The sequence below is a fragment of the Bactrocera latifrons genome, unplaced genomic scaffold (genome assembly GCF_001853355.1).
Source record: "Bactrocera latifrons isolate USDA-ARS-PBARC rearing strain unplaced genomic scaffold, ASM185335v1 scaffold_3, whole genome shotgun sequence".
In the NCBI taxonomy this organism is placed as follows: Eukaryota; Metazoa; Arthropoda; class Insecta; order Diptera; family Tephritidae; genus Bactrocera; species Bactrocera latifrons.
Window position 1 is genome coordinate 1,582,891 of NW_017536629.1, and position 69,283 is coordinate 1,652,173.

The window sequence follows — 69,283 nt, forward strand, 5'->3', positions numbered from 1 at the left end:
ATGTAAATATGTATGCGGCACGAGCACCAGTTACAATGCCACAAAACAGGCTAATTTGAGGCGAACATGCAAGGAAAACTTGGAGTTTGGTTCTTGAAGAGATTAACTAGAAACGAAGAATGATATCTATTTAATACAGCAACAACAAATACACTGATTGAACTGATGATTGATTGGGTGATTAATGATGGCAGCTTTTGCAAAGAACAGCGGCAGCGCTGGTGGGTGACAAACACAACAACAAAGGCATAGGTTGACGAATAAAGCACATAAATACACATTTGCGCAGACATGCAGAATATTATATATATATATATAATATGTATATGTATGTATACATGTTACTATGCTTGATTTAGTAGATGCGCAGCAAAATAACTTCGCTGAGTTGATAAGCTCAAATTGACTGATAACATAAATTATTTTTGATATGCTAAATGATTAGAAGGTCTCACATTCCTCCTCGCTCGTCAACGTAATGCGCCGAACACACGCAATCAAATCACTTTGACAGCTGAATATGTAAATATGGAAAAGTGTAAATTGAGCAGCACCGAACTTCAGAATGAATTTGTCATTTGACACTAATTTGGTTAGCATAATTTTATTTTTTTACACAAGACCACAAAGCTTCAGCGCAGCATCGGCGGCATCTACGGCAGACATTTTGGTGAAATGTGTATATAATTAAATGTAATTTGTCCACTTAGCGAAACAACCTATTAGTTAATCAATAAATCACAGTGATACATAATGAACCCGTAATTAAACACATTTCTACAACCATTTACAAGCGCGGCCGTTCCAGTCCGGTTCAGTAGACGGTGTACAGTGAGCGCTCAGTGCCAGCAGCCAATGGGCAACCAGTTCGCCAGCTTACCAAAGGCTACGAATTAAATATGGCTCAAATGGGCAATTTTCTAAATTGTCTGCCATTTATCACTGCTCTCAACTATTACCTGTCATATTATGTTAAACTCTTGCCTGCGGCATGCTTCGTGGATATTCCACTGCATTGGTTCCCCATTCCAGTTGGCTGCCGTACATAACTACATAAACAGTAATTTAATAATATTTTCACTTACACTCATTAAAATAATTATCCGTATTGGTTAAATGACCACAAAACAGTTTTCTGGGCTGAAGCGCTGAGAATGTGTTTGTGTGTTGCCTTCAGCATCTCGGCCAGTGCTCCATTGAAGTAAATGTTGGACGGAATTGGTGATAATGTTGCCGTAGAAAGATGACCTTTACAGTCGAAGTTGTTCCATTATAATTAATAAATTCAAGAAGTACTTCAAGAGCAATTTTAGCTAGTTTTGCTTTATTTAAATTATAATATTTTATTGTAAAATCTGATATAATACGCATATAAAATTATATAAGAAATTAATGCTTAATTATTATAAAATTTCGATTGTTACCAGTTCTAAAACGTGCCACTCCCACGTGAATGGCGCTCAGAGAACTTTAGTCACTTGCATGAACTTCTACACATGACTCCATCCTCTATACATTAACTCGGCTCTGACCGCGCAAACTGTGTTTCCGCCAATAAAGAAGAAGAATATGTAATTTTTAAAGTAACTTTTTTCACTTCGACATTTCGCGACCGCTCTCTTTAAGCGCCGCGTTGTGACAAGAAAATGGAGTAAATGCATATGCTTCATTACCATATACCAAATTGTACGCGGTATGATCAGCTTAAACTGCTTGCCCAAATCGTATCAATTTTTTTCCGCCTATATTAGTACAACCTTTCTTTATGTTTGATCTACATAAGTCAATTTTTACCATGAATTAAAATGGAATTTGTCCAGAAACCTGGTGAATAGAGTTCTAAAAATTAGCCGAAACCGAAAAACCAACATTCACTAAGCACAAACGTGAAAATAAAAATCTTAAAGCTTTCCGATGGATTCAGGCCCCTTCGACATACATTCCTGGAACAAAAATACAAAAGGTAACTGTCGAGAGGCTAATTTTTGATATTGGAATAGAGATCGGGCTTGATATGTGGATTGCCTTTTATATTTCGAGATTTAATAAAACCAAATTTTCATCATAAACTATATTCTCCATTAGCATAAATATATCGTCAAATTAACATACATACATATAAGTACATATCTACAACATTTTAAGGTTCTGCAATCAGATATAACCCAGTTTTTACCAATATTAAATTTTGTTTAACTCATGTTCCACTTTATAACGTGTTTCAGTCATTTTCCTAAATTTCCAAAAATGTTGTTACGTTATTTTGCATTTTAGGTGGCGATATACACTTTTGCAAGCGTTTGAACCAATTGTCGGAGCTCTTTTGCAACTCTGATTGCAGTATCTCCAAAACATGCCTTTTAAACGCATCAACATCCTCTTCAAGTTTGGAAAAACGTTGAACTCTTAGTTTCATTTGTTCGAACGGCAAGAAAAAGAAGTCTTTTGGTGCCAGGTTGTTGCTGTTGTAGCAACAAAAATCTGCCGAGTTGACGGTTCTTGGCCGGATAAAATACCAAATCCGTTCCGTTTGCATAGACCCCACTGTCGTGGAAACGGTACCAGGTCAGGACTATACGGTGGATGACTCACAAAATCGAAGTTTTGAGTGGTCCAAAATACAGTTATTTCAGTCGATGTATGAAATCTCGCTCAGAATTTAGAGTTTTGCGTTTTTCTGTTGTATAATTGCGACATGTCCAGTTTTTCCAAAATAAAAAATGGAATCATTTGCTTGGAAGTGCATCGTGCGCGAACAACTTTTGTTGGATTCGCCTCACTTGAAACTCCAGTACTTTATACTGCTCTTTACTTTCGGGCTCATAGGCGTAAAGCCGCGTTTCATCATATTTTATGATTTCACAGACGTATTTCAAAGCACCGTTATCGTTTTTTTTTTTTTTTGTTTTAATTTCGCTCTAAATCGATACGAACATTTGTTTGAGCGATTGACAATTTGCGTGGGGTCCAAGGAGGAAAGTAGTTTTTTCGATCAAATGTTCAAATTAGTGTTGGAGTGATCTACGACTTCGATTGTATTCACGAAGCCATCAATAAACACTGGTCCTTGATTGAGTTTCATCGTTAAAAACTGAATTAAGTTGATCGAAGAACTGTTGGTGAAATTATCCACATTCAAAGTTGTAAAAAATGATCGGCCGAATATTTCAAGGTACTGTAAACAACTTAAATAGCGATCGTATGTTAAAACGTTCTGAGTGTGTATAACTTCAAAAATGTTAGACTTTACGAAAAAGTTGTGATTTGGGAAAACTAGGGCTGCCAAATTCCAAAATATATAAGACATAGTGGCAATCCGACGAATTTCAAGTGGACACCTCTAATATCCATAACATAGCGGCCAACAATAAAAATTCACGTATGTAAATTTCTGAGATATATTGAACACCACACATGAATGCAATGGAAAAGTAGAAAAGTTATGTAATTGTATAAGTACATACATACACACATACTATTACATGCATATGTTAATTTACTGAATCATTCTGCAAATTGCCTGGCGGCCAACTCAACGCCTTTTCACCGCAAATGAAACTATGAGACTCAACACTTGCAAATTGAACTCGTGGCGGTCATACGATGTGAGAGGAGCGCGAGTGCGCCAGCGCGCAGTCAATTAAAAAAACATTTATTAGCACAACTCAAAGTTGTTAACAAACGCATTTGACCATTTTCGAACGTTAAAAGAAAACAAAACGAGCAAGCAATAAAACAAACAAGCACAAACATATTAATATTAATACACATAATAAGTATACATATAAACAGTACAGAAACTTGCCCCACAACCCAGGCAGCCGGAGGGATCATTTCTGCAAGGCTAAATGCAATCGTAGCGGCAAAGTGCTGGGCTTTCAATACTGGGAGCGATGTAATTGATGATCCTGCGTTGTGAATTGTTTGATTTGGATCAAGGCAGGACACACACATTGGTCGACAAACGCAACAACAACAACAACAAAAGGAAACAGTCTGACGCTAGTTCGCGTGGTCGGCATTGACTCGCTGGCGGTCGCTTGTCGCAGTATTGAGCAAAATGGCTGGGAAACAGCAATGGATTTGTGTGGGACGTCAATACTGTCATAGCTGTTGAAGCGTTCGACTATATGTATGTAGCTTGAATGCTGGTATGCGCTTAAGCTAGCGGACATCCCGATAGTGTGCTGCAGGACCGCAGTACAACTAAAACTGCGACAATACAACAAACAGGAGATACGAAGCAACGAGCTGATGCTGAAGCTGAAGCTGAAGCGTACCCAATTCGAATTGAATTTTGGCAGTGCAATCATTAATCATTTTTTCAATCATGAAATAAACGTACAAACCCACCAGCACCACCAAGAGTGCTATTATTTTTTTCACCATTTTCTATATTCGTTTCTTTTGTTTTGTGTTATTGTTGTTGGCTGTTGGTTGTTGGTTGTTTGTTGTTCAAGGCAAAGCTTATGAGTTCTAACATCAGTGCAGCCGTAAAACAACGCCTAAGATCTGCCCGCCCATACAGCGATGACGAACTCTTACGAGTTGTGTTGCGAGTTGCACCGCCAAACCGAAAGATGCGCGCACTGTGAGAGTCTACAGCCTAGAGTGAGTAGCCCTAAAGATTGATAATCTTTCCAATATCTTTAAATTTAATTAGCTACAATCGTAACGCGCTGCGAGCGTTGAATGCCGCAAAGAAAAATTACATTACATGCCTATCTAAATAAGCGAACTGTATGCATGTGCTCGTATGTGCTTCGGCAGTAGCACCTATTTACCCACATACCACACAATATATAACTGTGTGAGTACGTGGAAATAGCCGCAACGAATTTGTGTGTGCGTGTGCGTTTACAAATATACACTTTCATTGATACACGTATCGAATGCTTGTGCAACAGATGCGGTGGCTTTTGCTTTCGCTCTTAGCCATATTCTTTCCAAGTCGAATAGTCATCAGCGAGATAGCCGCAGGGCGCTGCTGGACGAGGCACTCCAACTGTGTACTGTGGTTTTTATGGCTTTCGGCCTTTAGTTGCTGATTACAATATTTTACAATGTAAACTTATTAAAAATTTTTAAGCCCATTTTTTTTAATTTCAGTCTACGATCTTTATTTTTGGCCTGAGCTTTAGTTACGCATGTGAATGGGAAATTTCGGCGCTCTTCAAGCGCGCTACATTCATATTACATGTTTTTTATGTGTGTGTGTGTGTGTGTGTTTTCATTATGTATTATATTTTACATGTTTCCGAAAGTGTCGGCTTTCATGTTTTTAATGAAAAATTGCCGTTGTTACTAATTATGATTGACACCGACGTTATTGGAAATTTGACGTTCAATATGGTTCCGGTAAGCAAATTAAAGGCAAGAGTTAAGAATTTCCAATGGTGAAATGAAATTTTACATTTTATTTTTGAATAAACAAACTTACACACATTTAAGAGTAGTATGTGAACTTATAGGTCATACCAAACACATAAATATATTTATTAGGACAAGTACATGGTAGTCTTTAGAAATTGTAGAGGCCTGTTTTACTACGAAACAAACCACATTTTCACGCATTTAACACAAATCTCTAGAACAGGCTTCAAAATAGGATATTTTTAAAATTTTTATAAGCCTTGGCTGAGATGGCCTTCAGTGTATGGCTTTTAAAACACTCATGGCACATTTCTCGAGCCTTATTTTCTAGTTTCGGAAACACGAAGAGTAAACATGGAGCCAAGCCTTGCGAAAACCATGGCTGAGAGTTGACTCTCGTTTCATCATCTTCTTCTTTATTGGCGTAAAGACCGCTTATACCCGAGTTTACAGCAGCAGGTTTTATTCTTCCTTTTTTTTTTCTTTCCTTTGGTTATGTTTTTTACGTTACGGGTCCCAAACCCAGCGCACAACCCTGAGGAGGGGATGTTTCGCCTACTCGCTTTTAACCGTTTATAGCCATTCCCACGTGAATGAAGCTCACAGAACTTTCCTCAATTGCGGGAACTACTACACATGGCTCCATCCACTCTCATTTCATGTTTAGCCAAAAAATGTTAGTAATGTTGAAAAACCTATGAATTTCCTGCAATCTTCTGTCCACAAATCCGGTCCTACCTTGAGCATCCGACCGACTATATATATATTTTATTTATATTATTGATTCGGTTTGGGCGCATAATGCAAAAGGACCAGTCCGGGTCAAATTTGATCAAAGGGAAAGAAAAACTAGCAATATCGCAGCTGCCTTCCTTTAAGTGGTTACATGGGTTTACGGGTTTCAAAAAACCTGTGGAATATTATCCTAAATTTTCAACTTGAACCGAGTAACAATTTCGGAGATACAGCATTGAGAACATGTGAGCTCGAGGCTAGCTAGGCTAAGTACGCAGTCTTTAAACGCGTTTTTCTATCTTGAAGTATTCGCTGAAGTTTTAATTTTTTTGTAAAAATGTCTGCCGAAAATCCAATATACAGTTTTTCCCTTCGTCCAAGTTTTAAGTTAAAGTTTTAACTTAAACACATATTTTTCACTTTAGAAGATTCTGAATGGAGTTATTTTGCCAACGCGGACGCATCCTTTTTTCGGGGGATCACCGGAAATGGCATCGCAATGGCCAAGTTTAAAATATTTTTTCCTAAAATTTCAGAATTTCTTTGTTAATAATTTGTATGTTTGTAACAATAAAAAATTTTAATAAAATATTAATTTTTTTATATGAGATAAAAATGTTGGAAAAAGGGCTGTTATTTACCCCAGGAAACCCATGTAAACCATTAAAAGGATCAATCCTGGTCAAATTTGATCAGATGGTATACTACACCAGCAATATCACAGCTGTCTCCAGTTTAAACATTGTTGTTCGAAACATTTCTACGATTGTTAAGATATCGGGAGTGCGATTGAAATACAATAACTAACATTTACCGATTTCGATTATTTTTCTTAACAAATTTATTTAAACTTTTATTTGTTGTTTATGGCCGGTTCGAGCGGCCTAAATAACTAATCATAAAAAGTATGGGGAGAAAGGACTTAATTTTTTATACTTTTGTAAGTACCTATAAAAAAAAAAAAATGTTTTAAAATAAAAAGACAACACAAAAAATATAAAAAATTCATAATTACATAAAATACATAATTTGTAAAAATCAATCGACAAAATAATTAAATTGCATTTTCGGCAAAAATTTTCGAGTAGCAAATGCAAACCGCATTGTTTTTTGAGGATGCCGATTTTTCACAAACTTTTACTTTTGAATTTAGGGCATTTTATGTCCACTTTTTTGCATCATGAATATATTTCGTCCGTCCGCGTGTCTGTCTCGACATGACTTTGAGAATTCTTTCGAATAATTAATGATGTTTGTTGCCCCACATACCCGTATTTTGTGCGGCATTCTTCCCGATTACCAACACATTACAATTCACTAAATGAGCGTTGGTGTAGGTCTGCCTGTCGCTGCCATTGTAGGTTCCTTTATCTCCTTCTGGCATACATACATTTTAGATTTTAATTTCTTATTTTCCTTAAATGTCACTTTTGTATAGCCGTGACATGTCACGGGTATGTGAGAGCAGGCTGGAATTAAGACTTTTGGGAACAAGAGGCACTTAAATTTGCATTACCAGCAACGCAGCTCACACACATACAAACATACATATGTACATACGTTTATATAAATATCAAATACATATTTACATACACACATCATGTACGTAAGTACTTGGTAAGAGCATTACTTAATAATTTAGCGTTATTCGTTGGCTGCTTCTTCATTTTTGCATGGCAGGGCACTACATTTGCAAACTTTTAGAAAAATTTACACTGCGGTCGCAGTGCTTTCTTCATATTAATGCCATTTTATGGCACACAATTTTTCTTAACGCTGGATGCCAGCCCCATGTCAACGCCGTACTGTCACTGCAGCCACTCAACAACCGACACCCATCAGTTTCAGTCACTCATCTTATCAACGCTTATGTGAAATGTTCACTTGCATGTATGTATGTATGTATGTAAATAGGCAAAAGTCCCTCATCAAATAATATCGCCATTTTTTACAATTCTATATTGTTTCTTCTGCCGATTTTCTCCCTTCGCTATCTATTTTTTCTTCTGGAATCGTAGCTTTATCCCTGACGCGTTGTGAAATCTTTTAGGTAATTTTCTTCCCTCATCTGCTTTTTCAACGCCGTTCTTCAAACTCCGCATGTAGATATTCCTTCTTTGTAATGCCTTCAACTTTTCTTTTTTATTCTGGCAGCGAATTGAAAGTGTAAGGAGAGTGTATGTTTGCTTTTTTGTCATTCTTGAACATAAAAGGACACGCACCGCGTCGCATCATGAAAGGATTGATTAATGATTCGTTGATTTTCGCCCTTATTCTCTTTAGTTACACTTGGCCAGGCCAACTAATCCCCGATTGTCTTACAGCTCTGCCATCTAATGCGGAACAGACTGAAAAAATTTATATTTTTGCGTAAAATGGGTTTTAATAAATAGTAAACATAAGTTACTAAAACTAACAATTGTTAAATTATAGTAATCAAAATATTACAAAATCATTTGATACCCGAAAATGAAGCTCGGGTCATTTTGTTTAAAGAAGTAGGCGCCACTTCTCACACCTCGCATCAATGAATTCATTTATTAAGAGAACACTTCGGCGAGCAGATATTTTCACGTTTTGTGTCGGTCGATAGCCCACCAAGATCGTGTGATATCAGACCGTTAGACTTTTTCCTGTGGGCATATGTAAAATCTAGAGTATATTCGGATAATCCACCTTCGTTTCAAGCCTAGGAGCAAAACATTCACCAGTTACCCGTGGAAATGTTCGAATAATAGTAAAAAATCTCCATTAAATGGGAATTAAATATCATTTAACCGAGTTACTTGGCCACGGGTGCGGTAAGTTATGTATGATTGACATTTTTTCGTGTCATCGTCTTCGTCTGAATCCGAGTATTGACTAATCATTACTGCAATTAATTACTTTTCTTTTTGAAGAATCTACTTAGGAAGCTAAGAAATTGAAGAATAAGTATTTAATTTTTACTCTTAATTTTTTTACGACGTTATCAACCTATCATAAACATCAACAGTAAACGTCCCCTGGACCACATCATGATCTACATTGTCGAAATGTTACGCCAAAAGTGTTTAAAGTTCAAAGTTATTCAGAAGTACGTTTGCGAAGGAAACGTTTGATTTTACATTTTTAGTGATCAAATTTAAAAAAATATGCAGAAATATTACACAGGAAACCCAATGAAACAAAATTTAAATCTACACCCAAAGAAAATGATTTCTTTCAAATTTAATTTTCAGTATACATATATACCAAATCTTAAACGCATTTGATTGTACAACAGCAGAGAACGTATATTTATATATATATGGCTATTCTCAACAAATCATAAAGATATTGGACATTATATTTCATTGAGCCTGAACAGGAATAGTAGGAACGTCTCTTAGAATCTTAGTTCGAGCTGAACTAGGACACCCCGGAGCACCCCGGAGCACCCCGGAGCACTAATTGGATATACATATATATAAATAGACGTTCTCTGACAGCAGCAATTTGCAACAGACCTTTATACGAGTTGTGACTTTTTGGTAATTTCCTTACAAAAACATAAACTGGGAAATATACACATGCTCAACAGAGAACGTATAAAAGACGCAGAGAACGTACATGAGTACCAGAGAACGTCTATCATAGAGAAGGTTCACGGCGCCGAGATCGTAAAAATATTTTTGGCTAACTCGGTCGAGATGAGCCAGTTTCACCACTGCCAGCTCGGCAGGAGAAATTTTAACATTTTCGTATGAACAGAGCTGAGCGTGAAATAAAAATTATGCTCAAAACTATATATTGCTCTAACAGACGCATGTTCGCTCTTTTACTTATGTTTCTATACAGTTTACATGCAGACATGTGTATTCATATGAATTCTTTTTGTGGATATTTATGAATACATGTGCAATTGAATACATTCGAATTAAATTACTTTTCAAAGCAAAATTCGTATGTACATACATATGTATGTATGTATATAACAAACTATCATAATATTATTAAAAAAATTAAATATATTACAATAGTGATAAATGTACATTAATCGTACATTTTATCATTCAAAACTTATCTATATATCACATGTTTCATGACCATATGTACATATGTATGTGTTTATGTTCGCTTTCGCGAATTCAAATCATATTATTACTTATCAATAATAACATGTGCGCGCTGCTCATATGTTCATAAATATGCTGGCATAACATTGGCACACAAATAAATACATACACATTTACATTAGATGGTGAGTACCAGAGAACGTACAGAGAAATTGATAGACGTTCTCTGTCTATATTATACGTTCTCTGCCTATCATATACGTTCTCTAATAAAAACAAAGAAAAAAATATCACCACTTTAATAGACATCCATTTTTGTTTAGTGTGGCAACGCTATTTGCATCCCTCAGAATATGTGTCAAATTCAACTGTCAATTGTGTATATTATAACCTTAAAGCTTTAAATAACACCATTAGCACTCGTAGATTTGCGCTTACCCCTCGTGGGGGAATAATTTTTGTAACAAAATTACATAAATTGATAGAAGTGTAATCTCGACTGGTTTCTTAAATTACATTAATAAAAATATTAAATTTAAAATTGCTTTAAATGTAAGTGCTGACAATATGTGAAATATACTTTGGAATTGTTTAAATTATGCAACAACATTGACCCACTATAGGGGGATGTAAAATCATATGACCCAGTTTAATAACAAACATTAATATAATTATAGATTGATAATGGGTAATACAATCACAAGCGTCCGTATGGAGGCAGCACCACAAATGCCTAAAGATCACATTCACATGGCTGCCACGGGCGCTGCACCACCCCCAGAGTGTCCAATGCACCAGAAAGGCGTTGCTGTTCCAACGAATACACCACAAAAAGAAAAAATTACAACTACTGCCACTGCACCATCATCCGAGTGTCCGGTTCAACATGGTCAAAGTGATATTAACCCACTCAATATGATGCCACCTGCCAATCAACAACCAGCACCGGATCAACCCTTTTCTCTGTCCACAGACCGTCAAACATCGAGCATACCAAAAGTGACAGAAGACGGTAGTCAGCAATTCTGGCAATATCCAAGCCAGCAAATGTTTTGGAATGCAATGCTAAGGAAAGGTTGGCGTTGGAAGAATGACGATATTTCACAGAAAGATATGGGCGATATTATTTTCATTCATAATGCCAATAATGAACAAGCCTGGAAAGAAGTACTTAAGTGGGAAGCATTACATGCTAGAGAGTGTGGAAATCCACGACTAAAGAGTTTTGGTGGTAAAGCTGCCGATTATAGTCCACGTGCACGCATACGCAGCTGGCTAGGGTATGTTTTTCTCTTTTTTACGACATTATCGGCTCAAAATAATTATATTTATATTTAAAAGCTATGAATTGCCGTTCGATCGTCATGATTGGATTGTTGATCGTTGTGGTAAAGATATTCGTTACGTTATTGATTACTACGATGGCGGCGTGGTGGACAAGGATTATAAATTTGCAATACTTGACGTTCGTCCTGCAATGGACTCGGTCGGAAATGTTTGGGATCGTATGAGAGTCGCTTATATGCGTTGGAAGTTTGCAGCATTGGACTCCCTTGCAGGCAATCGTACAGAAACTGACAGCGGCAAAGTTGACCAATAAACTGAATTGACATGTTCTCATAGCTCGTTTTTGAATGCAGGCGATAGTTTAATTTATTTCAAAACTACTGGACTACACTTACTAATTATGTATATATTTAACTGATAGGATATTCAAATAAAATATTTACCAAAACAAAAACCTTAATTAAGTTTTATTTAATTTTTTGTTTAAGTATTTTTGTTCAGTAATTGTGATTATTATAATCTGTTAAGGGTATTAAATTGCCACGAAGCTTGTAACACCCAAAGGAAACGGCGGACTTATAGAAAAGATATGTACAAATGATCAGCATTATGAGCTGAATCGCTTTAACCATGTCCGCCTACCTGCCCGTCCGTCCGGCTGTCTAAATATACGTGAACTATTTTTAAAGATATACCTATGAAGCTTAGCACACTTCCGAAGAAGCTGCTCATTTGTAGGAACCGTCTGCGGATCACTACAGCTTAAAGTTGCCTTACAAACTGAACGTTCAAATACAAATTTTGGCACGGATTATTCTCCAATTCAGTGGTGTAACCTCTTAAGAAATTGTTTAAATAGAATCTTTACAGCATATAACTGACCGATCACAGTCACGAGGCTTTCTTATGGCTTTTTATGCTGTAAGAAATGCTTCTGTAAATGGTTTTGTGGCACCGGTAGCTAACAGCTGTTTTTTGTTTGATTTTTAAGACTATTAATGGAACTTGAGTAGAACATTTAAAGAATAAAAATCATTCACAAAATAAATAAACAAAAATCACCAGCATTTTCAACCTTCTTATTATTGCGTACGTGTTTCTTCCTTTATTTCTTTATAAACATTACAACAACTTGATCATTTCTTTACATTCGGAATGCGCAACTAAATAAACAATTATAAATTAGACATAATTTCAAAAACTAAAAAAGACTATGTAAAATGAATTTTAAACAATTATATAAAGCGTTGATTTAATTTGCCGGATAAGTATAATGCAAATACAGTAACTGATTGATACCAATGACTTCCGCATGCAATCGATTTTTCTTCATCTTTTGTGGTTTAAGTCAATTCAATATTTTAATTTACAAATATAACAGGCCACTTGCAGCAGCATGGGCCATTAACGTATTGGCAGCTTGTTTGGTTTCCAGCGTTAGACGCGTTTCATTTAACCAATCACATGCAACGCGACGTGCGCCGCCTTGCAACAGATTCATGTACTTCAAGGCCTGCAGCAGATCTCCACGGTCAACGAAATACCTGAAGCAAGAAACAAATGCTGTTCAAGTACATATGTAAGGTGTAACATCAATTATACTTACCTAGCCCTGTTCAAAATATCATAGGTATCCAATTTACTGTAATCAAATGGTTTGTTTTGCAATTCATCCTGAGAAATGGGATTATCAGGCTTCAAAATGAACAATGATTGCAAGTATGACAGGAAATAGATGGGGAGGCTAGCTCCGCCTTCCGGTACCAGCGCTAGTTTGCGTGCAACGCGCTCTACATTAATGAAACGTTCACGCAAAGCATCTTCTGTGAACACGCCACGCTCACTGGCGGCAGTTGGTAGGTTTTGTATGACAACAGAAACCAGCTCGTCGCCCTCTAAAAAACAAAATTAAATAGATATTTAGAATCGGAAAATCGTTAAATCGCTTTATATCATTACCAGCCACTTTAGAAATCGCCTTGATTTCACTCTTCAGCGGACGCAATTTGTTGCGCCAGTGTACGCCAGGTTCACCAGTGCTTACTGTAGCCCACAAGGCCTGACAGGCAGCCCAAAGTGCTTGCGCTTGATGAGCAGAACGCTCCGACTCAGCTCGCGCTGTAAATATAAAGAATTTATTATTTATTCACATTTCGCGAAATTCCATATCAATAATATAATAAAATGAAAATGAAAAGGATTAATTGGGTGATCTCTGTACCTTTCAACTCATCATCAATTTCTTATTAGTAGCGTTTATAAAGTTTATAAAGAGATTCGTTATAAATTTGCACATTATAAACAATGAATGAAGTGTGCTTACCTTGTAGAGCAGCATCCATGCCGCGCATTTTGCCAACCATAGCCGCAAGTTGTAATTTATAATTAGCCTTTTCCGTGGCCAATTTGTCTTCCAATTCACGTGTGAAGTTACGCTTCATTTCGCTTTCCTTCATGGCTATCGCATCGTTCAAATGATCACTATGTGCTTCAGCTTGTTTTTTCAATTGTTGGCGCAATTGTTTTTCGGCATCAGCTCGGATTTGGAAAATTTTCTTATGTTGTTCGAGTGCCAGTTTTCGCTTCTCAGCTTCCAAGTGATAATCCAATTGGGCTTTAACTGCATCCGATTCGTTATCACCGCGGAAAGTATCTATGACACGTTTTAGCTTAAGTTCACCATCGGTTTGCAAACGTTGCAGTTCTTTTTGGTAAGCCAGTACATGGGAGTAAGCATGCATGATAAACAAATCCAAATCTTCCTTTGACATATTTAGTTTTTGATCCGCCAAATTTAAACCGGGGAATATGGACTCAATTTCCTCAACGAAGTAGTTGCGTGCTTTTTCCACCTAAACCAATATTATTGTCGTTTACTCAACGGTGATAGCTATTGCCTTTTATATTATACTCACGTTTCTCCAATATTTTTCGGACACGGTGGCAAGATCCTTATGCTGATATAATTCATCTTTGACGTGGTTAATGTGTTCCACCAATGTTTTAATTTTTTTGCGTATGGTAGTGATTTGCTCATGATTATCAGCGGTTGCAGCTTGGCTTAGTGCAATCTCACACTTTTCTAAATACATAAAATTGTGAGTTTGGATAATATATCGAAATATTTAACAATTTCAACTGCTGTCTTTGATTACCAATTTTGTCAATAGCTTCACGTGCAGAGTTTTCTGCAGTAGCAACGGAAGTGTCGCGAGCACTTGTCTTGTTCCTTAAGGAAGTCCATCTCGAGATGTCAACATTATCTATGGCATCATCAACGACTTTGCGTACATCATTGTTAAAGCTGAAATGGGAGTTGAAGCTTATATTAGTTGGCAAATTGAGGAAAATCATTGACAAATACCTCTTGAGAATAGTAATCGCTTTGTTGTATTCTTTTACAGCTAGCGCAGCTGCAACCTCTACTGCATTTTCCAAGTCGGTCACATCCTTCGGCAAAGGCTCAGGTTGTTTATTTATTTTGACAGGTTCGCTAGGTTTGGCAGTAGCAGGCTTTGCGGCAGGCGACGCTTCTTTAGAAGCACTTGCTGTAATCTAAATTGATAAACTATTATGTTGAAATTAAACTTTATGAATATATATGTGTATAACAACTCACTGGTTTTGCTGGCGAGGAGGTTTTCGTTGTGGCAACTTCTGATTCTGTGCAGTTTTATAATTTATTATTTAACAATAATTATCCAATTTAGAATTCAACAAACTTACGCTTAGCAGCGGGTTTTTCGGAGCCTCCAAACCAACCAGTGACAGTTGATGTGGCGCTATCAATCGTTTTCGTAACATTGTTGAATTGTTTCTTGACACCATCAAACTGCTTATTTATATCTTCAAGAGGATCTTTTGACTCTAAAGCAACTTTTAAAACGTAGTCGGCACCAGGAACATTTTGTTCGACTTGTTTTCGAAATTTCGGGTCGTATCTGAAAATGTATATTATTTATATAAATAAATGAAACTTAAATGTGATATTAACTGACTTCGCGTATCCAATTACTCCACCGACAGCGACAAGTGGCGATAGAAATACCAACACTTTGCCAAAACCTGCTTCTCGTACATTAGGTGGCAGGCCATTGCTAAAGTTTTTTCGGCTATATTGGCTCAATGTGATCTGAAAAGCAATTAAAATTAAATAAAGAAGTGATCTCAATACGCAAACGATAGACGATGGGTATCTAGTATTAGATTAATAATAACAACAGTTGTCATTACTGTGGTGTGGCTTTTTGTAGAAAGTTTACGCACCATATGCTACAAAAACGAATATGTATTGCAATTTAAGATTCATATCTATTTTCTTTTGGAATTTGGATTATATTTGGTCAAAACGTATAAATATTGCATTAATAGATGACATAACAATCAATTTGTCTACACGGGTGTTAAGGTGAGGAGAGCGCTCGCTGCCCCTTTGCTTTCCGTTTTGTTAAGTGATAGTGGTTGTAGTACCTCACGCATAGATGTGATGACGGCACATAAGCATTTTTATATCTTTTACAACACAATTCTTTAAAAGAGTTACACTAACCTGTATGGCGTCTCGGCATGGTCGTTTCAGTGCTAGCCGATACATATTGCTATAAATTTTGGAATAATTAATATCGTGGGTGCAATTCCAATTCTTTTGCGAGCCGGTGCTTAACGTCCTCCCGCGATCTAGACAAAAGCGAAAACTTTTTTCTGCTTTGCTCCAAACTGAGCCACTATTTTGCACAGAGAGTAGAAATGTTACGATGGCAATTAGGGAGAGGTAATTAGAAATACAATAATAAAAACTGACATCTACATGTGTCGGCAATGTAGTGCATTAACGTCATGGGTAAATGTCAATATCATATGTGTTATTTTTTTTTTGGTTATTTTCTACACGGTTATGGAATCAATCTGAATTATACATATAATATTAGACCACAAAAATAACACAAAATATGCTTCGGACATTATTTTCTGGAGGTAAATTTGTAAATATTTGGAAATAAATCAATATGTCACAGTAATCATTTAATTTTTCAGCCGTCCGTACGGTCAATCAGCTAGCTAATCAAAACATCGCAATCGGCCCCATCAAGCGTGGATTTTCTTACCAAATCTGTAACCAATGGGCTAATACAAATTCCACACTTCTTTCTAAACTACCATGCTCAGTTTCAACAAATTTGTTAAAAGCCGTTGTGCCAGGATTCAGTGCACCTCAACAGCAAACACGTTCGTTAACGAAATTCTCGCTCAATAAAGGGAAACGAAAATCTGTAAAGGCTGTTCTTAAACGTTTTAAACGTCTCGATTGGGGAATCTGGGTACGCACTCATACAGGCCGCAATAAAAAATTGTTTAAGAAATCTCCCGAGCTGCGCAGAAGATTACGTCAACACATTTTCACAAATTCAACACAGAGTTACATGCTGGACAAAATGGTTACTAGTTTTTGGCGTCGTCCGAAATATTACATAGATGACCCATACACCCCATACCATAAAAGAGATGAATTCTTTGCAACAAAAAGTAAAACTTTTAAAGTTTAAAATACTTTTGTGCAGACATCTACATTATCATTAGCTATGTTTATATTATAAAATACAAAATAAACATTTGAAACAAAAATCAGAATTTAAGTAAATGAAATTTGGAACGGCGGGCACCAAAACATATTTTTCTTTAAAATCAAAACTACATACAGCATAAGTTTGTATTAAAATATAATACATTCGTTACAATTTATAAATGATTTCCTTTATTTTTAGTTACAGTTTCAATAATTTCCAAAATATAACAAGAATTTAACATATCACAAAAGTAAATTTTTAAATGCAGAACCATTTTACACTTATTTTCAAAATACCCTTTGCAAATTATCACTTCAAGAGTCTGCGACTACTTTGTTAACCATTTTACCCAAACATTGAATTTCAGTTTCAATAACATCACCAGGTTTCAAATACTCTGGTGGGTTTCGGTACATGCCAACACCCTTTGGTGTCCCAGTTAGAATAAGATCACCTGGCTTCAGAGTGATACTCTGCGTTAATCTATGTATGACGTCATCAATTTTGAAAATCATATCTCCGGTGAAGTGGTTTTGCTTTTCGACACCATTGACAACTGTGCGGACATTTAGATCATATACGTCTTTGATAAGGCTTTTATGAACAATTGCTGGTCCTAAAGGAAGAAATGTATCCATTGTTTTTCCTATTAGGAATTGCCCTCCATTACGTGACTTTTGCCAATCTCTAGCAGAAATGTCCTGAGCTATTGTGTATCCAAATACATAATCCATGGCATTTTCCTTTGACACCTTTCTGGCTTCCTTTCCAATGACCACAGCTAATTCAACTTCCCAATCAATTTTCTAAAATATTATAAATCAATTTATTTAATATATATATAGTTATCTTATGTTCAGTTTAGTTAATTGGTAAAAGAAATATTCATTTAAATAATTTCAATATCAGTTGACGACTTATCAGAATAATTAACATACTTATCACAACACGAGATCAGTTACATACACATACATACATATGCAGATATGTAGATACAAACATACTTAAAATTATTTGTTGAGGACTTACCGTAGTGATTTTATGTGCGATAACGTCTCCAGTTGGACCTGTCAAAGCTGTGTTAAACTTGCTGAAAAAAATTGGCTCGCTGGGAGCAGGTTTGTTTTGCTCTTCACAATGATCTTTATAATTCAATCCAATGCAAATGATCTTTTGTGGATTCACAACTGGCGGTAAAAGAATGTGCGCATCGGTCATTTCTTCACTTGGGAGACCTTTTATCTTGCGTTGAACCTCTTCTATTGAAATTCCTTGAGAGATAAATGAAACCATATCGTTGGAAATGCAAGCTCCACCGGATAATTCTACGAGCTTTGTTCCATCCTCAGACACTACTCCAAGCCGCCTACGGTTATCATTCTTACGCAAAAATTGTACGAAACGCATTTTCGGAATATTAGATCCACTAAGAATTAAAAAATAAAACTAAGTTAAGCACCTCTCTTGTTGAACGAAAAATATGGTCTAAAAGACTACGCAGATTAGACACATATCAGCTTTCTAAAAATTGTCTGCGGCTCACCTTGAACTCTTCAATCGAATGAATTGCAATGGAGAATTGCCACCGGCTACAAGTTTAGAGCAATTTTTATGCAGACGTAGACCGACTCTTAAAGCCATGCGAATGTACGATTTAGAACTTTAGTTATGAATTTAGAACATCAAATTTTGCAATACAATTTTTACACCATGAATTTACTAGTAATTATATATATATATTTTTTTAATTTATCTTAATTAATTTTTCTTATTGTTATAAAAAGTTAAATCAAAAGTCAGTTATGTCATTTGTTGCAAAAAGATAACAGCTGAAAATCTATAAAGAGAGAGAGAGAGAAATTTAAGAAATTCACACTGATGGCTAAATAATATACGCAGGACCATCGCAACTTCGCACTGCATTATCGATTTTAATGCAATTTACGATTTAATAAAATAAATATTGCGATAAGTTATTCTGTTTGATAAGGAAGAAATCGTTCATATAATTTGCAGATATTGTAGATTATAATATAATAATTTAATATAATATAAAATAATAATATATACATTATGTTATAATCTACATTCTCTGTTATGTGCCGTTGTTTGGCTGGGATTCTTCCCTATGTAGAAAATAAATTTAAACGGATTTATATACATATGTAAGTAAACAGCGTTGTTAGCAGACGGAAACAATTATATTGCCATCAAATAGGCGTAAATTCTGGAAAATTGATCAATAATTTTATAAATTTCTCAATAAGCAAGCGTTATTTATTTTATTAAATAACAATTATGAACATTATTTTTGCTGAGAATTTTCTAGCTTTGTATTCAAATAATTAGATTAATAATAGCAAATGGCAATCACATTTCTTCTTAAACATCTGTTCGACTGACGATTTGACAGTTTTCCTTTGGTGTCGAATAGTGGAATGCTTCCATTGGAAGATCTTAAATCGATTTGCTGATTGTTGGGTTCTCCAACTTTATTTTTGAACGGAGCGGAATTTCATATTTAACTGGGGTTTTTGTAACTGTTGACACCAAATAATAAATATGGCATTGCTAGCAAGAACCTTCGGTCGCACGCTGATGCAGGTAAGTAGATCTTTGTGTATTTTGCAGCTGAAATGATTTATTACTACTTGACAGTTCTTACATAAACAGAATCGTCGTAGCGCGAATTTAGTGCAAATTTTGAGGTTACAAGCCTTAAATAAAATTAACGAACTTTTATTATGAATTTTGGTATTTACATATTGTATATTTTTTTAGGCGACAGCGGTCCGCTCCATTCATACCACCTCGGCGGTTAACCAAGTAAGAAATTATATATATAAAATTTTGTACGTTAGTTTTTATTGTACATCTAACAGGACTCTGGTGCTCTTGGCGGTAGCCGTGTGACATGCACATTGATTCCAGGCGATGGTGTCGGTCCGGAATTGGTCTATGCATTGCAGGAAGTGTTCAAGGTAATTATAAATATCAAAAATTATAAAGAATGTATCCATTATATTTCAAAATATAAATATCTTTAAGGCAACCAATGCACCAGTGGACTTTGAAAACTACTTCTTATCCGAGGTTAACCCGATTTTGAGTGCCAAATTGGAAGATGTAGTGGCTTCAATTCAAAAGAATAAAGTTTGTATTAAGGTAAGAGAGAAAATAAAATGCAAACTCACAAATCACCACTAGCACTTAAATTTCATTGCAGGGTATTTTGGCCACTCCAGATTACAGCGTTGCTGGTGAACTTGAAACTTTGAATATGAAATTGCGTAGACAGTTGGATCTGTACGCCAATGTTGTGCACGTGCGCAGTTTGCCCAATGTAAAAACCCGCCATCAGAGCATTGATACCGTTATTATCCGTGAACAAACCGAAGGTGAATATTCCGCGCTTGAGCATGAATCTGTTCCCGGTATTGTTGAGTGCTTGAAAATTATTACTTCAAAGAAGTCTATGCGCATTGCCAAGTTCGCCTTCGACTATGCCACTAAGAATAACCGCAAAAAGGTTACTGCTGTGCACAAAGCTAACATTATGAAGTTGGGAGATGGACTCTTCCTTAAATCGTGCGAGCAAATGGCCAAGCTGTACCCACGTATTCAATTTGAGAAAATGATTGTTGACAACACAACTATGCAAATGGTTCAACGACCAAACCAGGTGAGTACAATATTTATGCGTTAACAAAAAAAAAAATATCAATATATCACCGTTATCTTTAATTTCAAGTTTGACGTTATGGTTACACCCAATCTCTATGGTAACATTCTCGACAATATCGGTTCCGGTCTTGTTGGGGGTGCCGGTGTCGTTGCTGGTGCTTCATATTCGGCAGAAACGGTCGTCTTTGAGCCGGTAAATTGCACATATGTCATATAGTACATTACCTCCTTTACTTAACAAACTTGTTATTACAGGGTGCGAGACATACTTTCGCTGAAGCTGTGGGTAAAAATGTTGCCAACCCAACTGCCATGCTTCTCTGTGGCGCTAAAATGTTACGTCACGTCAATTTGCCAACATACAGCGAAATGATAACTAACGCTGTTAACAAAGTGCTGAAAGACGGCAAGGTACGGACCAAGGATTTGGGCGGCCAGTCGACAACACAAGACTATACACGTGCTGTCATTGCCAACATTCATTAAACAAAGCAACAGCTGTGAGCGACAAAACCAATCTAATAACAAAGCAAATTCAGTTGATTATTATTATCTGGCTTAATACTAGACATAATAAAATTAAGAGACGATCAGCCAACAAAAGTGTCCAACGGGGTCTTCAAAACATCGTCAGATGATATTGAGATTATTCAAACAAAATTTTTAGCGTCCACTACTGTTTATATTTTTATTTGAAGTATTAATCTGGCGAATATGTACTTTAAAAACATTTTGAATTATAACCGTTGTATTATGTACTCGACGATTTACATTTATTCTAATATACACATACTAGTTAAATTTTTGACCTCACTAGACAAACATATATAGATTTATAATATCGGCTAACAACTTGATTGTTATATTTATTTGTTTTGTCATTATAATGCATTATTTACATTTTTATTTCTACCAAATTGCATGTAACGGAATATACCTTATTTAACTAAATCGCTAGCACAGTAAACTTTATTATGTACAATCATGCCATACAAATATGTCGCAAATGTTGCTTCTATCCTGGCCTGACGATCTTACGAAATGTTGAGACAGAATAAAATCAATGATGTTAATACAGGAATTAGAAAAGTGTATTATTTCACAAAAAAACACGAAAACATGAAAGAGGGTTAAAACATAGAATACTTTAAAAATTCGATTCGATTCATTTATTTACGATATCAAGGACGAGCAGATAAATTTGTCATTGTGCGATAATGAATTGTATTTCAAAATTTCAGTATATAATAGTTGAACGAGAAAATTTTGGTTGAAAGCAAAAATATAAAAAAATAACCGATAAGTTTTGCGTAAACAATCAGCTTAATGTTAAGCACCAACGCCAAAGCTAAACAAGCTTGTACTATTCGCTGGTGCATCGACTACACTTAAAGTTTGAACGGAATCGGTCGTTTTTTCAGGATATCGTGTTAAATTGGAAATGCTAATGAAAAAACTGCCAGCATACAGACCGCAATGCTGTATTACTCCATTGGCCGTGGCCGCGGAGCACATGTGTTTCTTTCCGGAGCTACGCTCACAATATTCCAAGCTGCTTGAACGCTACCAATGTATGGTAACCAAAAATAAGCGCATTTGGGCTCTTGCTGAGCCAAGACGTCAAACGGGCAAATATTTGACTCCTTGCTTTTGCCCAGAGATTGGTAACCGTAAGGTGGAGATTGTGCGGGATGATATGCCTTCCCGTACGCGTACAGAACAGTTAGCTTTTCCACCTGTGATGTAAGTTTTTGCTTCGCTCATTCAGTTTTACAATTTTATAAACCATAATGACACCTCACAGCCGACTTATGCAACTGAAAGAACGTGACTCTTTTAAGAGTTTCAGCAACCAACGTAAATCCACTGTGAATCGTATGTTACGTAAGAGTATGTTATCCTTGTATAGCCGCTTGTCGAACAAGCAACCTCCCACTAAAAAGTAAGTTGGTGAGAATAATTTATTTAGTTTGTAGGTGCTGTTTTGATTGGAACTTTTATTTTTTCGCAGAGAAAAACCGAAGAAGCTCACTGACGCTGAAGAGACGCTGAGACAGGAACGATGGAAGAAGCTTGCCAAACCACGAGTTGATATTAACAAAGAGGAAGAGAAGAAGGAAAAGGCAGCAAAGCTGGAAAAGCTAGAAAAAGCGAAGCAACAAAAGATACCGAAGGTACTAATTTAAGTTGCATTTGTTATTGGTAGACATTTTCAACTAATATACTACTTATTTTAATATGTAAATGCATGGATTTTCATAGGGGTACGGATTTATGGTTAAACCAAAGGGTGCAGGCTCGGCATTGCGCCGTTTCAAAAATTTATCGAAACCAAGACAATATGAAAGCGATGAACCCAAAGAATGGGTGTTAACCAACAATATGAAATACTACACGCCTTCCGATAGAATTTTAAAAATATCCAAACCGCGTATTTACGAAGTATTTGATCCAGAGGAGGTATACCGTGTGAAGGAAACGGCGCTCAACTACAGAGGTTCGTTTACAAAATTTAGGAATATAGTTCATACATACATATGTATATAAAAAAATTTAAACATATACAAAATTTGAAAAATTTTTTACAAAAACACAGGAAAAAACGTTAATTTCGGTTGCACCGAAGCTATAATAGCCTTTACAGATACAAAGATGTTATACAAAAACTTGATTTTCTTTTTGTTTGGTGAGTTTGTATGTCAAGTATGGGCTATAGTTGTCCGATATGAACAATTTATTGGGAGATTTTACAGTCGCCTTAATAATCCACACCAAATTTCGAGAAGATATCTCGTCAAATACAAACAATTTCCATACAAGCAGACGATTTTGATCGTTCAGTTTTTATGGCAGCTAGTATACATATGCTATAGATGTTATTAGGATATAATAAATTACGCTAGATAATTATTGTTATATTGGGACGACGGAGGTATATAACTGAGATAAAGTTAAATAAAAAATAATCTCAGCAACATTTGTACAAGCAATATTTAACGTCTGTTGAGAGATTTATTTCTTTATTAAAAATTCATTCATTCATTTCTTGCAGCTACGCAACGCATTAGGGAATTGGCTTCACCGCCCGTTTATCAGTACAAACCGGAAGTCAAAGAAGCGCCGTTCAAAACAAGTCCAAACGCCTTAAAGGCAAAGACGTCACAAAGGATAGTGGAGCTGGCGGCACCAAAGGATTACTTTGACAAGCATACCCGCCCCAATCCATATAAAGTATCTCCAAATGCGCTCCGTGCTAGAATTACACCGCGTCTGAGGGAGTTGGCCAAGCCGAAGACGTACATGCTTTAGTGTTCGGCCTTATCGGCATGATTTATTTTACTTGAAAGTGCAAATTATGTATGTGTTTTATTTAAATTTTAAGTTAATGTTTTTATTAAATAAATATGTAGTAGTAGGTTAAATGTGAGTTCTCATTCCAAATGATGCTGCTTGGTAGTGGGCTATTGTATTTTGCATCGGTTGTGATTGATTTGAAATACAGTGTCCAACCGCCAAATATTACTTTGGAATTTGATCTCTGCATTAGGCAATCGTTCGTTAAAGCATATTTGCAAACTCTGATTTGAGTATAAGAATTTGACTTTCTTTTCACTTGAGTCAGTTTTTCACCTGCTCGTTGATTATTTTTGGATTTTCTAAATCTAGAATTTCGGAATAATTTTTTCAAAATACAACCATATGAAATTGTTTTGATAAATATTAAAGTTCGAAACAAAATTTGTTGTGTAGATAAAAAATTAAAAAAAGGAAAAAAATGCATAAGGTTTCAAGGAGTTCCAAATGTTGTCCAACATTTGACCATCTTCCAGAAAATATCAGTTGTTTTCTACCGGACATATACAAGAGTTGGCATCGATTGGTGGAACGCCACAAACATATGTTTACGAAACGTAAACGTTTACTCAAAATCGCGCAGCATAATCGGCCCATCAAAGGTCGCTTCATACCCCAATGTCCTTGTAAATATAAAAAACCCATAGAGTTTGTTCGGGATGTGCGTATACGAACACGCACAGAACAATTAGCTTTGCCAGCAGTGCGGTAAGTCAATAAATCACAATCTGAGCAGATCGAACAATTTGTTGATTATATTCATATTATCTTGTTTTAACAGAAGACTGCTTTTATTTAAAGAAACGGTTAAGGACTTGTTTGAGCCCCTGCGAATAATGGGCATAAATCGCTTAATTCGTTTGAGTCTACTGTCTGTATATAGTCGCCTGACTAACATACAGCCGCCGCAAAAAAAGTAAAATATTTTTGTTTTTTTATGGAAAAAGAGAAGACGTTAAATATATACGTATGTATATACATAAATGTATATTAACATATTTACAGAGTTCCAATACATAAATGGGATGAAGCTGAATGGAAAAAGCACACAAAATATCTGAAAAAATTGGCGAAACCCAAAAAAGAACCAAAGCAACCAAAATTGGTAATTATAAGTTCAACTTACAAATAAATTAATTTTAAAAATAATAATGGATTATAAAAAAATAATAAATTAAAATACAAAAAATAAGAGAAAAAAAAAAAGAAATAAATAAAAAAACAATGAATTAAAAAGAAAATTATAATAAATTTAAAAAATATTAAAATAAATATTTATTAAATAAAAAAATAAAAATTAAAAAAAAAAATAAAAACTTAAACAAATAAAAATTATTTACAAAAATTAATTAAATGAACCTAAACCCTGCATTTATTTCATAGCCTGTCCAAAGGATGAAACTCGATAAGATGACCCGATTCAAGGCACTTGCTTTACCCAAGACGCATGAAGAACTGGCTAAAGAGCCTTGGGTACTAACACCAGCCATGAAGACTTATGAGCCATCGGAAAATATAAAGAAAATGGCATTACCAACAGCGCATGATGACTCCGCAATGATTCAAAGCTTGCCAGTACCTATTAACCCTACTGCTTTAACTTACAAAGGTAAATCCATAATTTTGCCTTCACATCTTACATATATGTACATATGTATGTATGTATATACTTAAATTTTTTTTAAATTTGATTTAATTTATTTTTCTAACTTTTAGCCACAAAACGCACCAAGGAGTTAGCTACAGCGCGCGAGAAAGGAGTGGGTGAATCGGACCTAAAGGAGAATCCATTCTCTATATCACCGAATGCGCTGAAGGCACGCCCTACCGCACGCATCAAAGAGTTGGCTGAGCCAAAGGAGTACGAAAATACACATATACGTGAAAATCCCTTCGCAATTTCTCCCGCCGCGCTTAAAGCCAAAGCATCACCACGGATTATTGAACTGGCAAAACCCAAGGGCAGTTAATATTATGTTTCTTTGTTATTTAAAATTTCAGTTTTTTATAAAAATTCATGATACAATATGTTAAAATAAAAAAACCTAATATCCATACTTGTCATTCAATTCTGTATAGCCATCACCACTTTGATTAGGTGGCGGCACCCACTTGGCATACTTTTCGTTGGATTCGTGCTCTTCTAGCTCCTCCATATCAATTTCTTGTCGCTTTTGACGTTGTCTTTGACGCTGTCTACGCTTTTTTCTACTATTTTCTGCTTCTGTAGAATCTTCTGAATGAGTGCATTCTGCTGAAGGTGACTTTGTATCAATTGGCTTCGTAGGCATATCAGCTGGCACATCATCTTGCCTATCGCCTTTGATTATAGGGATGACTGCGGGGCCGTACAACTTTTTGATACATTCTGGTGATGGCATTGTTTCAGTAATTTCTGTTTTCACAGTTTGTTTTCTTGATTTCGTTGCTTCAGTAATAGCTGTTTCTACAGCTATTTGCTTACTTTCCTTTCCTTCTTCAGAGGCAGCTGCTTTTATCGAAGAAGGTTTAGCTACGTCTTTATTTTTAGGTAAACTGAATTCATAATCCTCCTCTTCTTCTTCTTCATCGGAAGCCAAATTTGTGTGATTTACTTTTTCGCTCTTATTAGTTGTAACCATCTTTGCAATCTTAAACTTACTAAACTGATTGCGTTTTCCAATCATGGGTAGCTGTCGCTTTGTACTTGTGTCAGTCCTCGCCGTTTCGCTGGGCTTATTTAAGTGGAAATCTATTGGTTTTGCTAATTTTATTAATCTTTGCACTTTTTGTTTTTCTACATTAAGCCGTTGTTGTTCCAACTGCAAATAAAAATTATTATTTTTCTTACGGTGACAATGTTAAGTAGAACATTTACCCGTAATTTCCGTATTTCCGTCTTATCCAGGTTAGAAGTGTCATCGGTTAAGTTTTCCATAAAGAGATCGAGATCTTCGCTGTTATTCGACTGAGAAGCCTTAAGTCGTCGTTGTGTTTCTTGATAACGCGTTATATCATCTGCAACTCGTTGTAGTTCCACTACTAATTCAGAATCCTTCTTTAGCTGAAATTAAAAAAAAATATATAAACATATTTATTTTTAGGTTTAATTCTTAATATAAACAGGAAAAACATTAACATTGCAACGAAACTAAAAGTTTTATTTTCAAATAAAAAAGTTTCCCCCAAAAGGACTTGATTTTGATCTTCTTTATATTATTTTATAGGGTCGGTCTTCGACAAGTCCTTCTTTGCGTTACAAACAAAACGATTATTTCTTACCAAATCTTCGTATGTTAAGGCGACATTAGTTGTCGGATTTGATTTTCGCAACTTTTTTCGTTCAATATCACCCGTTCTGTCAAGAAAATCGTCTTCGTCAGAATCTTCTGTAGATTTCACTTTTCTTTTCAAAGGTTCTGAATGAAGAAAAGATAATGGTGCTAATAGTTTATGTTATCATGATAGATTTATTTAACAGTTTTACCTTGATTTGATTGACGCAGAACACCGTGTCGATCTAGAATTCGGCAAGCTTCCAAAGCACATTGCACAACACACTCCTTTTTGCGACCTTTATGCACAACCTCAGCTATGATAGGGCGGCCATATGCATCATCCAGTGGTAATTCTACGCGACAAACAAACGATCCGACAGACATTTCATCGCACTTATATTCCAATTGCAGCCCTTCACGTTCGAAATAGCCCCGGAGAGTTTTCTTAGGATCATCGAGAAATAATTCTTCATTGTTTGTGCTTGCAAATGGATTATGTGATAAGTCAGTTTCCTCATCTGCATCTTCCCCCATACCCCAATTGATTCCCTCATTACGTTCCTGCTCTGCTGCCTCTGCCTTTTTCCCAATCGCATCAGCTTCTGCAGCAGCTTGTTTTTGCTTTTGTTGCTCACGTAGCTGCGTTACAGTTAAATCTGACTCTGGTTCCGCATCTTCCTCTGGTCCTTGTAAAATATAAGATCTTGTGCTGGCACCCAAACGTAACATATGACCAACACGCATGCGTATAAAAACCTGAGGTGGTATACGTTGTTTATTTAAGAATGTGCCATGCGTACTCTTTAGATCGTATATATACCAACCCTCTGGTGGATCTGCACTAGTAGTGTCTGCGTTTTGCTCTGAATCAGATGGTGAACGTTGCTTTTTGGGGCGATACTGAAGAATTGCATGAAAACGTGAAATCGTGGGATGTGCCAATTCTAGATCGTTTGCCGGTGGTGGTAATCGTCCAAACTTCCAAACTGCTTGCTTTTGTAAATTATCGATTTCACTTATTATTTGACCCGATTTTAGAACTTCAAATTTATAGTTGGTAGTTTCGGGTGGCGGTTCAGACCATGGTGGCACTTTGTAAGGGCAAACTTGGTTTGGTGTATTGACAATAGGCGCTTTTGGAATTTCTTTTACTTTATCATTATCTACATCTTTAACATCGCTTGCTTGCGTTTCTGGCTGTTTTTCCACTTTGCCGGCTGTGTTTGGTGGCATTAGTGGAACTTTGAATTCGTCCATCATTTGTACCGTGATATAGTCTTTGCTGTATGATTTAAGCCCAAGGATTTGCTGGACTTAAATTACAATAGTATGATTGCAATGATTTACTACTATTGTAACTTTTCTTGATGAGCGCAAAATGTAGTAAACATAATAAATGTACAATTAGAAACTTAAACGTTTAGATGCCAAAAGAAAACAGCTGTTCATGCGGAAGAAAATTTGACGTAAACAATGATGCCAGTTAGATTATTTTTTTTATTGTTTTTTTGTTATATACTTAAAAAACACTTAATTGAAATTTTTTTTGTTTAAATGTGTTTTAATTGCAAATCTGAAATATAAGAAATTAATGAAAATATAGTGCATATAAAATAAATATTAAATAAAGTATACAGAATATAACAACTACACCAAAAACATAGATATTTTATATCAAAATGTTCTAGTAAAACTAAGCTAAGACAAAAGTCTATACAATATGTGTATATGTATAAAAGTATTATATGTAATATTTAACATTTCAAATACACTTTACTTTGTATTCACTATAATATAATAACTATATATGTGCATTTATATATATATACATACATACATACACATGTATGTATATGTGTACAATTTTCACCACATTACCCCTCCTTGAATTCGAAACCATTTTGCGCTTCCATTAAGACTCCTACATCAATGTGCTGCCCCTAGTTTTCCAACCGCTCAAATTTCCAGACTACTTCCCGAAATGAATCGCGCACTCTGTCACAAATACACACTAAAATGGCACGGCACGATTAAATACCTTCACAGGAAGTCTTCCAGGCTTTGGCAATCAGTTACCGAATTGCCACCGAAACGTTAGCACCGACTTAGGCGCCGGTTTGTGATGACTGCAGCAAAAATATAATAATTACAATAACTCTATTTATTAAAAATAAAAAAATAATAATTTTATTAATAAAAAAAAGCGTCGCACGAATTGTAAAAAGTATCTACCGGAAAAGACTTGCTTTCAACGTAATTCAAAGTCATCCGAAGTATACGTTCAGGAGCAGTTTTCTCTTCGCGCACACCTACACGCCCGTCAATTAGTGTGTCCAGTCAAGGTGGACGCTGAAAAGAAAGTTATATATTTTAAGGCGCTCTACCGTGTGCTCACACAGTAGTAGTAGTGCGTTTGGATTGTGTATGCCACCAACGGTTTTCGTTTGCGATCATTGCTTCGGTTGAGCATGAATATATTTTACGTGCAACATCTAAGATCTTAAACTGTAACCGAATGTTACATAACTTGTGGGAATAACGGAAAATAACTTGTATTTGTTTTCTAACCAACGAAATAGCAAATACCGTCTTTGATGCGAGCGTTTTGTGAATCGACAATTGTTCGAGCACATGTGCGGGTTACATTTTAAAACCAGAAATAGTCCGTCTCAAAAGACGTCCCTACGCTGGGGCGATAGTTGCGATTTTCATTAAAAAAAAAAAATACAAAAATATTCGTGCTCGCAGATTATTGCAATAAATATTATATAAATTCAATACAAATTGGTAACTAAATATATGCTTAAAGCATAAAAAAGAAATACATAAGTATTTAAGTAACTAAAAGTAAATACAAAAATAAAATATTCTAACTCAATTGGAAACCGTATCTAAATTAAAACTGATTCTGTAAGGTGTGTACACTGTTTTGAAATATATTTTATTTATTTTATCATCGGAAATTTCCATTTATTGCATAATTTTGTGATTACAACGCAAATTCCGTCGAAGCAGTTGTTATCTACAGGCGCAATGTAAATCATTAATCAAAGTCAATATACGCTAGCACTTCTTTCCCTTATTCCAACCACATAATTTTGTCCTTTCTTGTTGTTGTTGTTATTTCCAATGCCGAAGAAAGAAAGAGCGCTTTCTCTGAATTTGCTGCCACTCACAACCAACTCAACAATTCACTGTTGTCACTTTCCAATCAAATAGCATTGCCTAAAAGTATGCTTCGAGAAATGTAATTGTGCGTAACTCAGCTGTGTGCGTGTGGCTGTGCTTGGCTCCATGTTCCAGTCAAAACATTTGTGAATGAATTTATTTGTTTAATCTGACTTGCGTATACCGTTACTCAATAACTTTATGTGTTGTGTTATTGCAACGGTAAATTTCAATATAAAGTTTGTGGCAGATCCTTCGTTTGCTTTACTAAAGCCAATGCAAGTAACATTTCATGCATATTTTATTTATATAAAATAAAAATATACATATATATATATATATTTGTAACTTTTATTTTTTTTATAATTATTAATATTAAATCTTTTAATTATAATAAATGTACAATTACTATTTACCATTTACATGCTTCTCACTTAGCTAGTGTTCCTTTGGCCCGAATATGTCCATGCAAACTAAATAATAGAAAACTAAAACTAAGCTTGGACAAGGTCATCACTCGAATCACACGAAAATTAAAACACATTTTTGATTAAAACAATAATCTGGAGATAATACACGTCGCAACATGATTAATATCGCTGGTGTGGTGAGCATCGTGCTCTTCTATCTGTTAATTCTGGTCGTGGGCATATGGGCGGGACGAAAAAAGGCGGCAGGCAATGATTCCGAGGAGGAGGTGATGCTGGCGGGACGCTCAATTGGTCTTTTCGTAGGCATATTCACAATGACCGGTGAGTAAGCGTGTGTGTTGGAGGTCAATTGCTGCGGTGACGTCTAATCACCCAGAAATTCTAAATACCGCAATGACATTGAAATAATACACTCGCTTTCTTCATTTTTTGTTTTTTTTTTTTTTTTGCTGCGCAGCAACTTGGGTGGGTGGTGGCTACATAAACGGCACGGCGGAGGCCATCTACACATCCGGTCTGGTGTGGTGTCAGGCGCCATTTGGTTATGCCTTAAGCTTGGTTTTCGGTAAGTGTGACCCCGTGCAAATGCCAAAGCACCTCGAGTGTAAGTTTATGATTTTTCTCATTGCTCTTGTAATGTCTAATTTTAGGTGGCATTTTCTTTGCAAATCCCATGCGTAAACAAGGTTACATAACCATGTTGGATCCGCTGCAGGACTCTTTTGGTGAACGCATGGGTGGTTTGCTCTTTCTACCGGCGCTCTGTGGCGAGGTATTCTGGGCTGCTGGCATTTTAGCCGCCTTGGGTGTGTTTATATTCTGCTTTATGCATCAATAATCTAATGCTTTCTAATTGTTCGGTGTAATTCTCATAGGCGCTACGCTGTCTGTAATCATTGACATGGACCATCGCACTTCGGTGATACTCTCCTCGTGTATTGCCATATTCTATACGCTTTTCGGCGGCTTATATTCGGTCGCTTATACCGATGTTATACAACTATTTTGCATCTTCATCGGTTTGTGGATGTGTATACCGTTCGCTTGGGCCAATGATCATGTAAAAAGTTTGTCTTCAATGGAGGTTGATTGGATCGGTCATGTAGAGCCGGTGAAGCAATGGTTCTACATAGACTATGGACTGCTTTTGATCTTCGGTGGCATCCCGTGGCAGGTGTATTTTCAGCGCGTGTTGTCAAGCAAGACAGCTGGACGCGCTCAATTGTTGTCGTATGTTGCGGCAGCTGGTTGCATTCTTATGGCGATCCCGCCGGTACTCATTGGCGCCATTGCCAAAGCAACAGGTAAATTCAAATTTATTGAATTTAATTAAATAATTTTAATAACATACAAACTATCTATCGATTTATTTTTAAGCTTGGAATGAAACCGAATATACCGGCCCCTATCCACTAACCGTCGAGCAGACCAGCATGATATTACCTATGGTACTACAATACCTTACACCCGAGTTTGTATCATTCTTTGGTCTTGGCGCCGTTTCGGCAGCTGTCATGTCCTCGGCGGATTCGTCGGTGCTCTCGGCTGCGTCGATGTTTGCGCGCAATGTTTACAAATTAATTTTTCGCCAAAAAGCTTCCGAGATGGAGATTATTTGGGTGATGCGTGTGGCCATTATAATCGTGGGTATCCTGTCAACTATAATGGCGCTTACGATTCCCTCCATCTATGGTCTTTGGTAAATTCGACATTAGATAAAACCAGATTAAACACTTCATTTATATTTTACTCGAATTGCAGGTCCATGTGCTCGGATTTGGTGTATGTCATTTTGTTCCCACAACTTTTGATGGTCGTACACTTTAAAAAGCATTGTAATACTTACGGCAGCTTAGCTGCCTATATTGTGGCGCTCTTTATTCGTTTATCAGGTGGTGAGGCATTGCTTGGTCTGGCGCCTCTCATACATTTTCCCGGCTATGACGAGGAGACACAAACCCAGTTATTCCCCTTCCGCACCACGGCCATGTTAATGAGTCTGATCACGCTGATAGGTGTTTCTTGGTGGACAAAGTATGTATCAAGCGTTATGTTGATCAAAGAAAAATTGAGTTAAATTGTTATTTGCTCTTAATTTACAGAATGATGTTTGAATCGGGTAAACTTCCCCCGAATTACGACTATTTTCGTTGTGTAGTGAATATTCCTGAAGATGTACAAAGAGTGGGAGAGCCTTCAGAAGCTGGAGAGCAGGTAAATTTTGTCAATATTTTGAAAAGTTTAAGCAGATTTAAAGATTTATATCGCCTTGAATTGGTTCAAAGCTGTACCTTTTTAAAAAGTCAAACGAAAAAAGCAGAAACTTCAAAACCAAAATTCTCTTTAGTTCCAATGTGCGGTTATATAAAAATAATTTATAAAAATAATAATACAACGCGGCTACGTCTCAGATGGTTCATCCGTTGAGTTCTATTTTCGATGATTCGTTCGAGCATTTCGACTGGTAACTGGCGGGATTCTCCGCACAAACTTTATGTTCTCTCAATAAATCCATCTTGTTGAAACCAAATGTCGCCGAGATCACGAGCTTCAATTTCAGGCATCAAATAGTAAGCGCGATAACGGTTGCCATTGATGGTTATATTCTCATCGGCATCAGTTTTAAAGAAATATGGACCGATGATTCCACCGACTCACATATCACACCAAACCGTTAATTTTTTCTCGATGAAAACGCAGTTCGGGGATTTCATCAGGTTGATCTTCGTCCTAAATGCGGATATTTTGCTTGTTTACATACCCATTGAGCCAGAACAAAATTATGCTCGAAAACTTTGGATCTTCTTGGAACTTTTCAAGAGTCCATAGAGCGAAGCGATGTTGCTTGGGAAGGTCAAGCGGCTTAAAATCTTCCAAAAGCTGTATTCTGTACGCTTTCAAATTAAGATCTCGATGTAAGATGCACCAAATCGTTCCATACATCTTGCCGAATTGCTGCAAATGGTGCCGAATCGACTCTTTTTTATTAATAATAAATTATGCGTTCCTGACCTTTAGAAGCAATTACGAAACTTTTAATTTCTGTACATTATTTTGTCTCACTTTATTCTCTTTGCAGCTTTCTGTTATGGCTGGTCCATTGGCACGTTCCTATGGCGCAGCCACAATGGCTGGCAAAGATGAGCGCAACGGACGTATTAATCCGGCGCTCGAGTCCGACGACGATTTACCCGTGGCCGAAGCGAAACGCATGAATCAGCAGACGGCGCAGGCGCAGGTGCAGAAAATGTTGAGCAAGGCGACGGGTAAAGGTGGCAACAACGCCAGTGACTGCGGCGGCGTAGTCGGAGTCGGCTGTGATGCGGGCATGGGTCTCAATTTAAGCGGACAAGGTATGGCTGTGCCAACTGCTGAGCATGATAATACTGCCTTCTAAGCACATGTTCAAATACACACATAAACACACATACACATACATAACGTGCATATATTTAAAAAAAACACAAAATTAACATGCAGAATTGAAGCAAAAGTGCTCATGAAACACACACACACATACAAACATAACTTTAAATGCAAATATATTTGGTATCGACTTAGAGGAATGCTTGTCAAGCAGTTGGATAACGGAATTAGAAGGCAATTTGTAACTAAGCTTATGAAACAAACATATCAACGCAGCAAAATGCGGAAGGAAGAAGAAGAAAACTAAACTAATTATACAAAAACAATATACATATAATTATATACATTCTATATATTATCTGCTGTTATAAACTATTTTTGTGTAGTGTTGCCAGTGTTAACAGCTTGTGCTTTTTGTTTTTTGTTCAATGTGTTTTTCGGCTAATAAGTACTTGAAAAATAATGCGTATTGTAAAATCTTTCAAAGAACGCAATGTTAAACATTCTATTTGAAATTAGTATTAGGTAGTATGGTCTTAAAAAGTATCTATAATTATCTATATAGGTTTGTTTGTTCTATGTATGTATTATGTGCTTGCTTACAACGGATTCTAATCTCTAGCAGTTCATAAGAAGGAACTTTGCACAGAAAACGCAGTAGTGACATTTCTTGTTGTTGGCTTAAATATTGATTACCACACACTAAGTACATATGTACATATATGTAATGTTAGTTTATCTGCGTGATTAATTGTTAAAATTTGCATTTTAGTAACCAAAACTGTTAAATCTTAAGAATATATAAAGTGCTCAGGTGCCGTGAATAAATGTGTCTATAAATTTATATTTTAAATTAAGTTAAATTAATATCTTTAAATTAAATTAATTATTGATTTTTAATTTTTATTTTTAAAAATAATTTAATACTATAAATTAACTGTTTATTTTAACAAATATATATACACACATAGTTTATATAATTTTTTAATTCAGAATATTTATTTTTTCTCCTTATATACAGTTAGAAGACCGAAAAAAGAAGATTTAAGAATTTTTTCGGAGAAAACTTTAAATTTATTGATCCAAAAATTTGTACAGATATTATGTTAACCTTTAGCTGTATTTTAAGACTTATAGTAACAGTAAAAATATTTATTTGGAAAGAAACTACAGCTGATCTCCGAAAGCTCCTTTCAAAAAAGACGTTTTGCGGCGACCACTATGTCTCTGAACTGGATGGTCTACACAGATTTCGTTAAAGTGATGTTAAATTCAGTAATTAACTGAAGGAATAAGCAAAATAAATTTTTGACAAAATGTCGGTTTCTCAAACAAAGCCGATGGTCGCCAAAAATTTGACCTTAAATTGTTTATAAAAAATTATTTTCGGAAAAAATGAATTAATTACTATAAAATATATTTAAGAAGCTTGTGTTAAAATTTGAGGCTAATCGGTTTAGTCGATTTCGAGTAATGCTGGTCACCGGCTTTGAAAACAAAATTTTGAAAAAAACGCTTTTAAAGTTTGGCCTTGTACTTCCAAGCACGCTGAAATGCCTTTTTAAATTTGCATGTAATAATCTTCACCCGAACGATCCGAAATTTTCCGTGGGTATTCTTAAATATATGCGCATGAAGAAAATAAAACATAAAAAAAAGATTTTTAGAAAACTCTAACTGTATATAACCCGAAAAAGATAATTTTCAATCAAATCTCAAAAAAAAAAATTAACTTAATTAACGTTAATATGTTAAAGTTTTTTTTTTTTTTTAAGCCAGACAATAGATTATTACAGTAAATTTTTTTTTTAGTTTAGAGTTTTTTTAAAACTTAACATCCGGCGCGTTGGATATATCTTATAAGGTTAATTCTTAAGTAACTACTTTTTCCGAGTTAAGAAAAAAGTTGAAAAACCTATTCGTCAATCAATATTATTATATAAATAAATTGAATCCCAAAATCGAAGTCAAAAATTGTAAAATTTTATTTTTAATAAATTTTTTTTTATTTAAAAAACCAAAATATGTCATTGGATAAATTTTCTTTAATTGTAGTCCGCTTTAAAGGATTCTCATATTGGACATCGAATCTTTAGGTACAAAACGACTTATGCTATTATTTCGACCTTTTTATTCGATTAATTATTTATTTTCACAAGTTTTCATAATTTTACTAAATCTATAAATAAATTAAAATTAAGAGCAATATAAGCTCATATTATTCGATAAAGTCAAATTAATAATTGTTATATTGAAAACAGGAAAAATACGAAGGTTACTTTAAAATAAAGCAAATTGAAGAAAATTTCTGACTCATTCAGTTTGATTAAACTAAACCAAGATAAACCGTTATTTCGCAACGTTCTGAGTATTCTCAATTTACAAGTATGTGCACAATTTACATTTTTAATTTTTCAAGACAAAGAAGATGCGTGAAAAAGCAATTTTTGAGCGCCAGATGCAAATTGTTAAGCAATACATTATTTGTAACTGTATACATATCAGCAAAAGTGTGGAAAAATATATATTATTATACTTGTAGTGTGTATGTTCGCTATTGTTGCCCTGCAAGTGAGATGCAAAACTCTGTCATGTGACCTTCCATAATTTGAAACGCTCTTCTACATACATACATACAAATATAGTTATATAAATATGCATGAGAAACGCTTCTAGGTAGCAAACGTTGGTTTGCTGTTAAAAATTTAGAAAAATTAAGAAATCATTAGGAATATTTCAAAAAAATATTAAATCATTAACATCTGAGTGTTAATGTTGATTAGCATGTGTTAGCTGGAATACACTTAAGAAATATAAATATTAAACGAATGCATTAGCTGAAGCTGAAAATTTGAGTTGGAGTAATATGTTGTAAGAAGTTAGTTTGAAAAGTACTTGAAAATTACCTACAAATTGGAAACGCATACATATCATTTTAATGTAAGTTGTGAGAAGAAATATATAGTATATATATGTATAAAAATATACACACAAATAAATATATTAGAAATTATAATATTAATAATGATAAGACGCATCCGTTCATAAATGTTAAAATGTATTCACCTTCCCAAAACATGACTTTTAATGATTGTTTTCTTTGAAAAATAAGATTTCTCATAAGAATAGATGTGAATGGTTGTAGAACTGTGTTTGAGGCTTGATAAAGTAGGCTGTGGCTGAGAAAAGCTTTTCTAACTATTTCTGAATTTAAGGAAATAGACCTCATACGCCAACAATTCAATAGTCGAGATCATACTGTGTGATCATACCCTCCAAGTAGTATGCGTTATACGAAATAGCATCCTATATATTTCAGGTAATTTTCTAGAAATACAGTTAGGATGCTGTTAAAGAATCACACTGCTTTAGAGTAGGTTAGATGAGACAAACTTCGCATAACAATTGGAAAATGTGTAGGCTGTTTCCCTAGGTTTTGAGGTAAAGTTGACACTTTGCTCTTTAGACATTTTTTTATTTACTTTATTGATTTGTTGAATAATATATATTTGAGTTTAGTAAAATATATAAATCTAGTTATATAAAAATATATACCACACATATCCATAGTATACCTGCAGTTCACCCAAACTAAAGACTATAAAATTATTTGGACGGCCATAGCTTCATAATATTATATACATAAAACTAAACTAGTGAAATATAGAAAAAACAAATTATTAAAATATTTTAACTGATAGCGAATGCCCCTCCATTGTCTGCCCCATATAGTCACATATGTACTAGAAACACATACATATCAATTATTGAAGAAAAAAAAACTATTGATTGTTATTTACTGTTATCGGTTTACTTGTACAAACCTAAAATTACTTACAAGGAACTATACAAAAGAGCATATAAGTGGGAGAGTTGTGTGCCCCACATACGTCTATATGTAATTATAAGTATTAACAAAAGAGAAATCAAACTACTAGCTGACTACATATGATTCTAGGTAAGAACAAGCATTATTACTCGCACATATGTAAAAACCAAAAATTTAAAATTAAAATATTTATTATAACCTAAGAGTGTTTGTATATACACACACATACATAAGGCAGCAAGGATTTCATAGTTCTAATATACAAGTACATACATATATACATGAAATGTAAAAACACACTAAGTTGTAAACGACCGCAAGAGATGTTGACTGCTTTTTTGAAATGTAAACATAAGAAATACAAAAATGTATGTAGCGACCTTAAAGTTAAAAAAAAAAAAAAAATACAAAGAAACACAAACGAATTATTATAAAGTATTTATCTCTTATATATATGTATATCCCACGTTTAATGCGAGTTGCTCGGTATTTTATTCTTAAATTTACGAAAACAAAAGTTATACTTTCGTCGAGTTTGTTGGCATTTTATCCCATTTTAATAAAACAAAAAACAAATTATTTCTTAACATCTACTTATTACAAACTCAAACAGTATCAAAGTTAATATTGCAAATCTGAATGTGTTTTTAATATTAAAATCCTACGTCAATCATCCGTTATAATGTTGAAAACAAAACATTTTAAGCATTTAAAGTTCTTAGTGCGCTGTGCGATTGTTTGGTGCAAGTTTGAGGAACAATTGGTGTTAGCAAGAACTGTCGTGAATGATATACTTTACATGTTTTAGGTTGTGTTAGCGGTTCGATAATTATTTGATTTGTTTATTTTTAACTATTTTAATCATATAATAATTGTTTGCAGTTATTACAAAAGGCATTTACGCAGAGATATAGGAAAAAATTATTTTTCACATTTAAATGTCGTTACTGGAAAATAATGTTAGTTTTAATGCCGAATATGAAGTGGTTTCGTCGGAGGAAGAAGTCTTCTTCTTTAATATCGTAGACACCGCTTACTCGGTTGTACTCGGTATTTGTTTTTACGCGGCGGATCTCAAACCCGGCGTACACCACTGGGTAGAGATGTTTCGACTTCTTACTTTAACGGTTTTTTTTGCCTATCCAGAGGATACTTGGTCTAAGACCGGAAGTCGTGAGCTACTTGAGCCATATGTAGAAGAATCGTATCTGACCACTCCCAACTGAATAGCGCTCAGAGAACTTTCCACACTTGCTTGAATTTCTACGCATAGCTCCATTCTCCATTACCACTTCATTAGCTTCAAAAGAATTATTTTTTTTAACCATAAAATTATCAACCCTAGGCGTTGTAATTATAATGGTTCTTATATTAATTTTTCTTATTCTTGATAAACTTATAGAAGATCTCTCAGGTAAGGTATCCTAAGTTTGTAATGAGTAATTTTTCTAAGTTAGGTCTATTAATTGATACACAAATATTAAAGCTTGAAAAATTTAAAACATATTTTAAAGAAAACATATTTACAATACAGAATACAGATGTAGTTTACATACAACATTTGTTACTTTTTATTAAAATTTCGAAAAATATATGTAGAATGTGAACCTTCTGTTCTGACTGCAATGAAATTTTTGACCGTTTGTGGTAATTTTGGAAATTGTTTTGCAATGTCTTCGCAATATTATTTTGTGAAAAACTGTAACTTTATTCTATTAAGGGGTTATATACAGTTAGCAAACCGAAAAAAGCGAAATTTCCAGATCTTTTCTGAGAAATGAGAGAACTTTTAAATTTATTGATCCAAATATTCATTTTAACTGCATTTTACGACTTAGTATTATTAAATATATTTCTTTGGAAAGAAACTACAGCTGATATCAGGGAGCTCCTCTCAAAAAAGACTTTTTGCGGTGACCACTATATCACTGACCTGGATCCTCCGAAATTTAAAAACTAAACAGATTTCTTTAAAGTGATATTAAATCTAAAAAATCTTCAATTAATTGCTAACTCGCTAAAAAATATATTTAAAAAGCTCATGTTAAAATTTAAAACTATTCGGTTTAGCCATTTTTGAGTAATATTGGTCACCGACTTTGGAAACACCATTTAGAGAAAAACGCGTTTAAAGTTTGGAATGGAACTTCCAAGCACTTTGAAACACTTTTTTAAATTTGCGTGTCACTTCGAAAATATTTACCGGAACGATATGAAATTTTCTGTGTGTATTCTTAAATATATGTAGATTAAGAAAATAAAATAAAAAAAAATATTTATGAAAATTCTAATTGTATATAACCGCTTAAATGGCATTGCCAAGACAAAGACTAGCAGCATCCAAAAGGACTAAGGCGAATAAATTCTATTTGGAGGCTAGCTTAAACAGTAAGACATTAATTTTCTCGGAACTTTAACTGGCCGACAAGCTAGTTTACTACTTTAAAGGTATGACATGGATTTAAAATATTGTAAATGTTTTCGGTGGAGGGTAACTACCTTGAAAAGTTAATTTTACTTTTTTTATTTTCACTTAAGTACATTGCTTTCAATGTATTCATAAATTTCTATACTCAATAATTTTAAAACACAAAATTGCTGTGTTCTGGTTTTATTGCCATTAATCCATTAAATTTGTATTTTCGAGTAAGCTGAAAACCCAAATAACTATAAATACATTGATTTTGAGCATGCAACAACGTTTTATGATAATCATTTGTATATAAGTATTAGCCGATTACCTATACTCGGTGTATGAATTTTTGTAAAGCAAAACTCAGTTTTGAGTTGAATTATGAGAAAGCGCATGAATGATAACTGGAAACCACCAATAGTTACTTAAAGTTTATATTAAATTTCTATAAGTTGTTATTCTAAATATAACCACATATTAGTTCCTAAAACAGTAATAAACTTTTTTATTGAAGTTGCAGATTTTGGCGCATTTTGATCATTTGCTTACAAAATTAATTTCAATTTAACCAAAAATAGACAAAGATGAGCGCTACTTTAATAATACAAAAAAGTTAGAACATTCAATTAGAATATTTGTGTTACACGATAAGAAGTAAATATAAATACATATCAATGTTTAAATATATAGAGAATACACGAAACCACGAAATATTATGGTTTAATTATTATACACTTACATATGTATATCAAAATACAGCAGAGTGTACTAAATAAACGATAAAAACTTTAAATTTGTCGATGGATTTCTTTAAACGATGACAACGGATGAAGGTTTGTTTATGATTAGAAACTTGGATATGACACTTTAGATCAACTAATAATATGCAGAATAAGATGACTTATCACATCAATGCTATAGGATTATGTGTAAACAATGTAACGTCACCTAAAATGCAAAATTACGTATCATAAAATAATCGATACTTAGCTTTTCATTGGCTACGATTCTTTACCTCATGAATCCACAAAATTTTAAACTTATGCTATCAGATATAACCATGTTATAACCGACATTCAAATTTGGTTTCAGTATGAGTAGTATGTATTTTAACGGGTGATCCAAGTCGAGGTACTTTTCTCAATAGCCTTTTTTTGACATATCACGAATGAGTCGTATCTTGCTGTCATGTTATTTTTGTTCAGTATTATTTGCCATTTCATCATGGAAAGACTTGAACCACGTTTACAAATCGTTCAACTTTATTACGTAAATTCACGTTGTGTAAAGAATTTTTCAACGCTCAACTTATGGTCAAGATAATTGGCAACCTATTCGCAATATAATCACCCAGCTTAAAACCCAGCATTCCCAGCCGTAGGATTTTGAATAGTTCCAAGAAGATCGAACGTTTTCGAACCAAATTTTTTTCAGCGATAAAGCCAATTTCTGGCTTAATAAGTATGTAAACAAGCCAAATTGACGCATTTTTTGTTGGAGCGAAACATCACCCATGTCATTCACCAATTACCAGTCAATATGCTCAAACGAGTCATCGAAAATTGGGCTCAATGGATGGACCATCTGGGACGTACTTGCGGCGAGCAGCGGAAATTAAAAAAAAATAAAAGCCAAAGAATGTTCTTTCGAATGAGTTGAATAAATATTCCCCAAATTTGAAGCTTCTGTGCCTTTTTCTTAAAAATACTAGACAACTTTTTCCAATTCCCTAATCAGTCCAAACAGGAACTTCAAATTAGAGCACTTGGTATTTGCCAATCGACTTACCGGATACGCTTTGTAGTATCCAGGTAGTCGTAAGTCGTCGACTATTCAATTAACCGCTCATTTTCGCTTATCCGGTTAACCGTTCTTTGTCAACTATTCGAATTGTAAGCGTTCAACTTCTATAAATTTTTTCTACGTACATATATAAGTTTATATAAACAAGGAAAAATCAAAGTCTCCTTGAATTTCAAATAATTTTCATTTATTCGAATACTCGCTGTAGACCAACTATTCGAGTATTCGCAATGTTACGACTATGATATTAATTGATTAGTATTTATACGAATGGTTACAACGCGGATATTGGAATAATCAGTTTTCAGGTTATTCGATTAATTTGAAGACTCCTGCTTGAAAGTATTTGTGCTGCATCCAAAATATATGAAATTTATGGCCGCCTACAGTGACGGGTGAACGATTCAATTATATAAGGTCCAATAAGAAATCCAGGATAAAAATATAAAATTGTATAATTTGAGTAGCGATTAAAAAATATTTTCGAAAGAAGTTCGTTTTCTAGTAACCATATGATAAAATATATAATATGCTGATTGTTAGTTTGATGTCAGATAATGTGAAGAGGATGACTGTGATGGATATGTTAGTTAGTTGATTTGGTTTGTCATCTTCCGAACACACTCAAAGGTAAACGGTAAAGTGATCATATAAGTGTAAGTTATTTGTCAAGCTAGTCTCTGGATTTCATCTATAAATTATTCGATAGTATTCATGCAGTGATCACAAATCTAGTGAAAAATGTGATAATATCACTTTAGCCGAATTATTTTCGTCATAATGCAGCTTTTTTTTAATACACGTCAAACATTTTTAAGTTGGATATAAACATTAGTCATTTTTTATTTTTATATATTATTAAGCGACTTTTAAAAATTAAGTTCTACATAACATAAATATGTGATTTTGCATGCCTAACCGCTTTTAGAATATGCCTAATCATTAATTAAGGCTTTACACACAATAATTTTTCTATTGAATAGTACAGCTTTAATACAACATTTTTTGGTTTGGAAATTTTTTTGGTGTACATCACAATTAAAATTTGCGTGGCTATAAAGACCATAGATATGTGTATATATGTGTGTGCAGCCAAAAGCAGTGTTGTGCGTAAAGTGCGTTATTAATGGGTATGTAATGTGAACTTGACCGCCTTTGGCATATTTATCATTAACAGCAATTATCAAAAGGGCGTAATACAGTTTGCTTAAGAGCTAAATAAAAGAGTAATAAATAAAGTTGCAACCAACTAACCGCTCCTAAGTCACATATCTACTTGTCTATGGGTTTTATTTAGTGAGATATCATGGCTGAGTAGCTATTCGCGTAGTATTTTATATCAAGATGTAAAATATTATATTTTAGCCACATAATGGTTTTAACGTTCATAATGGAAAATGGCACAATTTGTTGCAAGATGAATGACGACAGTGTTTGTTGCAAACTTGAGTTATTATATATACATATGTATATATAAATAAGTATATAAATAATTTTGCAATATTTTTTCTTAATTATTTACAAGTATACACGCATTTAGTTAGAAAGAGAGGTTTATGTTACTTGTAATTGTATATAGTGCTAAATTCATGTGCTTGTGGGTATTTTTAAAGTACAATAAAAGTATTTTCCTACTAACCTAATGGCATGACATACAAACAACCGCACTCGCATTCGTTGTAAATTCCCATGCCCTGCGTGTGATTATCTTTGTACAGCGCCGTGATTTCGTTACCATATCTTCCCGACATCTTATTTCGGTGATGGGAATTTCGAGATAAAGATACCGGCATCAACCTATTGTCTAAAAATTGTCAACTTGCACGAATTTACGTAGGCTTCAATGTTTGGTATGCAAGCGCATAAAAAAATATAACACATACATAATTGTAGACTGATTTTCGCGACTGATTTGGCAAATAAGTTTGGGTTGTTTACAAAAAATATATTTACTACTTATTATTTGTAGGGAGCCATGTTGCAAGTGATATGGTAATTGTGGTGTAACGAGTGTGAAAAAATCCCATCAGCTTTACGGAGGTGCGTTAAAACTTGCAGGGCCTTCCTCATTTGATACAACATCGGATCATGCATTTTGAATAGGAAGATATGCTCAGATACTCCGATTATGAATGATACCTATTGAGACTGCAAGGAATGGAATTTTCAACGTGCTTCTTTCAAAAACCTTATACTTTTAACCTCAAATATGCTTACGCCAATCTTGTTGTCTTGTTCGGAAATAGTAACAAAAAATTTATTCGGCTTTTAAATGTGATTTTATATTTATAAAAACAAATAAATAAACAAATATGTACCATTCTCGACCACTTTTAGCAATTTTTCCGCTAAAAACATTACTCCATCAGTATAAATCGAAATTTCGAAATTTCCAGAACGGAAGTGAGCGAACCATTGTTGCGGTACACACTGGGTCATTTAATTGGCTTGCGTGGCATTCTTCCTTTTTTTTTTTTACAAAAATTTCAAAATATGTGACCTGGTCTACGGAAAGGGGGCTTTTTAACAGCTGTTTCCCAGAAAACTAGTTTTCGCACGATAGCTCCCTTTTTGTAGACCAGGTCACATATAGCGAATTTCTTTGTTATTTTCACTCATTTTTGAACAGCTTTAACTTATTTACAATTTTTTTTGGTTGATGAAGCTTAAAATGCTTCCAACACTATATGGTAAGAGACAATGTGATTGCTAATACTTTAGATATAAGACTGCAACGACATCTATTGACAAAATAAGAAAAGGCTACCCAATATATTGATTACTTGTGACCGTAAGCAATAAAAAACTCAATTTCGATTTTTTTAGATGACAATATTCTTTTACTCTCTATTACTTTCTATAAGCGTTTTATAGATTCGTATCTTTAATCTTCGAAATTTTGGTTATTCGTTTTGCAACCATATCAGGAAATATTTCTTGGTATGCTTCCTTCAGTCCTTGTGAAGTGAAAAATCTTAGAACATATACATTTTTGTTTAACAATTTATTTTAAAAATATACAAAACTTAAATGAAGATATGTTTTTTACATTTTTTATGAAAGTACTCGTAATACACAAATATTTTACAAAAAAAGATGAAAAATGAAAGAAAGTATGTAAGAATACATACATACATATACATAAATGAAACTTAGAGTATAGTTTACAAACAAATCGAACATCGAATTACATGAGCTTGTAATGAGAAATGAGAGATGTATGTATGTTTAACTTCATTACAGGCGAAGAAATGGCAACGCTGAGTTTTTGGAAGGAACCCATATAAACCTAAATAATTTTCAAATGTGATTTAAGTCGAGGCAGAGATGGTGCCGATCACTTAGAAAGTGACAAGGAAAATATTTGGATTACGCCAAAAATTATATGCCTCTATTAACAGGGTCTCTTTGCAAGGTGATGATGATCTATTTGCGATACTTGTAACCACCATCGGCAGAGTAACTTTGTGGTATGGTTTCTGGCACTGATATTGGGCCACTGTAGCTACCACCGGATAGGCTTGATTCTGGCGGCGCGCTGTATGAAGAAGAAGGGCCAGAAGGAACAAATCCACCACCATTACCTCCTGCACTTGGAGCGCCATAGCTGGAAGAGGGTGCTGATGGTGGTGCAGGTGCCCCATAGCTTTGTGATGGGGCTGGAGCTGGAGCCGGAGCACCATAACTGGTGGAAGGTGCACCGTAGCTAGACGATGGGACCGAAACAGATGCTGGTGCTGGTGCACTGTATCCGGTTGGAACACCATATGATGTAGACGGTGGAGCGGGTTTTGACGGTGCAAAAGGTTTGGAACTCGAGGGAGATGGTGGTAAATATGAATTAGATGGTGGAGCAGGTGCTGATGGTGCCCCATAACTAGATGAAGGTACTGATGGAGGAGCTCCATAGCTGGATGAAGGTGGTGAGCTCTTTGGTGGACCGTAGCTAGATGCTGGTGGAGATGGTGGTGCACCGTAACTAGATGCTGGCGGCGAAGGCCGAGAGGGTGGGCCATAGCTTGAAGCTGGAGGCGAAGGAGGAGCACCATAGCTCGAAGATGGTGGGGACGGCCGTGAAGGAGGACCATAACTAGAAGCTGGAGGTGCAGGTGGAGCGCCATAGCTCGAAGATGGTGGGGACGGTCGAGAAGGAGGACCATAACTAGAAGCTGGAGGTGCAGGTGGAGCGCCATAGCTAGAAGATGGTGGAGAGGGACGAGAAGGAGGGCCATAGCTAGAAGCTGGTGGTGAGGGCGGTGCACCATAGCTAGAAGATGGTGGAGAAGGCCGTGAAGGAGGTCCATAACTAGAAGCTGGTGGTGGTGGAGGTGCGCCGTAACTTGATGATGGTTGAGAAGGCCGTGATGGAGGACCGTAACTGGAAGCTGGTGGCGATGGGGGTGCTCCGTAGCTCGATGATGGTGAAGCCGGTCGGGAAGGAGGACCATAGCTAGAAGCTGGAGGTGCAGGTGGAGCGCCATAACTGGATGATGGCGGTGAACTCTTTGGAGGGCCATAACTGGAAGCTGGTGGTGAAGGGCGGGATGGAGGACCATAACTAGATGCTGGTGGTGAAGGAGGCGCACCATAACTGGGAGATGGCGGAGCAGGCCGAGAAGGAGGACCGTAACTAGATGCTGGTGGTGATGGAGGTGCTCCATAACTGGTTGCTGGTGGTGAAGGTCGCGATGGAGGGCCATAACTAGATGCTGGTGGTGAAGGAGGCGCACCATAACTKGGAGATGGCGGAGCAGGCGGAGCAGGCCGAGAAGGAGGACCATAACTGGAAGCGGGTGGTGACGGTGGAGCGCCATAGCTAGGTGATGGAGGTGCACTCTTAGGAGGACCATAACTAGATGCTGGAGGTGCTGGAGGAGCTCCATAGCTGGTTGCTGGGGGTGACGGAGGGGCGCCATAGCTGGGTGAAGGTGCAGATGGAGGGGCACCGTAACTGGATGATGGTGGAGATGGAGGAGCTCCATAGCTTGAAGCTGGTGGTGATGGTTGTGCGGGTGGAGAAGGTTTTGGAGGTCCATAAAAGGCTATAGGTGACTGTGGGGCAGAGTAAGTTGAAGCGGGCACCTTAGCGGGACGTCGAGGTTTCTGCGGAGCTCCATAACTAGAGCTTGGTGGACTGGGTGGAGCGCCATAGCTAGGCGACGGTGGTGCGCTATAGCTAGGGGCGGGTTTGCTGGGCGGACCGTATGAAGTAGATGGGCGCTGTGGTGGTGGTGGTGCTGGTCCCGGCGGTGCGCCATAGCTTGAACTTGGCGGACCTTGTGCACTGGCATACGGCCCACCGGTGGGCGCACTTGAGGCATAACTACTTTGGGGTGGGGCGCTGTATGACGTAGCCGGTCCCGACGCTGGCGGCAAATAAGAGCTAACTGGAGGCTCTGCATTGACAAAAGTGAGTGCAACGCATATCAGCTACAAAGAGAAAAGAAGGAATTTATTGTTGAATTTATTGGAAAGCGTTAATTGAAAGTAATGTAATAAATATAAATGTACGTATATGTAATATATATTGATAAACGTACCGTTGCAGCTTTCGCTGTGGAGTGAAAAAGCTTCATATTGGCAACGGCTAATAAGGGAAATGCTGAAACACGTTATATAATCTGCAAATAAAATAGAAAGGATTAGTTCTCATTCTGAAAGGTTATGAAATATGAAAAAGTTTGAAGGAATTGGTATTTATAATTTGTAGTTTAGATAAGTGAGATTGTTCACCAGTAAACTCTCACTTTCATTATACTACCATATAGTTATGCATTAATTGTATATAATGTGAAAACTTGCATTGAAGATCATGTTTTGTGTTTATTTGGAGTGAATTTTCTTTTATCTTTAAAACCATGTCGAATTTTATGTTAAACAACGAAGACTGTAACTGGAACCAACTACAGCTTCATGCATGACTTGTTGCGTATCTGAATTAAGAGTTTATATAGATACGAACTCATATGTACATTTATTTGTATATAGATATGCAGAAAACTTCCATGTTAAAGATGATTTCGCAAATTTAAGGAAATCAAACATTTTTTGTTATTATTTTGGAAATAAATACAATACTTCATAATATCTAAAAAGCTCCCATCGATCAATATGATTTCTAGGTTTTCTAAATACTAATTAATAATAAATTTATGCATTGTCTCAACGAATAGTAATCATCAGAAATACTCCATTTGCAGTATATAGTATATTGGATAGTCAAGAAAGTCTTTTCGTATTTCTAATCAAACTTCAACTTATTTCTTTTTTATATTTATACTCAATATTATAATTATTTCAGGTGGCAACACCTTATACAGGCCGCGTAATTTTTTTTTTTTTTTATATAAATGTTTACCTCTATATATGCGTATATAGAGACATGAAGTAATACAAATTTGCACTACTTCTTTTATAGCGAAGTTCAAAGAAAACATTGCAAATTACAGACGAAGGAAGAATCAAGCGAAACAAAGAAACTTCAAATGGCAGCATTACGCAAATGAACGGTTTCGAGTCCACTGCGAATGCTGCGTTGGCCGCCATACGCACGGGCGCCAAATGCGATTTCGCAAACAATGAGCGCGTGTTCAGTCACAAGCGCATGCGCAATGAATGCAATTACAAACTTCAATTGAAAATTTGTTTTATGTATGCATGTGTGTGTATGTAGACAGCGAATACATGTACAAATGAATCTGTATATTTAGATACATTTCATGTATTTGACGGCTTGATGGTGACGTTGATGCTTGAAAAATCAATTCGAAACCAATATGGAATTCTTTGGCGTTACGAAATCGCAAAAGAATGGAAATTAAAAAATAAGCCTGAAAAAACGTTTGGTTGCGCCGAAGCTAGAATACCCTACACAAATGAAAATTTTTCCAAATAGAAACTTGATTTTGATCGTTCACTTTGTAAGGTAGATATTTGCTATAGTAGTCCGATCTAAAAAATTTGTTCGAAGTTTGTATAGGGGATAGTGGATGATATTGATATCATTGGCCTCAATAACCTCGGCTGCTTTGTTTAGACTGGATAAGGAACCGAAGCGTAGGGGACACAAGACGAAATATCTTCTGTCATCAAACATACAGTCGTCGCAATCGCGACTTGGTACGACACTGTTGACAGCCATAATTTCGAAGGAACCATCATAAAATCAACATAATAACAACGTCAGCCTCGAAACCCAACGCAGAATTACTTTTGCCAACAGGTCCTACTTCGAACTGAGTAGGAAATTGAGAAGTAAAGTCCTCTCTCGACGAACAAAGATCAAATTCTAAAAGTTACATATTAATCTCGTCCTGCTATATGGAGAAGAGTCATGGACGAAGTCAACATCTTATGAGTCGGAGATACGAGTTTTCACTCCGGCTCTGAAAGACATAGTGTACGCTAGAGGAAGCAGAGGAAGAGGTAGACCTCCGACTCCGTTAAAAAGACCAGGTCGAGAAGGATCTGACTACACTTGGAATCTCCAATTAGAACAGCGAAAAGGAAAAACAACTGGCGCAATGTTGTAAACTCGGCTATAACTGCATAAGCCGTGTATACGCCAATAATGAAGAAGAAGTCTGATCTAAAAAATTTGTACGGAGTTTGTGTTACCTTGGTTAATAATTCATTGGAGTTTCGTCATTTCTCCATACAAGAGCTTAATTTTGAACGGCGATTCCGACAAATGAGCAGCTTCTAGGGAAGAAAAAGAACTTCAGATCGATGTCTAAGAAACGTATCTACGAGAAACATCGTTAAATCAACTGAGCCCGTCAAGCTACTCATTCATTTTCCCTTCTGCGTTTTATAAACTTAGTATACTCTATACGGGGTATAAAAATAAATATGTATATACAAGCGCTTTATATTGAAGATAAAGTGCCGCTATAATTGATTCCTAGTATTACATGTAAATGTCGTAATATTGATTTATTATATTTACCGAAAATTGCACGCTAAGTGCGACTTAAGCCACGCGCCAACTTCAATTTGCCGAACGAAGTTGGCTTTAAGGGCATTTACATGCATAATGCAGCATTAGTTTTCAAAGCCGTGCTGCACATGCGCTCAGTGTCATGCTCGTTGTACGTACAGTTGAAAAATTGATTCCGCCTTCCCCCACACGCCGCAGTTTGCATTGAAATTCCATGCCATTTAACTCCATGGTGATATTACAGCGGATATACACAGTTTCTCCAGTCAACTTATGCCTTTAAGTGCGTCTTGCCGTTGGCGGCTGCATCAAATGCTGGTCGTTAATGTGGGCAAATTCATCAGTTTAAAAATTCTGTTAGCGCGCAAATGCCCCATTAGCCTCACACCCGCCTGCTGAGCCACATTATCTGCCACATGCATATTGAGGCATTGTAAACTTTGACTATGAAAAAAAAAATTATGCAAAGCAGGGCTTCAAGTGGCACAGATACTCATATCGCACGCCAAATGACGGGAGGTCACATGAACGGTGGGCGGTGGGGCATTAGCATTAGTGTGTTTGGCGGCTGACAAAGTTCGTTGAATGCAATTTTGCGGCGCTCACTTACTTTTTCATTGTGTGGCAATGTATTTTCGAATTTTTATTTTCTTACTCGCATTTGTTGTTGGCGTTTGCCTTTTCATGCCTTGAATAAGCGAAAACAACAGTGAAATAAAAATGAGTTATGAAAGAGAGAAACGAGTCGGAAAAAACAGTTAAAATTTAAGTGTTTCTTCCTTGTGCTGGCATCAAATGTTGCTGTAACTGTCTGTTTTTCAATTTTCGTTGTCAACCACTGTGGTTGCAAGTGCATTTTGTGTTGTGTCTAACTTTCGCTTTTTATGTGTTTGTTTTCGGGTATCGCTTGTTTGTTGTTGTCGTTTTCATTTTCAAACGAAATTCCAGTATTTTCAGTTTTCAATGTTATTCTTTAGACTCACTTAGCGCTCTCGCCGCTGTCATTGCTGTCATCTCACAACTGATGCATGCAACACAACCGTTAGTCAACCACGTTCGGTTGCATAACTTGGCGTTAATTTTGTGCTGCCATTGCATGACGAGTCCCTTTATTAATGTTTTAATTTTTATGAGCAAACTTTCCAATAACGAAATAACTTATGTGGATGAGTATCTGAAAACATGTGCATATATGTATGTGTGTGAATACATAACCTTCGCGGTAAATTAGCGGCTATTTATGTTGTGGCTTTAAATATCATTTTTAGAATAGATTTTTAATTTTGAAAGCTTATTTAGGAGGTTTCGATTGTTAACTGCTTCTTAAAGGGCACACCTAGTGTAACATCGTAAAAAAAGCATCTTTTGGGATCAAAAAAAAAAACTAACTCCGTGTTAAAAATTTGAAGGTATATTTATACATGTTTTTAAATGTCACAAAATAAATTTTTAAAGAAGATATTAAATATTTTTGAAATGATAAGCGATCTCCGGTGACGCCAAAAAAAAGGTCCTCCACTGCTGCCATGATTGCAGCCTTCTCTGTTGATAAACCCTACAAAAAATTCTCGTTAAACTAAAAAATATTGTCTGTACGATGACCCTCGGGCTAATAAAAAAAATCAAAAATTGACAAAATGGCGGCATGTTGAAAAAGAGTTAAATTTCACCCAAAACTATGGTCGTTTTTGCCTGCCAAAATTCGATTTTTGATTAGATAAATAAACTGGAGGGTCATCGTTTGGAGAACTATATATCGGATCACTGATTGAAAATTTCACCTAGGTGTGATCCTTAAAATATAAATGAAAATTTAGAGAACTGCGATAACACAAAACATTTGAAGGTTTTGAATGAAATCCTATGTTTAGAAATTCTATTATCATTTTCTGTCTTAGCAACCCTAAAGTTGCAAGAAACAGTCTTTAATATAACAGTTGCAAAATGACTGTAAACTATTACTATGATGTTTTATTGCACAAAGAGTTTGCGTGAAATTTTGCGTAGAACTATTTTGGGAGGCTTTCCTTAACATGAACATAAGTATGTATTTGAAGGCAAAAAACTCTCAGATGAGTCGTTTATCCACCTGTGCTAATGACGTTAGCATCAAAAAAGTCAAAGAAACACTGCTTGAAAGTTGTCGTGTTGGCAGTAGAGAAATGGCAGATGATCTCAAAATATCTTATGGATCGACTCAACATGTTTTAGTTAATGTTTTGGTATGAAGCGAGACTGGTTCCAAAAGACTGAAGACTTTTGCAAAAACGACGTCGAGTACGTGTCCAAAAAGATATGCTTCCTAACTCAGCTGACCTTATATCCATCAAACACATAATTATTGTTAACGAGATGTGTGCAACAATCTAACGAATGACACAATGAAGCCGAAGTCGTATAAACGAAAATCCGCTGAAGGCACTGATGGCCAACCCAATCGAGGCTTATAACAAGTATATGGAAAATTGTATCAAGCTTTGGCCTGGTTGTATTAGCTCAACAGTCAATTTTGAAGACGATATGAAAAATGTTTATTAAATACACGATAATGTAGTTTCTTGAGTCAGTTCGGATCAAATTTCACTTACTCATTCGTAATCAATAAAAAAGCCAGTAACACAATTTTGTGAATGATACGTCATTTTGTACTCAAGCTGAAGATATATTATATGTATGTATACTATATGTATGTATGCTGTAAAATTATTTTTTTATTCCTAAAGTATAAACTATGGAAGCTATAACATACCGAAACGAATGAAAAAATATCCAAAAATTGAAAGGAAAGATGATTTTATTTACTCAACAAATGTAAAAAAATTATCAAAAAATGTTGTATCTAAACTAAGTCACAAAAAGGACCCGGAAATTATAATTAAGTTCCCAGGAAAAAAGGTATTTCAAAACAATATTTCTATGTTGGTAGGGCTGTCCTTAATTATTGTGCCAAATATGAGCGCGATCTATCAACCAGTTTGTTTACAGCAGCTGCTTAAGTCGGTAGAACTCAGTAGTGCGTTGCGATTTTTATAATGGATAAAAGTATCGAACAAAGAATTTGTTTCAAGTGTTGTATTTCTAACCAAATTGCGTGTGCGGAATCATTATCAATATTAGAAAAGGATTTAGTTTTACATTAACACCACCTTACGAGTGGTACAAAGCTTTCAAAACGGGTCGATAGATCGTCGAAGGCATGCCTCGTTCTGGACGACCTTCTATCTCTGCAACTGAATTTTTTGGTGGATATTTTGGGTAATAAGCGAGTTCTTGTTCAAATCGTTCCCATAAAGCTGAATTTCTTTCAAAAAAGAGCACGATTGTGACCGAATTTGAAGCCAGATAAATGCAATTGCTCGTTGTATGGGATCTATAAGAATCAAAGCCGCAATGCTTTTAAATTTCAAAATGATATTTCGACTTCCAAAAAATTAAAAAATAAAAAACAGCACAACTTATTTTGGTTAGAGCAGTAAAACCATCGTTTTTAAAACGAAAGCTTGCACTTGAAAATCAAAACTTATTTATATATTTTGTAATAAGTGTGACTTAAAATCATTTGATTTGAATTAAATTGTATATATCGTCACCTAAACGACCACTTTCAGGTAGCCTTTTCAGGCGAAGGAAAAACGCTATAATAGAAACCAGTCATTGAAACAAAATTTGAGATTCGGTTATAAAATGGTTATATATTGGTTATGTATTGGTTATGTTTTAGTTATATCTGACAGCGGAAGCTGAAAATTTTATGCTGCATATGTATAATATGATGTAGTGAATCTTAAGTAAAAAACTCTATTTCGATTTGTTTGTTTATACGTTTTTTTTTGCGTTATAGGTGGCGATATACAATATCATACAAGCCTTAATTTTTTTTTTACAAAATAAATCGGCGTACATTAATATCGTAGACTCCGAAGTCGTTGGAGTTTCACACGTATTGGCTTATGTAACATATTAATATTGAAAATACTACTTTCAATTGTTTATATTGTCAGTCAATTTTTAGTCTTTTTTAAACAAGAATTAAATAGTTTTTCTTTGCAAGAATATCACTGAATTAATAAATGATTAGTAAAATAAAAGTTTTCCTATGTTTTTTTCAGTGTCTTTAAACACGTTTTTTTATCAATCTTAATTTCAGTTGCTTTCACTGTATGCGTTTTAGCTTTATCCTTTTTTCGAAAATCCTTGTTCGTATATTTTCTTGAGTAAATTATTTTTAATTGGCACTAACCAGCAATTCCGTTTCCGTTAATGCTTATATATATATTGTTGACCAAATATGAAGAACTTTCCGCCTCGTTTGCTTATCACCACTAGTTGTAGCCGATACCGATAGTTGAATGTAAACTGCGACTTTCAACGAGCGCATCTTGCATTTTTATACCAAAAAATAGTGTTTGCATTTTCTCAAGCTACGCTTTGATACACTTCTCAGTGCCACTTTGGTGCCGTAAGTATGTATGCCAATTGAGCGACGACCACTTCATACAAACAACTTGTATAATATTGTGAGTGTGTCGGTGTTTTCAAATATTTTTGAACTTCATTTTACATCCAAGTGTACTTACTATACATACAACTTCAATTCATATTTCAACCAAAATCTCGATTCCACAAAATCTATTACAATTTCATATTGTATAATTTTGTTGTCTATGCTTCGATGCTGCAGTTTTGCCGGTGGCTATTTTTTTTTTCCTTTTTTGATAGATATGCCTACTCTTCAAAGAAACAGAAATTAAGTATAACTTATGTTGAAGTATAACGTTAAAAAGATGTACGCCGCGCATGCGCATCACACTCAATTGCGCTCCGAAAGCGCTGGCGCTCAACTAACACTCCGCACTCTCAAATGCTTTTGTTTTGCTATGTGCTTTGTATATACTATTGTACGTTGCCAGAATTGTATGTTTTCGTTTTTAATTTCTTCTGCGCTTTCGTGCTCTTTACCTGCGCTTATTAATCAGCTTAAAACTATGCGAAGGCGCAAACTGTCTTGAGAAGTTTTACTTTCGTGCTGCCAGGTGCTCAATTGTCTGTTTTCCGAATTGTTGGCGTTTGCTAAGATGCGTAATTATTTTGATTGCACATATTTTCTCATAGCTGTCGTAAATCATAGCGGCGGATACAGATATTAACTGTGAATGTTTTACTGACATTTGTCTCAAACTTAAGCGAATAGATTTTAATTTTATTTTACTCACGCTTACACACATTCGTTAGCACAAATATATTTATATAAAATTTTTCAAATACTCCTTGCCGCAACATCTTTGTGCGGTTTTTTAGAGTTTTGTAATAATTAGTGAATTAGTTTTCATCAGACTATTAGTTGTGGCCTACAAGCTGCTGCCTTAGACTCTAATCAAAGTAAGGCATAGTGAATGTGCAGTGATCGGATTGAACAGTAGCTGTTGTAGTGTGAAAACATTAATGTGCATAATATTTACCTAAAAAGCAAATATGTTTTACAACGAACGAAGTAAACGAACGGTAAATATTGTACATACATTTGTATACAAAAACTTATTTGATGAGAGCAACTTGCTGTATGAGCAATATTTTTAATACCTACCGATTGCTGTGAACTTAATGGAAGAAATGTACGTAGTATGAAGTGAAGCGGAAGAAATTGATACCAAATTGATACCTTTATAATATTTGAGATACAATTCTGAGTGTATTTGAGTCAGGACTGGACTATAAGGTGAATGCATAAGAACCTTCCGATTAAGCTCCTGGAGCTTCTGACGTGCCACTTCGATGTTTGAGGTCTGGCGTTTTCCTGATAGAACAAAATTCTTTACATATTTTCTAAAGTTGCTTGCTTCTAGGACATTACTTCTTTCAGATAGTCCAAATGTAGATAGTACTTGTCTGAATTAAAAGTTTGCCCGCAGGGCTCAGCTCAAAATATATGATTTCTTGCCAATTCTATCATACTCATCTTCCTGACAGTCAATCTTGCTTTGACCCCTGTTTTGCACTGGCTCATCTCAATTCGACCAAGAATATTTTCGCTTGACTTTGTCGTAAATAATTCGATTTTCACGCAGCAGTAACCATCCAGTTCACTAGTGGATCAATATTGTCGCGATTCATCGACGATTTGCAAATGAAAATTCTGTCCACATGGTTTTTATGCGTTAACCTGCGCGGCATCGACATCGAACTTTTTTTGTATCCATCGATTTTCATATTATAATCGACATTTTGACAGCCGGAACTCCATGCCAGTATTTATATTTAGCGAGTACTCAAACAATACTAAGTCAAACCATCTTGAAACTGTCCGAGAAGTTTTATTAGTATGAAATATTATCTTTTTAACGCTATAAAGAGTGCCCCTATCGCACTAATATAACGCGAAATACAGATTAGTAAAGTCCTCTATCGGATTTCTTTTTGCAAAACACCCCCCATAAAATTCATCTTTTTTAACTTCTTTATTATCATTAATAAGTCAGATTATTATTGAATCTGATTCATGTGATATCCGTGGATAAAAAAGGCAGTAAACTATGCTAGCGTAAGAATGGAACCCGGACTAACCTTCTGGACGCAAATCCAGCACGCCGCGGAAAAAGTGCCAAAATCATCTCCCAAATCAGCAAACTAATGCTCAGCATAAGACGCCCCAGCCAAGAAAAGATAAAGCTCCTAATGTCGACGACAGTCAGCGTCCTATTATACAAAGCTAAAATCTGGACAGACGTGCTTAAAAAAGAAAATCAGCCTAAGGTTATGGCCAGATTGAACAGTGACAGGCGATGGACTGTTACCGGTAATGTCCTAATTGACCTTCTGTCATGCGAAAGGAATAAGCTGTGGGAGCTACAGAAAACATCCGAAAATAACAAGAGCGCAACAAAACAAATAAAGAAAGAAGATACATGGCAAAGAAGACGGGAGAATGAGAGTCGCGGAAGATGGACGACCAGACTAATAAAAGATCTAATCTTATGGACAAACCTTAAATTTGTAGAAGTCGATTTTTACAACCCACAGGATGGGGAAACCCGAAAAGCCGCCGGACCTATACAACGAATCGCAGCAAAAAGCGGTACTTGGACGCAGGTGCGCAGATGTAAATCTCTCAGTGAGAAAAATGGATCGCCATCCTGAAGTAATGCAAATATGGTTCCAGGGTGGGGGACGGTTCCTTAGAGTGGGAAATATTTGTGACTTGCAAGGACAGATACCGTTGCTGTGACGACAGCACTGATGATGTGGAAGACGTCTTTTACCCCTCACCCGCAAAAACAAAAATCATGTTCTAATGGAGCATTTCTATAACGTTCTTTTACGAAAGCGAAAAACACCAAACGATAGATCAAGAGATTAGACAATTAGATCTTCCGAAAATTTGTGATTTTCAGACTATAAAGATATGTAAGTCATTGTTATTTAGGTGTGTAATAGTGTGCAAAGCTATAATATGTATATACAATATAAATATACAAGCTCATTTGCCTGTATAAGGTTTCTATGGCATATTTTATTGACCTGAAGTCACTACCAATAAAAATGACGAAGAAGTCATCTATCACTAATACAACAACTACTATGAAATAACTACAGCTCTGCTAATACACATCTGCGCAGGGCTCAATTAGTATTTGGTTACAGGTTTTTCGAAAAAGTTTCAAAAGGTCTTAAACAACAATTCGAAATTAAATAATTTCGCAGCAATTAGTCTGTTGGGGGAAACATGACAAGTTTGACAAGCCGTCGCCAACCAAATTTTTTACAAAAAAAATATTGATTTTTTTTAATTGCATTGACTTCACTCAATCGCTCTCACGGGTGACGGTAGTTAATGATGAACGAAACTAATTGATAGCGTAATCATAAATGCAATGTGAAATCAAATACGAGCATTTTCGTGTGTTCGCTGCAGCGAGCGGGAAATTATCGGTCAACGATGACTTTTGCCTTGGGTGTGAAATTATTTTTCAAACATAAATGCATACATACATATGTATGTATACATATATAAAGTATTCAAATGATTTTTTTCTGCTCATCAACCTTTAACCACGCTTTCGTCAACCAATCAGTACTTCAACCACATTCAGACCTTTTGCTTTAAACAATTGTGTAACATAAAATGAGGTATTCAATTTGGCCACGGTGAGTATATGTAAGTATAAGTAGTAACGCCGGCACTTATATACTATATACATATGTATATTTGTGTTGTTAATTTTGGTGTAAAAATAGATCGATTTCTTTGGTCGTGGTGTAAAGAGCCGCGGAAATAATATCAGATATATTGCAGTGCTTCCACACTTTTAGCATAGTGCATCCCCTCCCTATGGGAAAAAACGTTCAAATTTGGCTTTTACATTTATAATTTTATTTTGTTAAGATTTCATGATACATTTATGCCAAGGTTGGTGGATCTTCAAGTGGCTTCCATTGATAGCTGCCCCATGGAATGCATTCTTTCAATAAGTGCATGTACGCCATACCCTCAGGACAGTCTTTTTCCACAGCAGGTTCACCAAAGGTTTCGCAATACCAATACTTGGCCGGATCGAAGTGATGTTGGTAGGTCTGACCAATTTCTACAAGATCCCGGCAAGCAGATTGACCGGCGTCCGCAGAGACGCTGACCACAAGCGCTACGGCAAGTACAAAACAGAGAGCTTTACGGAAAAGTATTAAAAAACAAAGTAAATGTTAGTTTTTAAAATTTTCATGTTGATTCGAAAGCAAAAATATTTAATAATGTTAAATGGAATCATACGCATAATTACCAAATTTCATTTTCCCAACGTATTTTGATTCAAGTAAGATACAATACTTGACTAAGCATACGTTTGGTCTTTTATATAAATGAAACCGATTTTTATAATGAAAATAAAATGAAATGATAATAAAAAGTGTGTCATTTAAAAACATTAGTCAGCACTAGATATGCATTTGCAGAACATTAAAAGGCTTGTAGAATTATTATCAACCATTTAGTATAGTAAATTGATATCGGTACTTACGCGTGCAATGTCAACTGCGCCATTTATTTATTATTTGACAGTTGCAAGATAAGTCAATGCTACCTGTGCATAGTTTTAAATATTACTATAATTTTAGTAATAATTTATGGAAACTAAACCTGAAATTACCTTATTTTTACATCTTAACGCTAATGAAAGGTACACATATGTAATATATGTATACATATATATAAAGCTTTGGTATGGTGAAAATGCTTATTGACCAGTCGCTCTATAGCTGTGCAAAAAATCAATGAACCGAACTCCTTTCAAGGTCCAAATAATAAATAAGGAACTGAAGTAACATGTCTGGGGTGATCAGTTTCGAGGTTCCTTACTTTTTTTTTTAGAAAAAACCCAGAAACTTCAATTTTAATGCGGGTTGTTTACTATCACGCGAAAGAACATGCTTTGGCATTTAGTATTTTGAAGATTATCTCGTTCAAATGTTGGCCGCGGCTACGTCTCAGATGGTCCATCCGTTGAGTCTAACTTTCGATTACTCGTTCGAGCATTTCGACTGGTAACTGGAGAAAGACACGCGTGATGTTTTGCTCCATGACTTGAATCAGAGCGGGACTGTCCGAATTTAAACTTTCAACGGTGTTATATCATACGAGCTTGATGGGTAATCGAGCGACCCAACACGTGAAATTATCTGCATCAAATAGCCGCCAATGATGGTGACTTTCTCACCTACATCGTTTTTGAAGAAATATGGATTGAAGATTCCACCAGCCATTGATGATTTGACACCAAATCGTTATTTTTTCTGAATGAAATGCCAACTCTTGAATCTCTTAATGTTGCTCTTCGTCTCAAATGCGCCAATTTTTCATGTTTACATACCCAATGAGACAGAAATGGTTATTTTCGCTGAAAAAATTTTGTTTAGAAAACGTCGGCCTTCATGGAACTTTTCAAAAGCCCATAGAGCGAAGCGATGTCGCTTAGGAAGATCGAGCAGCTATGACGTCGTAACTGTGAGCTCCGAAAATAAGCCGAAGCCGCAAAAACCGAAACTGAAGACTATCCAAGTAGTGGCTTCTAACAAGTGAAAGGGAAATTTGGTTAAAGGTTGGCATGACGAAAATAAATATTTGTATTAAAATATGTAAAATTGTAGTTTTTTTCACAGTCCGGATGCCAGATAGTATACTACAAGGGGTTTTCCAAAGTGAACAGGACTTTTCGAATGTGGCGCCCCCTGGTGGCGCCATCTATATGTCGACTGGTGCTTTAGAATCTGCTATTATTCATTGAGAATTTCATGACATTTAATTGATTGGAAGTGAGTTATTGCGTTTTAAGTGTCAGATGACCAAAAATTGCTCAGACTCCAACATTCGAAGGACATCATTGAAGAGGTCATATTCAACTGATATGGCACCGTGCGACTTCGGAAAAATACTTTTGCCCATGAAAGGAAAGCGTTATGCAGACGTAGAGGCCGTGCACCGGCATACTGGCGGCCATTGTCTTAAATAGAATAAGGTAGTAGATGAACTTACTATATTGTATATGTAATGTTCATGTTTTAATATTTATGATTTTACAAAAAATTAAGCAAATTTCTTAAATACTCTTCTGGTTGAAAAATGTATGTGTATGCATTTTTCACAATTTTTGCTCCAAAACAAATTTTTATTCCGGAATTGGCAAATTTAATTAAGGTGAATTGAAGCAAGTATGTATTTGTTTATTTTCAAAATATGTCTTGGAGACAACTATATTTTATGCATTATCCAAAGTAAGTCAACTAAATTTATTTATTGGTTTTTACCGACTTCCTCGGCAATTTCGATCTACATAACCATAGCATTTACAAGAGCATAATTTGCATAAATGTTATGTGTATTTGGCGAAACTATAAGTTTTGGTTTAATAGTTTTCTGCCACTTTTTCGCATCAACACGGCGCCTCAAGTGGCTCGAAAACGCTAGCCACTTGACCAAGATACACGTACTAGCATTGCATGCTGATGGCCGCTAGTAAAGCAAACAATTAAACAAGCTTGAGAGGTTGAAGCAACGCTGGCAGCAGGCAATGGATGGGCTAATGTTAAGTAAAAACTATTACAAAATATTTTTTAACAATTAAGTACAGCAAGGTATTACGAATATTTCCAACGCCTTTCAGCGAAGCAGCGCCACACGAGTTGCAGTTAATTGCATGGAGTGATTGGGCGAAGCTTTGGCAGTGTGAAGGTACGAACTAACCAACCGCCAACGCTTCCATGGTCTATTAATGTTGAGCGTGAAAGTAAGCTGATCGCGCCTGTATACATATGTACATGAATATGTCATTACATTACACTTGTTATTACCAAACCCGGCCAATCAGTTGCCAAAGATGATGACATTTGCAAAATGTGAGCTTTGTCAAGTTTTTTGCCTGCGAAATGTAACGTGAGGAAGAAGTAAACTTAAGTAAGTGTAACAAATCGATCACCATAATTTTTCGTTAAGTACATAATGACACACATTATTTTTATATGCCGTGGAATATTTTGGAATTAAATCCTCATAACTTTGTTGGTTTTATGATCGGTAGCGGCTACGTGAATCAGTATCAATAGCTTTTAAGTAACAATATTATTAAGATCATAAATTGAAAGCGTAGAAAATGCAGCTTGTGCAAGAACTGAAGTCGATCGACCTTTCAAAGCGACATCGTTTCTCTCTATGGGCTCTAAAAAAGTTTCAAAAAGATTCGACGTTTTCGAGCCAGAAGAGGCTCATGAGCTGTCATTTCATTCAGAAAAAACAACGGTTCAGTGTGTTTTGTGGGCCGTTGGAACGATCGGTCCATATTTCTTCAAGAATGATGCCGATGAGAACGTAACTGTCAATGGCCACCGTTATCGAGCCATGATAACCGATATTTGGTACCTCAAATTGAAGCTCGTGTTCTCGACGACAACAAAACGGTGCCACTTCCCACACATCGCATCAATCAATGGATTTATTGAGAGATTTCGGTGAACAGATAATTTCACGTTATACTTTTAGACTTTTTCCTGTTGCAATATGTCAAATCTAAAATCTATGCGGACAATTCTTCTTCGATTTAGGCTTTCGTAAAACATTACGCGTGTCATTCCTCAGTCATAATGCTCGAACGATTGAACTCAACGGATGGACCATTTGAGAAGTAGCAGCGACCAACATTTGAAGGGGATAATCTTTAAAAGTAGGTAAGGTCGAAATGGACCACCGTACATATTATGGTATCCGTTATCACCACCAAACGAGTTTCCGTGTAACATTTTTATGTTCCTTTCTCTTATGCAGTCTTTTAGATCATGGTAGTGTATCTTCATGTTACAGAAAGCAAAACAACAGTTTTGACCTGCCATGTCGTGGATTATTTGAATTTTAGTCCTTAAGAAGCGAAGGGCTTGGACTTGGACCAATAAAAATTAAAATTATTAGCATAAAAATCTAAAAAGCGAACCACAATGAATGTCTGCATTGGCTGATAAAAGCTTCGTACACACAGGAATTCAATACAAAATGCATATTTCATGCGAATTCTAAAGAATTGAACGCACTTTTTGCAAGACACAGACATTCAGTTAAGTGCTTTCCCTTGTTTATCACACAAATTGCAGCAATTCAGAGAAGCAGATAAGTATGTTAGCTATTTTGGGAGTGAGCAACAATATAAATAGAACTGCAAAGTAGGGAAAAAGTTAAAAACAATTTCGGTTGAAAGTTGCAAACAATTACAAATCGCATTATGTATAAAGGTAAGAATATTTTTATGCAATTATAAGTAATGAAATTAATAATTAATTATTTAAAATTATTTTTATTTTTTAGTAACAATTGCTGTTCTGCTTTTGGCCGCTGCTGCCAGCGCTGTGCACATTCAACAGCGTTATCACGGTCAAGACATCTACGCTGAGCCCGAATGCTCCATTGTAACCGATCACTCGCGCATGTTCCGGGACATATCCGACCCGACACACTACTGGATTTGCCCTGAAGGTCAGGAGAAGGCGGATTACATACAATGTCCGGACAATTACGCATTCATGGAGAAGGAGCAAAAATGCGTCGTATGGGAGGAATGGAATTGGGTTGAACCATACACTAAATAAATTTATAACGAAACCTTGCTAACCAACTTGAATAAAATTCTTTGAAAATGAAATTTTTAATTTATATTGCTTTCTAATATTATTAGTGATTTGGAGTTTATAGCAGAACCTAAACTTTCAATGAACAAGAATGAAATTTATGAGTAATATGTTTCCAAAGTAGGAGTTTCCTTGGCATATTAAAATCACTTACTGTCTTCCGGATTTATGTGCTTTCCAAAAGCTTTGATTTATATTTCTATAAGATTATTTAATATTATATAGTCGAAAAAGTATTTTCGTATTTTGTCAATAGATGTCGTTACAGTCGTATATCTCCTGCACTACCAATCACATTGTGTCATATTGTATAATGTTGGAAAGGTGAGATTTAAGCTTCATTCAACCAAAAAAAAAATTAAGTTCGGGGAATTTGAACAAACTTACAGTGAGTGAAATAATAAAGAAATTCGCTATATTTTGAAATTTTTCCATAAAAAAGGAAAATTCCACACCTTTGGTCGACCTTTCGTTGAAAAAGTCGATGAAATTATGTAAAAGATTGACCAGAACCGTCACATAAGCAGCCATCACATCGCTAAGGAATTTAACATTCGTCATCTAATAGTTTTGAATCATTAAAAAAAGTCTGGCTACAAAAAGAAGCTTGATGTTTACTATATGAATTGTCTGTGAAAAAATTAATGGGCCGAATTAACAACTGCGATCCTTTGCTGAAGTGAAATGAAATCGAACCATAACTGAAGCGATTGGTAACAGGAGATGAAAAGTGGATCAAATACGACAATAATGTGCGAAAAAGATCATGGTCCAAGCGTGGCGAAGCTCAACAAATGGTCGCAAAGCCAAGGTTTTTCGCCTAGAAAGGTTATGCTGGGTGTTTGGTGGGATTGGAAATTAATCATCCTGATTCTACATTTTACTGTCAACAACTGATGAGATTGAAGCAAGCAATCGATAAAAATTGCCAAAACTGATCAACAGAAAAGGCTTCATCTTCCATCAGGGCAACGCTAGACCACACATATCTATGAAGACTCGGCAAAAACTGGAAGAGCTTGTCTGGGAAGTTTTGATGCATCCATCATATAGGCCTGACCTTGCACCATCTTTCGGACAATGCAGCACTCCTTTAATGGAGTAAAGTTGCCTTCAAGAGAAGCCTGTCAAAATTACTAGCGCCGAGAAACCAGAAAAGTTGTACCCTGATGGAAAAATGACAAATGTGGTCGACCAAAAAGGTATATATTTGGTTCATTAAAGTTCATTACACATAAATATAAAAAACAAAATAAGTTAAAGTATGAAAAGAGTTTTTCGACTACCCAATAGGTTATTATTTTGACCTTTTATATATTAATATTTTATTAGTAATTACTACTCAAGCTCATTTAATCACTATGTCGACGCATTAGAATTCTTAGACAACTATCAAAAGCAATTATCGCCCACATTCTGCACTTTGCATATACTATATTTAACCCCTCTAAAGGTCATACGGATTTTCTCTTGCATTTTAAATGAACTAATTGTATCTGATAACTTTTTCCTTTATGTCCGCATGTACTAATAACTAACAACAATTAAAGCAGCAGACAGTCTGCTTTTTTTTAGGTAAGTGTTAATCCTGGTATTGACCTATAAAGTACTCGTTTAGGCCGAATTCAACAATTATTATTATAAATTACATTTTCATTTTCTTTTGAGCAAACACAAAGCACGCACAACAACAATTGAAGAAATACTATGTGTTTATAAATTCCATAAGCTGTACAGCAGACAATAAATCGAATAGAAAACATAATTGAAAAACATTATCATTTCCAATTTGTAATTTCTTTGCCAGCTATCGGTTAGGAAATATGTGCGGTTAAAAATGCATAGGTCTGCTGATGACCAAAGGTACTTAAGCGTGTATGTTTGTACATCTGTGTGTGTAATCGCGTCTAGTGGTCCAATAAATCGCAAGTAGGCCGCAATACGAATGATGAAATGAAAATTGGGCGAAATAAAGCAAGGTAAAGGCTGATTGATGCGCATATCTTATAAACGAGAGCATGAATACATATGCTTATGTGTATGTGTGTGCCCGTTACAAGTGGATATCTGTAAAGTGTGCACACTTATGCATTCCCATTTCTTCACCCACACAAACACTACAAATATAAGTGCTTATTTAAAAAGTTTTCGTACATTGCATATAAGTAATTGCCCAATTTCTCATTACGTGATGTTGTCGGCCGATTGCTTTTAAGTATTAGTATGTGCACTTGTGTGTATATTGCTTATGAGTGTTTAAGCATGTAATAAATTTGTAATTACATATGTACATCTGAGTAATGCATGCCGCTAACTTTAAATAGTTTTATGTTATTGTTATTTTTTTTTTTTCATAGATATGTTTATAACCTAATCTTGGTTCAATTAAAAGGAGAATGTCTGTTCCTAAGAGCAATAGACTATTGCGGATGTTCCTCACATGCATAATATTACAATCGACCACAACATGTGCGGACTGGAATAGATACCGTAAGTTGAAGAGGGAAGCGAAACGCATTTGCAGACAGAAAAAGAAATGCGTGAGTATGAAGGGCTTGATAAGCTGGACGTCAATTACCTCTGACAAAAACTCTACGAAAAGATGCGGCGAATAGCAGAAGTTTTCAAGATCGGAATAGTATGGATAACCTCCTGAGGTGCTCTAGTGACTTATGCTCACAGCATGCTGAAGTAATGGAGGAAACACTTCCCCTGTATGAAATTCACACCACCAGTTCGTCGATTTTAAAGCTGCTTTTGACATAACGAAAAGGAGCTACCTTTATGCCGCTATATCCTCGCAAAACTAATTCGGTTGTATAAACTGACGACAATACCAAAAACTCCGTTAGGATTCGTAAGAACCCTTTCCGAGCCATTCGATACCAAACGAGGCTTCAGACAAGGCAACTCACTATCGTGCGACTTCTTCAATCCATTGGTGTAGAAAATAACTCGATAATACCTCCACCTCGTTGAAACGACCAGTTAGAGAAGAACTTGGAAGGAACTTGGAATCTCCAATTGGCACCAAATAGCGAAAAAAAGAACGACTGCGAAAGAAAAAACGACTGCGTAAGCGAAGTCTACGCCAAAAAAGAAGAAGAAGATGTATATGAACTAAAAGTGAAAAAAAGAATAATAACAGTACTATTTTACTTACACTTTCTACAGAACAATAATTTTATTGGAATATATCCTAATGTACGTTGCTTGTACAATTAGTATTGACAAGACTCAATTTGTTCCAACTGTTTGACATTTTTAACATACATACATATTCTATAGGTCAATTGGTATTTCTAATAAAAGAGATGGCTAAATGAAAGGGTGCGAACACATATGGATTCTAAACACGAACTTGAATTGTAAATTTTACTTCGTTACTGAGGATTTATTGTTATCACCTTGAAATTTATAAAGTACTATTAATTGTAGACTATGGTCTCTGAAAAAAAAACAGAAGTGTTAGAAATTATTAGGTCTAACTCTTGGAAAAAATCTTTTAGTGATTGCCTCTACGTTTTGGTATCACCAAAAGTGTTAAAAACACGTTAGTGGCATCCGTATAGTCAACAGATAACTCAGCATCTCAGTAGTAATCAAAAAGTTTGTAGAATATACATACTATATCTTCAACACAAGTTGGAGTATACATATGTATATTTATACATTTGCATATATGCACATGAGTAGTATGTAATTTACATCTGTGAATATTTATGTATACAAAGGTCAATCTAATTGCAGATGTACAATTTATATCGAATGCACAACAATTGAGATCTATTTGTCAGAGTGATTAACTTCGTATCTACTATATGTATTTAGCAGAGCACTCTTCAATATTTCCAGTAAATTTATTGTGAATATGCTATATTTTCCGTGTCTTAACGATTGGCATAATCATTATGGATGGATTTACTTTCAATATCTCTGTTATCTCTTCATTCAATAATTGTATGTTTGTTTGCATATTATTTATTTTAAGCGCCATTATTATATTATGTATGCAATGCTTATATGTACCAAGCAAATCCCGTTTATACCAAGTTTCACGCTATAGATCCTAACAATATGAAACTATTAAGGAAATTAGTATATTTTTGAAGTGTTCACTATAAACTTTAAGTGTACTAGGTTGATAAATTTATCATAATTTTTATCGATGCACACAATAAATACCGATTAAGGTACACCCTAATATACATGCACACAGAGTGTCAGAGGGTCTGATTGTTAAGCAAGTTTATGTTTATTAGGTTGATTGCTTTAGGGTTTGGTCCAATTAAAGTGCACTTTAGTTATAAATATGTGTATGTATCATTATATGTAAACATTTACATATGTATGTATAAGATTTATGAATTTATTGTTATTATTTCAAAACACTGCACGAGGACATATGTATACTCGTGAGTACTTAGGTACTTAACACGCCCATTATTAGCACAAATGATGTTTTAATGTTGATTGTTTCAATTGCTCTTTAGACATTTATGTTAATGCCATTCAAAATGAGTAAAAACATGACTAAGTTTTATACATACGTTTGTATATAAAATAGTATATTTCTTCTTCTTCTTCTCAAACCGTTATGCTATAATTACACTTTTATAAATTGTATACTTGTCAATTATATACCCATATATTCATCATTTGAATTTTGACTAAATTAAGAGAATGTTGAAAATCCCTAATACTTTGATTTAATTATAAAAAGTTGAGAATAATTTATTAATAAATTTTCAAATGGAACATTTCACATACTTTAGACAATTTATTCTACTAYATGCTAATGTGCGATATAATTTTATTATACCTTATAAATTTAAATTTAATATTATTTAGTTATACATACATACATAAGTATTTGCTTAGCATTGTACTTAACATTGAAATATTTACGCAATTTTCGCATATTCAACATTCACATTTGGCGATGCAAAAACAAAAACATTCATATTAAGCACATTACTGCCCATTAAAAATGTTGCATAAATACCCACACATAAACAAACAGTTGAAAGCTCTGCTTATGCTTGCGTTTAGATTGCAAATCCGAAGTGGAGAAGCTTCAAAGCATTGAATGTCACACAACCCATTGACAATTGATTTTTAATCGCTATAAAAAATGACAATAACAGCAACGGTATTTGTATAACGTATAAATTTACCATAGGTCACCAGCTGGAGATTGCTATGCAGTTTGAATGTCAATGATGATTCATGGCAACCGATGAATGTAAGCAACTTTCCGAAAGTGATCATCGCCATTTATGTAAAATAAAATATTATTTAGGAAGATATCTCAAATCTACGGAATCGCTACACTGAAAATATTACATGATTACGTAATTGTTGGACGAAATAATTCGTATTAATTGATTAAATTATTATTTCTGCATTATTATTTCTTGCGAATATTCTTGTTTTGAATAAGTTTAAAGTGAAGTTGATCGAGGTGGCTTATCCTTCAAGAGGTTACATAGGTTTCTGGATTCCAAATATCAATTTTTTTATGATCTTATTAAATTCTACAACACCTCTAGAATATTGTCTTAAATTTTCAAGTTGATCCGAGTAATATTTTCGGAGATAAGAACTCGAGAACTTGTGTGCTGGAGGCAAGTTAGATTAAGTGCCAATATTTCTGCCATAAATCCAGTTTCAGTATTTTTTCCTTCGTCTAAATTCTAAACTAAGGTTTTAACTGAAACACGAATTTTTTCACTTTAGATGGTACTGTAAAGAGTTACCCAGCCAACGCGAGTGCAGCTTTTTTCCGAGGTCGAGTTTAAACCGTTTTTGTTTTTTCAAAAACTTCAGAATTTCATTGTTAATAGTGTATTTGTGTTGCAAAAAAAAATTCCAACAAAATATTTCATATT

The 69,283-nt window shown here is 35.3% G+C and overlaps 12 protein-coding genes across 14 annotated transcripts; 7 read left to right on the forward strand and 5 right to left on the reverse strand.

The window, feature by feature from the left end:
• Nucleotides 1-10,538: 10,538 nt before the first annotated feature.
• On the forward strand, nt 10,539-11,860 carry LOC108970419 (cytochrome c-type heme lyase). The gene is made up of 3 exons (XM_018935769.1): nt 10,539-10,697; nt 10,823-11,425; nt 11,487-11,860. Exons 2-3 carry the CDS (start codon nt 10,830-10,832, stop codon nt 11,743-11,745), a joined length of 855 nt encoding a protein of 284 aa, XP_018791314.1. The 5' UTR covers nt 10,539-10,697; nt 10,823-10,829; the 3' UTR covers nt 11,746-11,860.
• Nucleotides 11,861-12,499: 639 nt separating this feature from the next.
• LOC108970410 (MICOS complex subunit Mic60) lies at nt 12,500-16,026 on the reverse strand. The gene is made up of 11 exons (XM_018935760.1): nt 15,982-16,026; nt 15,431-15,564; nt 15,159-15,373; nt 15,052-15,095; nt 14,797-14,987; nt 14,588-14,736; nt 14,348-14,514; nt 13,756-14,284; nt 13,392-13,550; nt 13,039-13,327; nt 12,500-12,976 (listed from the first exon to the last, which is right to left on the reverse strand). Exons 1-11 carry the CDS (start codon nt 16,024-16,026, stop codon nt 12,799-12,801), a joined length of 2,100 nt encoding a protein of 699 aa, XP_018791305.1. The 3' UTR covers nt 12,500-12,798.
• A 255-nt stretch (nt 16,027-16,281) lies between these two features.
• Nucleotides 16,282-17,060, forward strand: LOC108970420 (39S ribosomal protein L35, mitochondrial). The gene is made up of 2 exons (XM_018935770.1): nt 16,282-16,406; nt 16,467-17,060. Exons 1-2 carry the CDS (start codon nt 16,382-16,384, stop codon nt 16,973-16,975), a joined length of 534 nt encoding a protein of 177 aa, XP_018791315.1. The 5' UTR covers nt 16,282-16,381; the 3' UTR covers nt 16,976-17,060.
• A 204-nt stretch (nt 17,061-17,264) lies between these two features.
• Nucleotides 17,265-18,758, reverse strand: LOC108970418 (fumarylacetoacetate hydrolase domain-containing protein 2). The gene is made up of 3 exons (XM_018935768.1): nt 18,540-18,758; nt 18,026-18,422; nt 17,265-17,802 (listed from the first exon to the last, which is right to left on the reverse strand). The coding sequence occupies exons 1-3, from the start codon at nt 18,635-18,637 to the stop codon at nt 17,311-17,313; spliced, it is 987 nt and encodes a 328-aa protein (XP_018791313.1). The 5' UTR covers nt 18,638-18,758; the 3' UTR covers nt 17,265-17,310.
• Nucleotides 18,759-19,411: 653 nt separating this feature from the next.
• Nucleotides 19,412-21,761, forward strand: LOC108970415 (isocitrate dehydrogenase [NAD] subunit beta, mitochondrial). Its single transcript, XM_018935765.1, has 7 exons — nt 19,412-19,600; nt 19,778-19,822; nt 19,879-19,977; nt 20,045-20,161; nt 20,223-20,678; nt 20,748-20,873; nt 20,936-21,761. The coding sequence occupies exons 1-7, from the start codon at nt 19,559-19,561 to the stop codon at nt 21,164-21,166; spliced, it is 1,116 nt and encodes a 371-aa protein (XP_018791310.1). The 5' UTR covers nt 19,412-19,558; the 3' UTR covers nt 21,167-21,761.
• A 113-nt stretch (nt 21,762-21,874) lies between these two features.
• On the forward strand, nt 21,875-24,273 carry LOC108970416. The gene is made up of 5 exons (XM_018935766.1): nt 21,875-22,423; nt 22,485-22,622; nt 22,692-22,854; nt 22,943-23,177; nt 23,733-24,273. The coding sequence occupies exons 1-5, from the start codon at nt 22,122-22,124 to the stop codon at nt 23,987-23,989; spliced, it is 1,095 nt and encodes a 364-aa protein (XP_018791311.1). The 5' UTR covers nt 21,875-22,121; the 3' UTR covers nt 23,990-24,273.
• A 125-nt stretch (nt 24,274-24,398) lies between these two features.
• Nucleotides 24,399-26,089, forward strand: LOC108970417 (testicular haploid expressed gene protein-like). Its single transcript, XM_018935767.1, has 5 exons — nt 24,399-24,742; nt 24,816-24,950; nt 25,040-25,139; nt 25,418-25,643; nt 25,751-26,089. The coding sequence occupies exons 1-5, from the start codon at nt 24,456-24,458 to the stop codon at nt 26,002-26,004; spliced, it is 1,002 nt and encodes a 333-aa protein (XP_018791312.1). The 5' UTR covers nt 24,399-24,455; the 3' UTR covers nt 26,005-26,089.
• LOC108970409 (kanadaptin) lies at nt 25,986-28,707 on the reverse strand. 2 transcript variants are annotated; one of them, XM_018935759.1, is made up of 5 exons: nt 28,116-28,300; nt 27,501-28,047; nt 27,296-27,432; nt 26,892-27,077; nt 25,986-26,835 (listed from the first exon to the last, which is right to left on the reverse strand). In XM_018935759.1, the coding sequence occupies exons 1-5, from the start codon at nt 28,203-28,205 to the stop codon at nt 26,080-26,082; spliced, it is 1,716 nt and encodes a 571-aa protein (XP_018791304.1). In that variant the 5' UTR covers nt 28,206-28,300; the 3' UTR covers nt 25,986-26,079. The 2 variants fall into 2 exon arrangements, with proteins under 2 accessions (XP_018791304.1, XP_018791303.1); XM_018935758.1 differs by having other exon boundaries at nt 27,501-28,707.
• Nucleotides 28,708-30,158: 1,451 nt separating this feature from the next.
• Nucleotides 30,159-35,069, forward strand: LOC108970413 (high-affinity choline transporter 1). 2 transcript variants are annotated; one of them, XM_018935762.1, is made up of 9 exons: nt 30,159-30,206; nt 30,898-31,211; nt 31,348-31,455; nt 31,541-31,696; nt 31,766-32,194; nt 32,268-32,589; nt 32,652-32,924; nt 32,993-33,104; nt 33,970-34,287. In XM_018935762.1, exons 2-9 carry the CDS (start codon nt 31,046-31,048, stop codon nt 34,285-34,287), a joined length of 1,884 nt encoding a protein of 627 aa, XP_018791307.1. In that variant the 5' UTR covers nt 30,159-30,206; nt 30,898-31,045. The 2 variants fall into 2 exon arrangements, with proteins under 2 accessions (XP_018791307.1, XP_018791308.1); XM_018935763.1 differs by lacking the exon at nt 30,159-30,206 and having other exon boundaries at nt 31,046-31,211; nt 33,970-35,069.
• Nucleotides 35,070-45,393: 10,324 nt separating this feature from the next.
• On the reverse strand, nt 45,394-54,582 carry LOC108970412 (extensin). The gene is made up of 3 exons (XM_018935761.1): nt 54,481-54,582; nt 47,842-47,922; nt 45,394-47,731 (listed from the first exon to the last, which is right to left on the reverse strand). Exons 2-3 carry the CDS (start codon nt 47,875-47,877, stop codon nt 45,728-45,730), a joined length of 2,040 nt encoding a protein of 679 aa, XP_018791306.1. The 5' UTR covers nt 47,878-47,922; nt 54,481-54,582; the 3' UTR covers nt 45,394-45,727.
• Nucleotides 54,583-58,585: 4,003 nt separating this feature from the next.
• On the reverse strand, nt 58,586-59,062 carry LOC108970401. The gene is made up of 2 exons (XM_018935740.1): nt 59,012-59,062; nt 58,586-58,900 (listed from the first exon to the last, which is right to left on the reverse strand). Exons 1-2 carry the CDS (start codon nt 59,019-59,021, stop codon nt 58,635-58,637), a joined length of 276 nt encoding a protein of 91 aa, XP_018791285.1. The 5' UTR covers nt 59,022-59,062; the 3' UTR covers nt 58,586-58,634.
• Nucleotides 59,063-62,925: 3,863 nt separating this feature from the next.
• LOC108970402 lies at nt 62,926-63,417 on the forward strand. The gene is made up of 2 exons (XM_018935741.1): nt 62,926-62,999; nt 63,073-63,417. The coding sequence occupies exons 1-2, from the start codon at nt 62,990-62,992 to the stop codon at nt 63,351-63,353; spliced, it is 291 nt and encodes a 96-aa protein (XP_018791286.1). The 5' UTR covers nt 62,926-62,989; the 3' UTR covers nt 63,354-63,417.
• The last annotated feature ends 5,866 nt before the right edge of the window (nt 63,418-69,283 follow it).

Excerpts from the sequence above, each read along its gene's own strand:
- LOC108970419 (XM_018935769.1), top strand. The coding sequence starts at position 10,830 with ATGGGTAATACAATCACAAGCGTCCGTATGGAGGCAGCACCACAAATG. Across the intron at positions 11,426-11,486 it reads CGCATACGCAGCTGGCTAGG|CTATGAATTGCCGTTCGATC; the intron begins GTATGTTTTTCT and ends TATATTTAAAAG.
- LOC108970410 (XM_018935760.1), bottom strand. The coding sequence starts at position 16,026 with ATGTATCGGCTAGCACTGAAACGACCATGCCGAGACGCCATACAG. Across the intron at positions 14,737-14,796 it reads GCGATTACTATTCTCAAGAG|CTTTAACAATGATGTACGCA; the intron begins GTATTTGTCAAT and ends CTCCCATTTCAG. Across the intron at positions 13,328-13,391 it reads GGCGATTTCTAAAGTGGCTG|AGGGCGACGAGCTGGTTTCT; the intron begins GTAATGATATAA and ends TTTGTTTTTTAG.
- LOC108970420 (XM_018935770.1), top strand. The coding sequence starts at position 16,382 with ATGCTTCGGACATTATTTTCTGGAG. Across the intron at positions 16,407-16,466 it reads TCGGACATTATTTTCTGGAG|CCGTCCGTACGGTCAATCAG; the intron begins GTAAATTTGTAA and ends TTAATTTTTCAG.
- LOC108970418 (XM_018935768.1), bottom strand. The coding sequence starts at position 18,637 with ATGGCTTTAAGAGTCGGTCTACGTCTGCATAAAAATTGCTCTAAACTT. Across the intron at positions 18,423-18,539 it reads ATTCGATTGAAGAGTTCAAG|TGGATCTAATATTCCGAAAA; the intron begins GTGAGCCGCAGA and ends TTTAATTCTTAG. Across the intron at positions 17,803-18,025 it reads TCGCACATAAAATCACTACG|AAAATTGATTGGGAAGTTGA; the intron begins GTAAGTCCTCAA and ends ATAATATTTTAG.
- LOC108970415 (XM_018935765.1), top strand. The coding sequence starts at position 19,559 with ATGGCATTGCTAGCAAGAACCTTCGGTCGCACGCTGATGCAG. Across the intron at positions 19,601-19,777 it reads TCGGTCGCACGCTGATGCAG|GCGACAGCGGTCCGCTCCAT; the intron begins GTAAGTAGATCT and ends ATATTTTTTTAG. Across the intron at positions 19,978-20,044 it reads CATTGCAGGAAGTGTTCAAG|GCAACCAATGCACCAGTGGA; the intron begins GTAATTATAAAT and ends AATATCTTTAAG.
- LOC108970416 (XM_018935766.1), top strand. The coding sequence starts at position 22,122 with ATGCTAATGAAAAAACTGCCAGCATACAGACCGCAATGCTGTATTACT. Across the intron at positions 22,855-22,942 it reads AGCAACAAAAGATACCGAAG|GGGTACGGATTTATGGTTAA; the intron begins GTACTAATTTAA and ends GGATTTTCATAG. Across the intron at positions 23,178-23,732 it reads AACGGCGCTCAACTACAGAG|CTACGCAACGCATTAGGGAA; the intron begins GTTCGTTTACAA and ends CATTTCTTGCAG.
- LOC108970417 (XM_018935767.1), top strand. The coding sequence starts at position 24,456 with ATGCATAAGGTTTCAAGGAGTTCCAAATGTTGTCCAACATTTGACCAT. Across the intron at positions 24,951-25,039 it reads ATACAGCCGCCGCAAAAAAA|AGTTCCAATACATAAATGGG; the intron begins GTAAAATATTTT and ends ACATATTTACAG. Across the intron at positions 25,140-25,417 it reads AACCAAAGCAACCAAAATTG|CCTGTCCAAAGGATGAAACT; the intron begins GTAATTATAAGT and ends TTTATTTCATAG.
- LOC108970409 (XM_018935758.1), bottom strand. The coding sequence starts at position 28,551 with ATGATGGACGAATTCAAAGTTCCACTAATGCCACCAAACACAGCCGGC. Across the intron at positions 27,433-27,500 it reads TCTGCGTCAATCAAATCAAG|AACCTTTGAAAAGAAAAGTG; the intron begins GTAAAACTGTTA and ends TTCTTCATTCAG. Across the intron at positions 27,078-27,295 it reads CCTTAACATACGAAGATTTG|CTAAAGAAGGATTCTGAATT; the intron begins GTAAGAAATAAT and ends TTTTAATTTCAG.
- LOC108970413 (XM_018935762.1), top strand. The coding sequence starts at position 31,046 with ATGATTAATATCGCTGGTGTGGTGAGCATCGTGCTCTTCTATCTGTTA. Across the intron at positions 31,697-31,765 it reads TGGCATTTTAGCCGCCTTGG|GCGCTACGCTGTCTGTAATC; the intron begins GTGTGTTTATAT and ends TAATTCTCATAG. Across the intron at positions 32,590-32,651 it reads CCCTCCATCTATGGTCTTTG|GTCCATGTGCTCGGATTTGG; the intron begins GTAAATTCGACA and ends CTCGAATTGCAG.